A 70931-nucleotide genomic window follows, 5' to 3' on the forward strand; every position below is an offset into this window, starting at 1 on the left:
GCCTGAGGGTGGGGTGATCAGAACACAGCATCCAGCCCAAACCCTCAGGGTGAGGCAAGAAGGCCAAATTTCCCATACAAGGCAGGAGTGTGCATCTCTTGTTCCCCCTTCCAGCAAGAACTGAGGCTGTGCTGCTGCTTTGCTTCCTTTTAAAGTGCTCTCTTCAGCCCAGCAAAGCCCATGAGCAGAGCTGTCACCAGCTCAGGCGGGGTGGAGCAGGGGGAGCAGCTGTGCTCCAAAGAGGGGGCACCCAGGGATTCTCCAGCTCTGCTGCTGGGGTGCACCACTGCCCCTCTCTCTGTGCTCACACCACACAGTGTTGTTTTCTGGGTGTTTTCTTGGTGTTTTCTTGGTGTTTTCTGGGTGTTTCAAACACCCCAGGAGCACTGTGGGGCTCTGGGTTCAGGTCCTGCTGGCTGGGCCAGCTGTTTCCAGCTGTGGTTTCGTCCTTGCTGAGGGCAGTGGGGTGCTCCAAAGGTGTTGCATGAAAACAGCAAGGCATGAGCACCTCCACATTCAACCTCCACATGTGCCATGGCTGTAGAAAGGGCAAATTATCCCTGAAACCTGCTCTGAAGGGTTTTACATCCAGGCCCTCACTGGTGCATCTCTGGCTGTTTTTTCCAGCCTTTTGGAAAACTGACTCAGCCCTCAGTGCTCTTCAAGCATTGCCTGATACCAAATTAAGTCCATTAAAAGGCTGCCCATAATTTCAGAGCTGCTTGGTGGAGCCTTCACAGAGAGACAAGGCATTTTATGGGGGAACAAAGGGAAGCTGGAAGTGAGCAGCTCTCACCCCCATGCAGGGCACACCTTTTCCCCAGGCCACTTGTTGGGGTCATTTTTTCCAGCTGGAATGTCCATCCTGGACTGGGGAAACCTTACCAATGATACACCTTCATCACAGCCAACCCTACTCCACAAAACACACCACTTTCCCCAAAAGCACATTTTTAACAGAACCGAAACATTTTATCCACAGTTAGTAGCCAGCCTTCCCTGCGTGTTTAATGTAGAACCATAAATGCAGATTTAGGGTTTAATTTTCCCTGTATTGTTTTCATTGCCTGAGTTGACTTTTTTTTCTTTTTTTTTTTTTAATGGAGAATAATATTAAAAAAAGCATGAAAGGCCTGGAAGGTATTTATTGTTGTTCCAACCCATAGCCACTCACCACTGTATCCAACCCAGCACAAGGAAGCACGCAGAGCACAAATAAAACGAGACACAAACAAAGGTAATAAAAGAGACAAGTATCTGTTTCCAAAGCACTGGAAGAGCAGCAGGAGTGTAACTACTTCATGTTCCAGATAATATAGCTGTCTGGAGTGATCCTCAGGAAGCTATACCAGGGAGCAGTTTATAGGTTCCCCTTGGAGAACTCTTGTAAATATTTGCCTGCAGTGGCTGAGGGCTGTTGGGAGCATCCTGGGCTGCCAGCCCCAAAACAAACCCACTGCTTGGGGTGTCCAGAGAGCATCCCCCAGGCACGGAGCTGCAGACAGGGCACCACAGGCCATCCCAGGACCTGCTGGGTTATTCCAGGGTGAAAATTTCAGGCTTTCTGTGCTAAAAGGTGCTGACCTTCAAGCAAACACCATGTTTGACCTGAGGGCATGGAACAGGCTAACAAAATTGAGTGACAGCACTGGGGTTGTGAGTGTGTAGTTTGAAAGGTATCGTGGCATCTCACAGGGTGAAAAACTAAGATTTAAGATTTTAGTAAATAGTAATATATGTGAGTCAAGATGGAGGAGTTTGGATATTGTCCAGGTCCTTCTTCTTCAACTTTTTCTTCCTTCTTCACCTTCTTCTTCCTTCTTCTTCATGGGTTTGGGTGGTTTTCTGTAATTGGGTGAAAAAGGTCTTCATTGCAGGCCTTGGGTGGTCATTCTTGGGTCAAAAGTATAAACAATATAGGAGTCATCATGTGATTGGGTTATTAGCACTTAAATAACCAGAGTGAGAGGCTCTCCGTTTTACCTCATTTCTCTAACTTGCTAGTTAGAGCTCACGACTCATGACTCTGTAAATAGATAAGAAACAATAAACATCTGAGCCTGAACACCAAACCTGTGTTTCTCTGTCATCATCTGACTGGGGATGGCTGAAAGCAACAACACAGACCGTCCAGTCTCAGAAGGCAAATGAGAGCAATCTTTATTTTACATTGTCTTTTTTATAGACAGTTCTGAGCTGTCTATAAAATGAAACATGATTGGACACTCAGAACAACACCCCTCGAACACACTTGCAAGTAAGCAGCAAGTGGGCAAACAACACCTGAAAGGACCACAAAAAACCATCTGTGGAGACTGCTTTCAACCTTCAAGGACTGTTATGAGTCCTCCTCATAATTTCTGAGGCCAGTGTGTGACAGTTATGTGACCTGGTCACAGTGGGCTGCAGAGTGTCCCTGGTCACTCAGTGAGCTGCAGAGTGTCCCTCGTCACTCGGTGGACTACAGAGGGTCCCTGGTCACTCAGAGGGCTGCACAGGGTCCCTGGTCACTCAGTGGGCTGCACAGGGTCCCTGGTCACTCGGTGGGCTGCAGAGGGTCCCAGGTCACTCGGTGGGCTGCAGAGGGTCCCTGGTCACTCAGAAGGCTGCAGAGGGTCCCTGGTCACTCAGTGGACTGCAGAGGGTCCCAGGTCACTCGGTGGGCTGCAGAGGGTCCCTGGTCACTCAGTGGGCTGCAGGGGGTTCCTGGTCACTCAGTGGGCTACAGAGGGTCCCTGGTCACTCGGTGGGCTGCAGAGGGTCCCTGGTCACTCAGTGGGCTGCAGAGGGTCCCTGGTCACTCGGTGGACTGCAGAGGGTCCCAGGTCACTTGGTGGGCTGCAGAAGGAGCTGGGCTGAGCAGGCACCAGCTGAGTGTCACAGCCAAGTACCGAGGCTGCCCTGCCTGGCTCTGCCACCTGCCAGCCTGTCCCACCACCACGGCAGCCTGGAGCAGTGATGGGCCACAAAACCACAGCTGGGAGCTGTTTTCAGTCAAGAGGGGAGAAGCACCATCCTGCTGGCCCCGGGGTTCTGCAGCCCACTCCAGCCTTTGGGAAACCCTGCTGCAGCTGCTGGCATGGCAGGCTGAGCCATCGACGAGCTGGCACCAGGCTCTGCCCTCCTGCTGGGCAGAGACATCCCCCTGAGCAGGATGGCCACCTTGGGAAGGGCAGGTCCAGGGGTCAGGACCCCATTTACAGCAGCCAGGCACCTGGAGCATGGAGCTCCTGTCGTGGCTCTGAGTCCCATTCATTCTCCTCCTCTTTCTGGTTCTTATTAATTCATGCTCCTGATCTGAGGCCTCCCAGATGTCCTCCTGGCTTGTGCCAGCTCTCTGATCAAGTTGGCCCAATCCCAGCTGGGCAGGAGGTATCAGAAACAAGGTGCATTCACTCAGTGCCATGGCCAGGCATCAGGTACAGAGATATGTGGCCTCCAGCCCCAGCCAAAGCAGGACTCAGATTTCACCAGCTTTCTGCTCACAGGTCTGCTTGCTTTTGGGCACAGGCATTGGAAATTATACAACAGTCCAAGTAATTTGGTCAGGTTAAGAGAGTGCAGAGTGGAAATAGTCTCTCAAAACTTTTCTTTTTTCTTTTTTTTTCTCCTGGTCTACATGGCATTTCCTGTGGATACATTTGTCCTTCCAAAAGAACAAAAAAAATTTAAAAGACCAAAGCAAAATCCTATCCCTACATTTATAGTTTCTCTGGCTCAATATTTCAAGATACCTTTTCAACAAAACTGCCAGGACTGGAGTTGATGATCAGGTCTCCAACACCTCTCCATCACCTGTCCCACCTGTTTGGACTCTGTGGATGCTCCATGGGGATGCAGCTCCTATTCCCAGTGCCCTCATGGCTCTGCTGCTGCCCTGAACACCCTCAGCACGTGCTGTGCCTAAGGAGGCCCCCTAATAAAAAGACCATAATTCCTTTTTTTTCAATATTTTGGCAGCATTTGGCTCTGCCAGGCTCTGGGCATCCACACAGACTCTGCCCCAAAAAATGTCAGTGGTTTTGGGAGCCCCTTGGGAGCCAGTGAGTGCTGGGACGAGGGCAGCAGCCACGGTGGTGCTGCCACCAGTGCCAGCCCAGGGCTGGGGACACGGCAGGGCACAGCAGCAGCTCATCCCCGGCCTCTCAGCCTGCTCCAGGGCACTTCCCTTCAGCCTGCCCCAGCACACCTCAGTGGCTCTTGAGAACAATGCGTGTTCCTACAATCTAAAGGCAAAAAGTCCTTGAACTTTGTGTCTGATTTCAAGGGGGGGAAAGCCCGGGAGATTATTGAGATCAATAGAGGATTTGGGTAGAACAGGAGCTGTCATTGCCTCCTCCCTCTCCCCTGGCTCTCAGATCCTTGGCCACTGCTGGCCTGTCCCCATTAGCCATTGTTCCTATTCATTTTAGATGAAGGGGCTTTTGTTGTAGGAGCCTATGTGGGGTCACATCACCCCTTGGTTATCAATCTGTTTCACTCTGCTCTGTCCCATACTCCATCTCCCCAGCACAATGGGATGTTTTCTTCAGCAGCAGCTTCCTGACAGGCAGGGGTTCCCTTTCCCTTCAGACCTTATAATCACTTGTTAAGTTGTGCTAGCCTCGGGCTCCCCGTCCCTTTTCCACCATACTCCCAGTTTAACCCCTGATCCCATCTGTGCCACGGGTCACTGGGAAAGAGGAGAAAATACAACCGTGCCAGTGGGGCCAGCACGGGCTGTGCATGCACAAAGCACCCGAGGTGAAGCCTTCCCCTTCCCCAGCTGGATGAAAACACCTGGAAATATCAGATGGTGAAAGCAAAGCCTTCAGCTCTAGATTGCCAAGGGGGCAGAAGATTTTGGTTGCTCAGTTTAAGCCTCTGCCAAAGGTCTCTTCAGGCAAGCAGGTCTGTTTCTTCAGTGCCCCCATGAAGGGCATCCCAAATCTGGAGCAGGAAACCTTGCTGCTGCTGCTGAAAGGAGGATTTTGGCACCAGCCATGCCAGGAGAGGAGCCCCACTCACCCTCAACAGGAGCACCCAAAATGATGGGAGTTCCTGGGGGAGGCAGGAGTGCAGCGAGCAATAAAAGTGTGAATAGATAAAAGGAGAAAGGAAAGGGGCAAAGTTAGGAGCAAGTGCAAGCAGGAGCACAGAGGAGAGCCTGCCAGCACCATCGCAGGGCTGAGCCCACGCCAGCAGCAGGATTGGTGCCAGGAAACTGAGTCACAGCCGTGGTGCACAGCCCCGGGGGTGGCCACACTCCCCTCCACCCTGCCAGCACAAGGGGACAGTGCCCGGAGCCCAGCACAGTGTGCAGAGCTGCCCTGGGTCCTCAGGGATCCAGCACCCCTGCCAGGCTTCGGGAGAGCCACGCTGGGTCTGTGATGGGCGTGATGAAAGGCTCTGGGAGGGGCAGACCGAAATTTAAGGGGAAGAGAAAGAGGCTGCACTGAAAATGTTAAGTCAGTCGTGCAAGAGACTGAGTAAAATGAAAAGCAACTTTTGCTCCAAGCTCTAAGTCATTAAAAACCCCTTAAGTTATCCCTGAGAAGGGTTATTTTTGCAGCAGGGCTAAAATAGATAAGACGAGTAAGTTCTCAGCACTTGATGTCATGATGTCAGCCACATAATTTTTCTGGCTTTATAATACAGCGTTCATCAAATGGCCTCTGTAGCAAGAAAAACTCATCCAAAAATAAGGTCCAAACCAGTCTGCTGCTAATAAAGGCTCTCAGATTTGCAGCTGTACTAACAGAGTCCACGGCAATACAGGCGAAACGATTTCCCTGTATTGCCCTTTCTAAAGCATTAAGACACCTTCCTTCTTGGAGAGCTGTTCCTGGCTGCAGAATTACTGCTGCCTTCAGCCCCAGGAGGCAGAAACCATGAGTCAGGGTCTGTAAAAATATCACAAGTTTGCCTTAAATATCGTAGGGCTCTTTTAAATATAGATATATTTAGCTTATTGCTTTCTAGACACCGAAACTTTTTATACAGGCTCTTGGTCATATTTTCCCTAGTCAGCCAGTGACTCTTTAAAGGAAAGGTGGGATTCACACAAATATTTCCAGGAAAAATGTTGCAAACATAAGTCTTGCAATGCAATCCCAGCAGATACACTCTCTACTCTCCTTCACACCGATTTCACTTCTCCTTTCTGTTTTCCTCCATTTGAAAGGACCATTTTTTTTCAAACAGAAAGTGTAGCACTGTACTAAGTGCCTAAGAAAATGTATCATAATGAGAATAATGGGAAGTCAAACCACTTTTGCCCTTCTGCAGGGCCCAGTCCAAAGCCCATTGATGTCAGCAAAGTCTTTTCATTGACTCCAATGAGCTGGATCAGAGCACAGATTTATAAAGGCATTTAGGTCCCTAATGATGTAAGTAGTTGCCTAGAGGTGTTGGGGGCCTAACCTGCTTATAGCATTTTGTAAATCTACTTATATGTTGGAGCATTGAAATACCTGAAATGCCACAGTATCTTGAAGTCACCAAACACATCGAGGTCTAGCAGAGTAATTCATTGCAAATAGCATTTGTTATTAATTTTGGTCTGTTTAGTATTTGGAAACATATTTTTATTAGCCAGCCAGCTCTGCAGATGGCTGATTACAATTCAATGCAATTTTTCTCCCCTCCTTTCATTGCATAATTTGTGAATACACCAGCTTTATTTCCAAGTAGTTGAAGTCCTCAGCTAGGTCCACACCAAACAGAAAAAAAAAAAAAAGATCTAAGTCAAGTGTTTCATGCGCAAGTTTGTTTGAAAATTCTGTAATCTATGACAAACATTTCAAATTAAGAGGGCATTCCCACAGGCAATGAAATAACGAAGCCCTTAGAATCAAGCAGCCGAGCCACGAAGCTGAGAGCTGTTTCCACATTTTATGTGCTCTCAGAGGAGAAGAGCAAATTCCAAGAGCAATACCGTGTTGTGTTTGTAGATATTTCTCACCAACCATGGGACAGATCCTGCAGCCAGCCTAGGGCTGGCAAGTGAGAGGAGAAAATTCTGATTTCGGGTGTTTCTGTGCTGTGCTCAGCACAGAGCTCAGTGGAGCTGTTGCTTGTGATACCGAGTGTGTTTTACACTCCTGTCAGTGGCTCCGCTGGGCTTAAGGGGAGCTGTTCTTCCATGCAAAAGGGATTTGTGTCTGGATTATTGGGCATATCAGGAATTTGTTCCCGGGTCCGCAGGGATGCGGGGGGTTAGTTCAAAAAACCTGAGTGGACGGACAGGCAGACGGACAGCGGACAGGCAGATGGACAGCGGGCAGGCAGACGCCAGGGTCTCATCGTACCGAACACGCTGGACAGAAAAGTCCCGCGGAGTTTGGCTTCCAAAAGAGGCTGCCCAAAGAGGCTGCCCGCGGGGAGCAGGATGTCCCAGTGGGGCTGGGAGCAGCCAGCACTGAGAGAAAAGCTCGAAAAGCGTTCCCAGATCTCCTCCCTGCCCTACGGGATGAACTCAGGGCATCCCCGCGACAGCTTCTGGGACACCCCCTCACCTCCCGGCACAGCCTCCGGGGCATTCCTGCATCCGCCTGCATCCGCCTGCCTCCGGAACAACCTCCCGCCACCCCCGCACCCCCGGCACGGCCTCCCGGGGGTTTCCCGCATCCCCCCGGGCATCCCCCCGGGCATCCCGCAGCGTATCCCCGCATCCTCCGGCGCGGCTTCCCGGACACCCCCGCTCCCCCCGGAGCTTTCCCAGGGGGTCCGCCCGCCCGGGGGCGGCTCTGCCCCCCGCCCCCGCCGCGCCATTGGCCCCGCCGCCGGCAGCGCTCCGCCCCGCGCCCGGCGATGCCTCGGCCGAAGTTTTCCGCGGCGGGCTCCGCACGTGGGAGCCCCGCGTCGAGCCCCGCCACCGCATCCCCTCCGACCCCGGGGCGGCCCCCCGCTCCCCCGAACCCGCCCCCGCCGGCCCCCGCGGGGGATGCCCCGCTGAAGCGCGGGGCCGGGGATGCGGCAGCGCGCAGCCCGCCGGCCCCGCGGAGCGCAGCGCGGAGGGGCCGCGCCGGGGGGCGGCCGCGGAGCATGGCCAGGGCGCCCGGCCGCCCTCTCGGGGTAGCATGGCCGTGAGCGCGGCGGCCGCCCCCGCCGCCGAGCCGCTGCCCCGCAGCATCTTCAAGAAGTTCCTGGTGATGCTCTGCTCCCTCCTCATGTCCCTCTACGTCTTCTACTGCCTGGCTGACCGCTGCCAGACGCTGCCCGGACCCATCATCGCCGCCGGCGCCGCATCCGAGGAGGACGAGGGCGGCGGCGGGGAGTTCCTGGGCGGCTCGGCCGAGCTGCCCCCCTGGCAGGCGGCGGCGGCGCGGCGCAAGCGGCTCCTGCAGCGGCTCAAGCAGCGGCGGCGGCGGCAGGAGGCGGCGCCGGGCGCGGAGGAGCCGGCCGGGGGCGGCGGGAGCCGGGCCGGCGGCTCGGGCGGCGGGGGCGGCGCGGCGGGCACGGCCGGCACCCTGGCCCTGCTGCTGGGCGAGGGCAGCAAGCGCCTGCCGCAGGCCATCATCATCGGCGTCAAGAAGGGGGGGACGCGGGCGCTGCTGGAGTTCCTGCGGGTGCACCCCGACGTGCGCGCCGTCGGCGCCGAGCCCCACTTCTTCGACCGCAACTACGAGCGGGGACTCGCCTGGTACAGGTACGGGCCGGGCGGCGGGATGGGGATGGGGATGGGGATGGGGATGGGGATGGGGATGGGGATGGGGATGGGGATGGGGATGGGGATGGGGATGGGGATGGGGATGGGGATGGGGATGGGGATGGGGACGGAGCGGTGGCCGAGCCGCCAGTGCCCCCCGCTGGCCGCTGCTCCCTGGGATCGCTCCCCAAACCACCCGGTTTGGATCCTTTTCTCGCCCGCCCCGCCAGCTCCTATCTTGGTTCCTCCGTTCATCGAGCACTCTTCCTTCCCCCCATCCCATCGCTCCACGCGTTCTTCCGTCCCCGCTCGCACATCCTCCAGCCCTGCTCTCTCCGCATCCCCTCCGGCTGTCCCCATCCCGAGTCCCCGGTCCCCGCTGTCCCCAGCGCTCCCGCCCGGTGCGGTCCCCCCGGCCGCCCCGGCTGTTCCCTGCGGGGCGGTGAGCGCACAAAGGGAGAAGCGGCTGCCCTGAGCACTGCGCGGGGATGCTGAGGCACAGCTAAGCCCTGCCATGAGAAGCACGGGCTCCCGATACCTTTACACCGCCCCAGCTCTTTGCAAAACCTGCGGCTGAGCGCTGACTCTCCGCCGAGCCACCCCGCAGCCCCGGCTGCCTCCCCATCGCATCATCGCCTCCCGCAGCTCCCAGCCCAGCGCTGCAGCCACTTTTCCTGTGGTCAGCGTGGACAAACCCCCCCCTATTTCCCACGTAAATATTTCAGCATCCCGGTAACGACTAACCAAAAATGTCACTTGCAGGAGCACGCCCCAGCTCACCTTGCCCACGATATACTAGCGAAAGGTCCATCGGGTGGTTCTTTCAATGAATTAGTGTTTGTTAAACAAGCCAGTTAAAGCCGAGAGGGTTCTGACTGAAGTCATTCAGGTCTTTTTTTGTTGTTGTGTGTTCTAAAGTTAGTAGAGGAGCGTTTTTCGGGCAGATTCCTATGGGAGGGCTCGGTTAAGGTGAGAGTGGAACTGCTGTCTTGTGTTTGTGGCTTTCGTGAATGAACAAGCAAACAGGAGAGGATTTGGGGTACCCCTGAAGCTTGTTTTACTTTCGCCTAAAGCCCGGCTATTAGCAGAGAGAAGAGGATTCCGGCTCAGCTTGTGGTGACAGTGTTGAAATGTGGAGTAGGGTAGTACTGACAGTCCGAGTGTTTATGTAAAAGTCTTAACACGTGGAGGGATGAGCTTCCCTGTGTATCTGCCAATGTCAGGAACACGCTGGGTTTCTGCAGGCTGCAAAGTGTGGGTTCTCTCGAGAAGAAAGATTTCCTTTTGTGTGGGCTGAAGCTGTCTACAAAATTATATTTTTAGTCTGTGCTTATCCAATTTCCACATGCTGACCCTGTAGCAGAAAGGAAACGTTAAAAACGAGTCTGAAAAACCTCAAGAACTCTAATCAAGTCTTGACTTTGAAAAATAAACACATGGCTGTGGGGTGGCATCTACTGAAATTTATGGTGGATATGCAGAAAAGCTCATTTATCAAAGATGCTCTCGAAGCTTTGAGGAGCAGATGGCAGTGGGATAGACCTGCTCCTGGAAGCAGTCCCTGAGCGAGGAGTGCAGACCTAGACAGAGGAGGAGCCACAGGCATTTAGGGCATAGTGCAGCCCTCGGTGTCGGGGATATAATTTCCAGAGGTTTGGTCTTGATCTTGCAGCTCTTATTCATTGGACGTGCTGTCCCATGCCATGTTTGTGTAACCATTCTGTTTTAGCAGTTGGCACATGAGCCCTCCTATTAATTGCTGCAGTTTGTTTATTCTGCTGTTTGATGTACTGAGTTGAGTTTCATCATTTTTTTTCCTCTCCTTTTTTTTTAATGTTTTTTTTTTATTACCCCTGTGGAGGCTGAGGTACAGTGAATTCTTTGTACAGGATTATTCCTTTGAGACCTAATCTTGCTGGCTTTGCCTGTGTGAGTAATCTTTGCTAACACACGGAGTCCCGGCGCGATGGCAGAGCCGCGGTGCCGGCGCGCTGCTCGCCAGCTACCAGCCTGCTACAAAAACCCATTTTAAACCCCTACCTGTCTCTCTGCACGCTTTGTTGTAGCCTTTGATGAGGGTTCAGCGCTGGGGAAGTGGCCAGATGTTTGCCAGAGGTCTCAATTCCTTATCTTTGGCATCAGAGGCTTGGGTTTCATGCGTGCTGCTGTTTCCCAGCAGTCAGACTAAACAGCGTCATTACCAGGTATAAACACCCGGGGTTGTTTGCAGCGCCCGCAGGAAGCAGGCACAGGCAGCCAGTGCCCTGGCCCAGGGAACAAAAAGCTGGTGGCTGCTGCAGAAATTGAAGAGCCAGCCAGCCTTTGTAGGTGATGCTGCTGTCACTGGAGCAGGAGGTGGGCTGTCACGGGGATGGGGTGGCTGTGGGCTTTGGGCATGAGGAGAAAAACCCTGGGTTTGTTTCCTGGTTCCCCCTGGAAACTGAAGAGCTGCACCCCTTTGAGCCTGGGGGAACGGGTTGAGCTGTATCTGTATTAGTGGGGTGATGCTCCTGGAGCAGCCACTCAGGTGTACCTGTGAGGGCTTGGGGACATGCAGGTCACCTGCTGGGCTGGCACACAGTGCACAGAGACATCACCCAGGAAATCAAATGGGGTAAGAGTGTAGCTCTTGCAGCCCCTGGGGAGAGTACAGCTGTCCCCCCGAGAAGCTGGCTTTGTAAAAACCTCGGTGGGATCAAATGTGGTGAGTGTGACACCTCCGTGGGCCCGTGTGTGGGTTGAATATCAAGGGGAGCTGTGTGCCCAAAGGGGCTTTTTCTGTTTTGGGTTTGAGTCCCCTCATGCAGTCGGGACAAAAGGAGGGAGGGGGCAGCCCACAATGCTCGCATTGACTTCGGTGCTGAGGTTGCTGCTCCAGCCCTGAACAAGGCTATTGAGCTAACAGAGTTCAGTAGCAGGTGAGCAAGGGCTTTGATAGAGTTCAACTGCCAACCCCCACCCGAAAAGGGCTGTACAGCCTGGGGAAAACTCCCAAGAACAGGGGCTGAGCCAGTCATGTAAAAAAAAATGCCTGGATTAAAAGAAAATATCTGTTTGCGGGTGATACGGCGAATCTGGCTCCTTCCCTCTGATCTTTTGTTAGTCTCGCACTGATTGAGCTGCCTGTTGGAATGCCATTATACTGTCAGTCACCCCAGGAACATTTATTTCATATGTTTTAATCTCCTTGTCTCTGCAGCACCAATGCCACTTTCACTAGAGTGAAGCCAAGTTAATGTCATTGGATTACATCTGATCCAGGGGGAGATGAAAGATAATTCAAAGTTACTCCGTCAGGTTGGGAGTTTAAGTGTTGATCCTCCTCAATGCTTCCAGAGCTGGGGAGTTCTGACTCCTAATTAATTTCCTCTTGGGATTCCTTTCCAAGGTTTTTTTGGTGGTAGGATTTTTTTGTTTGTTTTTGTGGAGGGTTGTTTGTTTGTTTGTTCTTTGTAATTTAGGCAACCACTGATATTTCTGACTCAAAGGGAACAGAGAACATCTCAGAAGCTGAGGATGTCTGGGATGGAGGAAAAGGAGGATTGTTGGGAGGGTGCAGCTGTGGGCAGCTGCATCCCACCTCGAGCTGTGTGCCATCCTCTGTGCCTCCAAGCAGGGTGAAATCAGAGCCCTGGGGATGCAGGAGTCAGGCTGCTCCTGCAGCAGGGGTTTGAGGGCTTTGTAATCCAGCAGAGCACTCTGTGAGTGAGCAGGTGTGGGAGGGAGGGTGGGAGTGCTGGTGTGGGGGGCAGGAGCGTGTGGGTGATGTCGGGGGGACATCAGGGCAGTGAATACAATTTCTAGAAGGTGGAGCAGGACCAGGTGGCCTTCAGAAGGAAAGACTTTGTTGCAAACCCCCCTGTGTGAGAGAAATGCTTCTGCAAGCAACACCAGCTCTTTGACTGTGCTCAGGGTGTGCCCAGCACAGGACATGGTTTGTGTTACTGGATGTTGAGTTTAAACCAGGCTGGGTTTTTTTCCACTCCCTGCTGCGTGTAGGAAGGTCTGGTTTAGCAGAACCTTCTCCTTGTCCTGGGAACATCTCATCTCCCAAACACATTTGAATCACTAATAGCACCCAGCACAGCCTGCAGCAGTTTCTCTGGGAATTGCAGCCTTGGACAGCCACAGGCTGAAGAGGATCAAGGTCCTTGTTTATTTATTAGCTGTGTAATCAGACACCTCCTGCACTGAGCTCGCAGGGCCAGGTACTGCATGAAAAGGGAACAAAAGGTGGTCTTGGCCCCAAGGTGCAGGTAATTCAGTGTAAACAGCAGGTGGAGATGGGCTGAGCCTGGCACAGACAGTGCCTGTGTTGGTTGGGCAGCCTGGGTCTCCTGGGCAAAGGGGTCCCTGCAGATGGAGGGTGAGGAGGGTCTGTGGGTGGCTGAAGGGACCTTTCTTTGAAGGGGAAAAGAGGGGGGAAAAGGAGCTGGAAATTCTGGGGAAATCAGGGCTGGTGTCACTGAGTCTGTGTGAGACAGCAACTGGTTCTGGTGCTCTTGTGTTTTTCCACTGCCTGGACTTGGATATTCCAAGGAATTTCAGGAATATCTGAAATTCTGATGTGAAACAGTTTGGAAGTTGGCATCTGAGAGTTGGGGAGATGTTGTGGTGTGCCTCAGTTTGCCCACGTGTAAAGGGGAAGTCACTGCCTGTTTCAGGCAGGTAAAAATGTTATAAAAGAAAGGTCTTCTAAAATATGAAATTAAACCTTGCTTTGCTAAATTAATAGCTAGGCTGTCATTTCTCCTAAGTAGTTTGCAAGTTCCCATTCAGAATCCATCTTGGGTATGAAGAGTTTGTTAACATAACAACCTATTCTTGGGGAGAAAAACAAGTGCACCTGCATAAATATTAGATTAGATTAGTTCCACGAGAACCCACAAAGGAAAAATGTAAACAACCTGAATCTTAGCACGTACACACAAATCACCTCCTGACCAATAAATGAATCAGTAAGAAAACCACCAGCCAACGGGTGTTGCACATGAGCTCTGTGAAAACTGTATAAAATAAGTGATGTGAATAAAGAATTGGCTTTTCCTGCATGAAGAAGATGGAAGCTCTGCTGGTTTGTTACAACAACTGCCCTGTGCTGCAGGGATGGGACCAGCAGGGCTGTGGTGTGGCACCTCTCTCCAGCACAGACACGAGGAGTTCCATGCAGTCTGATGGGTTAAATACCACCCAAAGCAGGTGAAGCCCACCAGGGCTGCTGGCAGAGCAGCTGCAGCCTTGACACAGCTTTGACTGGCTCTTCTCTTGCACCTGGATGGACTTTGCAGAGCTGGCACTGTGCAGACACTCCTGATGAGATATCCCTGCAGGGAACTGGGGCTGGACTCTTTGCCCTCTTACTCCTTAAATGGATCCCAAAGGGGTTTTTTTTTCTTTTTTTTTTTTGGTGTGTTTTTTTCAAGCATTTTGTATCTCTGCATATCCCTTCTGTTTTCTGTTAATGGAGAAGTTCATACCTGGGGTTTGTGCCTGTTCCTGCTGGTAGAGTGAGCTCCTGAGTTGGGAGAAGTCGACCACATTCCTATCAGAAAGCATCAAAATAATTACTTAAGACTTTACTGGACTCTTCTTTCCAGAGGCTGTGGTCTGCACAGGGGTAAACTGGGGAGGTTCAGGAGTCCATAGATCCCATCCTCCTCTTCATTATTGCTCCACACCCCAATCCTGGAGAGAACAGCACCTTTCTCACCCACCTTGTGGCTCTGCCTCAGCCTGAGATGTGTGGAAATAGAGCTCCCCTGGCCCTGTCTGCTGGTGCTGAGCAATAGTGAAAATATGGCCTTGGCTGTCCAAGATGTTGTCAGTAAAATTCTCAGAGCCAGCTCTCGTGGAGAGCAGCACAAAGCTGCAGCTGCCTGGGGTGAGAGCTCATTTATGGCAAAAACTGGGATAAACTTTAGGGAAGCAGCAGATTCACCTGCTTTAAGCACTCTGGTTGGATTTTGTGAGTCTCCATCTGTGCAGGGAGCCTGTCCTGCTGCCTTGGCTCTGCTGCCTTCGGGGGGGCTCCTGGGAGGGATCCCATCGACTCTGGGCTCCAGGGCCCTGCTCTGGCCACACCATCACCACCAGGATGCCTTTACCACAGCCCAGCTTGGATTTCACCATGACCTTTTGAAGTTTATAATAGGAGCAGTGAGGTCTGGGGAGGGGGAAGGGAGCTGGTGCATTCCCAAAGAGTTCAGAGGAAACAACCAGCGATCAGAAAACCTGGGAATAACCCCCCCGTGTGACGCAGGCATTGAAACTCCTGAGCTGCTAATTATGCTTTTTTCCCCTGGAGAATTCTGAGGTAACCCAAACTGCTTTCACAGGGAAACAGCAGATGCTGGAGAGGGGCAGCAGGGGCGGGTGTTGTGGCCATAAATCTTTGCAAATTCTCATTACATGCAGGTATTATGGGAGGGAAGTGAATTAGGTTGCAGTTAAGTTTGTGTTATTTGGGTTGGATACCAGGGTCTTACCCTGTTACAAAGCCCCAAGAGGGGCAATGAGGGTGTTCATTCAAGGTCTGGGGCCATCCCTGGGGTTGTGACAGTGGCTGGTGTTTCTGCATAACCCCCCTCCCGGGAAATTCACTTTTTTTTCATGGTTTGGGGTGAAAGACATTCAGCTCCAAACCTGAGCCCTGTGCCAGGAGCTACATGAGCAGGATGGTGCCCACAGTGAGAGTATAAATTGAGTTGCTCAAGGAAGTGAATTATTCCTGGCATTTCTTCCATTGAATAATGTGATTCTGCAGGGGGAAATCTTCCAGAGAAAGAAATCGCCGGTTCCCTTCGTGCGTGGCAAGACCATCCTTCTTGCTTCCTGGAAGTGAGGAGACTCGCTGTGTGCTCTTTCTCTTGCAGCACCATCTGTTGCAGGATATGAAGATCCCTGCTCAAACTCCCCCAGGCTGCTGGGTCTGTCTCTGGTGGCAGAGAGAGGAGAACTCCTCACTGCTGCCCCAGGGGAGCTCTGGAAGGCTGCTGTGGTTGTTTTCCCCATGGCCCAGCAGCTGTGCCCAAGTGTCGAGTCAGAAAATCCCACTGGGGCAATTCCAGGCATCTGGAGCCCTTCCTTGCACCAAACTCCTGCAGCTTCAGTGGGACCCTGCCCAGCTCTACCCCTTGACTCCAGTTCCTGAGCACAGCTGGTGGCTGCAAGCTGGGGTATTCACAGTTGGGTCATTTCTTTGCACAGCCACCCTTCTCACCTCATCCCCTGGAGAGAGATGTTCAGGTTTAAGTGCAACATCGTGATGGGAAGCTGGCTATTTATTGATTTAAAAATTTATTTCTCTCTCCAGTGGGGTCTTTTTTGTTTGTTAAACATTGCAAAAATCCAGGCTGATTTGTTCTCCTGTTGCCCATTGGAAGAGGGCTCCTTCCCATAAACCAAACTGTCTGGGGAAGCCTTTTATGGAAAATCCCCAGATCAATAGTGTTGCCTTCTGTGTTTTTCCATGTGTGGCCCTGTGTGTTGATAGCTGCAGCTTTCTGCTCTCTGTGTTGCATTTTGTCATTCCCATTTCACTTCATGGTGTTGTGTTGTATCACAGAGCATCTTTTGGCATTATTTAAACACTTCTGCACAGTCTGAACTGGGCTGTTTGGGAAGCCCAGTTAGGGGGAGAAATTCCAAGCTTTGGCTCAGTAGAACAAGTGAGGGAACATCTGGATTTCCCACCTGGAAAAGTCTGTGCCTTGACTCCTCCAGCACAGAGGAAAGGCTGGAGATGGGATGCCCAGGAGAGATTTGTGCCAAGGAGGTTCCTCCTCAGCTGAGACACCCAAAATACCCTGCAGATCAGTGACCCCACAATGCTGGGGTGCTTCAAGCCCCTGTATCCAGCAGGACACGTTGCTTTTCCCATTTTGCAGCTGCACTTTGGCTCCAGAGTTGTTACCTCAGTTGGAAACTTGCTCCTTAAATCCCTTTGGTTTCCAGCAGTGCTGGACTCCAGGTTGTACCTTGCCATGTTTTGTGTTGGGCCTCAGCAAGAAGCTATTGGGAGGTCCCTGGGTCTCCAGGTGCAGCAAGGCACAGCTCTCCCCTGCTCCTGGGGGACCTGCACCCACGGCAGGGTCCCCAGGCCTGGATGGGGGAAGCAATTAGTGGGTGCAATTAGGATTGTGCCATTAACTTGCTGTGATTCACACAGGTAAAACTGGTGATGGCAGGAGGAGTGTGGGTGGTGTGACAGAGCCACAGGTGAGGGACATCTCCCTCCTGTGGGACACAGGCATTGGGTCAGTGCCTTGCCTGGGGTGTTTCTCACTTCCCCAGACCTTGCTGGCAGAAAATGTTGGCAAAGCCACGGCACAGCTCATCCCATCCCCTGTGGCTGGTGCCGTGCCATGGCCATCAGCAGCACTGCTGGAACAGAGGGTGCTCCACTCTGCCGATGGGGAAAGAGGCAGAAAAGCACCCAGAGCCCCTGGCAGGGTAGGACTGAGCATGTAGGACCTCTTGGCACATTTTCAGCCAGTGTTGATCTCCCCTGAGTGAGGTGAGAGGGGAGCTTGGCTGGTACAAGCATCGACCATGGGTGTTCAGTGTGTGCTGACCTTCCCCTGACACCAGCCACATCCTCTGAGCTGCTCCTCAACCAGCTGCTAGTGCTGAACGTCAGGAAGAGTTCCCCTGAAGCCTCTCACAGGGTTGAGCGTGCTAATCCCCACGTCTGGGCTAACTTCCATCCCGGGTAGTTCTGCTCCCTGCCCCTAGAAATGAACTCTTCAGTTGGCTCCAGCTGCCTTTGTTCCCTGGCCATGGAGCTGCTGGCAGAGCCCCACCACAGGCTCGGGGTGCTCTGCTTTGAGCAGGTTGTCCTGAAAGACACTTTGTGTTTTTCTGCATGCAAAGGCTGCGTGTCTCAGCAAGGCACGAAGCGAATTTTGCGCAACAATCCCGTCCCCCTGCACTGCTGAACTCTGTGTGTGAATGTGAATATTTGCCCGTAAATGTTTGCCTGGTATTCAGCGTCCTTGTACCTGTGTGGCAAAGGTTGTTGCAGCCTTCATCACCTCTAAAGGGGGATAAAAAACACAAAAGGAAAACCTCATTGCCTGCAGCAAGCAGAGCACAGGCAGTGACACGCAGAGCTGGGCCAGAGAAGCGTGGGCTGTTTGGGAAGCCCAATCAGGGGGAGAAATCTGAGGGTTTTGGGGTTGACAGCTGGCACAGCTGGGCAGGGCTGGGGGAGCCCTGGCTTGTGCATGTTCATTCCACAGCTCCAGAAGCCTCTGGGAGGAGATTTCATGGGGTGGTTACTGAGGCAGTGGCTGTCCCTCCTCCCCTCCTCGTGTCTCCATCTGTACCATCAGCAACAGGTTGGGAAGAAGCAGAATTAGAGACTTTTCTCAAACAGTGTGAGATTAAGCTGTGAAATTGGCTGCCACAGGAGGTTTTTTAGCTAAAAGAGTCTGAAAAGCACCCTGGAAGTGCTTGGCAAAGAACAGTGCATCAGGTACTGCTAAACCTGATGGGCCAGGAACAAAGTGCAGCCGAGGGAGTTGCCAAGACTCATCTGGGAGGGACCCAGGGGTCTGCTCCTGCTGCTGGCACAGGAATTCTCTTGTGGACACGGGGTGACCCAGGGAGGCTCATCTGCCCATAACTGTTACTGGAGGGGAGTTATGGTCGGTGTTGTTTGGTTAAAAATCCAGCTGGTGTGCAGGGATGAATTTTCCAGTTTGGCATCACGTGGTTGTAGCAGAGAAGGGACCATTTCCATGGCACCATGGCCTGGGTAATTTGGGTAATTTGGGTAGAAATGACCCAAATTTGGGTAGAAATGACCATGAAACCCCTGCTCCCTGTCAGCTCTTGTGCTGCCTGGAGGTCATTAGCCCAACTCCTCTGCCCCGTGCAAACCTGCCTGGGTTTAAGGGCTGCCAGAGGATTCTGAGCAAGCACAAAAAGCCCCAAAACAGTCTGTGGGTGGGTGTGAATGGCTGAGTCAATGTGTGTCCCACAGAACACCAAATGTTTCTTGTCCAGCTGCTCAGCTGAACCCTCCTAAGGACCAGGGATGGGATTTTGTTGGGCACCTCTGGCAAGAGAGCTCCAGGGGCCAGCATGGGCACTGGACAGCATGTTCAGTGTCATGTCCAGAGGAGCCTTTGGGACACACTCAGCTGGCTGGTGGTGAGCAAGGCCTGATGAACTCACAAAACACTGAGCTCATTGCTGAAGGTGCAGCTGGGAGAGCTGGGACTGGGTTTCCTGAGCACCCTGATCTGTCCCTCCTGACAGATCTGCATTTGCTCTGACCACAGGCAGACACAGAAGGTGCCACAGCCTTGGACACAGGAGTCACACTGAGCTGAAATCTCGTTTTTACATGCCCAGGGTGTGATCCCTGCTCAGCCCAGCACAGGCTCCTGGAGCTGCCTTTGTCACAAGTCACTTTGTCACAAGTGATGCTGCTCTGCCTGCTCCCGGCCCCTGTGCCCTTCCTCCCAGCACCGGCTCATCCTCTGGGACAGAGAACGATTTAGCAGGACATGCAAGCAGTTAGAGAGGCCGAGACAGGGGCAGGAGCCCCCAGCCTGACCCAGATGCAGCTCAGAGCAGTTAATTGAGTTTGACCATGGGCAGGGCCCCCGCTGGGGTCAGCCCTGGGCGGCACAGCCTGCCCCAGGGCTGGAGCTGCTTTGTTTGCTGTGGACAGGTTGAGCTCTGCCCTGCCTGCACGGGGGGTGCTGGCCCCTGTCACACCCTGGGGACCTCCATCCCCACAGGGTCAGCGAGCTGGGGGCTGTGCCCTTGGAGGGGGCTGTGCCTTTGGAGGGGTCTGTGCCTTTGGAGGGGCTGCACACTGGAGTTTACAGCTTCGTCTGCTGCAGGCTGCCTAATTACCCTGGAGTTGTCTGGCCGAGTGACAGCAAACCCAGGGCGTGTCTGTTCTTGGTGTTCCCATCCCTGCAGTCAGGGAAGCACTGGGGGGATGCATTTAGGAGTTGTTTGACCCCTCAGCTTCCAAAAGATGCACCAGCCAGGATGTCCAGAGAGAGCTGTGTGCTGGCTGATCTCCAGAGCCAGGCGCTGGGACACGGCACAGGCTGGGAAGGAAAGTGCCCTGTGCACTGAGAGCCATCCCATCCCCTGTGCAGAGATCCACCCCATCCCCTGTGCCCTGAGAGCCATCCCCTGTGCAGAGATCCACCCCATCCCCTGTGCCCTGAGAGCCACCCCATCCCCTGTGCCCTGAGAGCCACCCCATCCCCCTGCTGTCCTCAGGGACAGGGCACTCCCCACACCTCCAGATGCAGGAGTGGCACCTTGAGATGATCTCACTCCTGCCCTGACCAACCTTTTCCAGCCCACTGCCAGCACGGAGCTGTAAAATCGATTCCAACAGGATCCTGGAGGTGAGGAGCAGGGAGAGACCCGGGCACTGTCCTGCTCTCCTCCCCTGGCAGCTCCAGTGGTGGGCAGTGCCAGGGGCTCTGGGCACATCCCGTGCTGGGAGCCACAAGCTGTGGTGCTCCGGGGGAAAAGAGTCAGGAGGGAGCTCTGGGGAGTGATTAACTGTGATGGTTTTGGTGTATTCCTCACAATTAACAGCCTCAGCTGAGGCAGGGCCATGGCTCAGAGAGGCCCAATTATTTCCTGGTGGTATTCCTGCTGGAGGGGATGATAAGCCAGCATGGCAGAGTCACAGAATCACAGAATCACTGGGTTGGAAGAGACCTCCAAGATCATCGAGTCCAACCCAGCCCCAACACCTCAATTAAACCATGGCACCAGTGCCACATCCAGGCTTTCTTTAAACACATCCAGGGATGGTGACTCCACCACCTCCCTGGGCAGGCCATTCCAATACTTTATTATTCTTTATGTGAAAAACTTTTTCCTAACATCCAACCTACATTGCAGCTTGAGGCTGTGTCCTCTCGTTCTGTCACTTGCTGGACAAAGAGACCAACCCCACCTGGCACAGCCACCTACAGGAGGTTGTAGAGAGTGATAAGGTCACCTCTGAGTCTCCTTTTCTCCAGGCTGGACAAGCCCAGCTCCCTCAGCCATTCCAGATTCAGATCTATCTTTGGACTGTGGAGCGAAGTAAGGGCTGGGACAATGGGGACATCCCCTGAGCCCTGCTCTGCAGAAGATTTTTGAGCACAAGCCCATGGGTCACCCTGACATTGCTGGCTCAGCCACGGGCCCTTCCCTCAGCAGAGATTTCCAGGAATGCCATCTCCCACTAGGCAAATCACTGCCAGCGTATGGATAGAGAGAAATTGGATTTACCCTGTAATCTAATCAATGTTAAATAACAGTAATTCTAACTCCAAGCTCTGTGTTTAAAGTGCTGTTGGTCTCTGGGGTTCATTGGAGTTATTTAATCTAATGAAATCCCATTATTGTCTCATGAGGGAGCACCACGGGGATGTCCTTCCTAGGAAGAAAAGCAATGGTTCAAGAATTGGCAGCCAGGGACAAATATCCAGTAGGGGGAAGGGGCTGAGTGCAGAATGTTGAGGGTTTCACCTGGCAGGAACTCAGGGCTCTTTGGCTGCATCCTTGCAGTGGTGACTGTCATTGCTCAGGGCAGGGTTGTGGGGAGCATATGCTCAATTCCTCCTGTCACCTCCCTGGGCAGGCTGTGCCACCTTCTCCCTGTTTCTGGCCCAAACAGGAGCTACGTTCCTTAACCCATCTCAATTCCCAGCATCACACTTGCTGTTCTTCCTGCAGTGGGGTGTTCTCAGCACTGCTTCTGGCTGTGCTGGCTGCTGGACTTTCACAGGATCAGAGAATCACCAGTGGTCTGGCTTGGTGATTACAGCCCAGCTCATCCCCAGCCCCCTGCTGTAGGCACAGACACCTTCCTCCAGCCCAGGTTGCTCCAAGCCCCATCCAGCCTCACCTTGAACACTCCCAGGGATTTAAGACGGTTTCCCCCAAACCTGCTGTAGTTTCTCCATTTGCATGGAAGCAATTTTTCCTAACCTGCTTTATAGAGGGAGATAGGACCTCTTCCAGGTCACATTTCCCACACTGGCTCTGTGACAATTTCTGAGCCTTCAATCAATTCCATCACAACAGAGTCAAGCCGAGCCTATTGCACCAGTTGCTTTCCTACATGCTGAGCTCATTGTATTCAAATATCTTGCAATTCTGTCAGCAGAAGGCAGGGCCTCTGCTGCTGTCAAATACCAGCAGGGCTGCATCCTGTGTACTGGGGGAGGAGTGTTCCTCCCCCTGTAGCTTGTGCTCCAGTTTCCCATTATTACTTCTTTAATAAGACTGATACTTACTCTGCACTGCTCATTTGCTGCTAAAATTGGAAGCATTAGAGCAGTAAGTGACAATTACCTTTCGAGCAGTGTGGGGTAGGAGCCCAGTGTGGTGCTGCCCCCAAGGAGAGGGATCAAACCTGCCTTTCAGGTGTAAATTCCTGTCTCACACTGGACTAGCTTTGTAGGGAGGGTTGAGATGACTGTCAGGGGTGCCCAGCATCCTCTAGAGGAGGGATTGCACCCATAGGTGCTGTGAGAGGACACGTCTGGCTCAATATCTGTGGATGTGATGGGAATGAGGGGTTGTGGCTCGGTGCTGCAGAGTTATCTCAGGACATCCTCTGAGCTGCCCATCCCCAAGGAGCAGCTGCTTTCCTCAAAAACCATCTCCGTGCTGGAAGAAAACAAAACAACCCAACCAAAAACCATTAAAAAGCAGCATGTCTGGTAATTTAATCACATTAAGTGCTCCTAAAATCACGTCTGCACTGCACAGCAGCATGCCAGAGCTCTCTGGAGGAGCGGATGTGGCAGCGCTGGATGCAGAGAGATGGGGCAGGGATTTCTGGAGGAGAGAGGGCCACACGTGCCCTGAGCTTTGTGACCACGGCCCTGTGAGCACTGCAGGAGCAGCCCTTGTCCCCTGAGGGGTGGCACTGTGTCCTGAGCAGTGCCATGGGTGATGCTGGGGCTGCAGGGTGGGTGGTGGGAGCTGGGTGTGCTAACAAGGAGCCGCAGTGTCCCTGCTCATTATGCACGTCCCTTTCACACCGCCTTCATTATTCCCCTGCTATCTAGTGTCATTAAGATATCAAGTTCATTTAGGTACATCCACATTGGCAGTTTAATTATGTCTGGGTACTACTCTGTATTTTATTCATGGACTATCTGGGGGCCGTTGTCAAACACAAGACCAGGAGATAAAGGCTGGGTGGCTGCAGAATGCTAATGTCCTGCTGGCTCCCTTTTGACAAATACACATGCCAGTTGTTACCAAACTGATTATTTCATTCATTAACACCACATACATCAGCTCCCTTCACCCGGTATTATTGTATACATTCATCTTTTCATAAACAATTACCTGACAAAGTTGAGAAAGGCGAGTGTTGGGGAATTAATGCTCTGCTGGGAAGTTCCTGGTGTGGGTGGGTAACAAGGTGCTGGGGGTGTGTAGGAGGCTCCGTTAGTGTGATGGCTTCATTAATCAAATTAGGGACAATAGCAGGTCACATGTGTGCCATGGCTCCCAACAACCCCTTTGTGTGGGCGGGTGGGGCTTCCTGACCAGTTTGTGGTGATGAGGTGGGTGAAATGAAATCCAGGGGACCCTGTGGGAAGGCTTGGACAGCAGCCAGACCATGGTCTGCACTTCTCATTATTATTATTTTTAGGAGAATAATTGTCATTATTATTATGAGGAATATTTGTTTGAAAATAGGCTTTTTGTTTGTTGCTTCTGTGTTTATTTCCAGCTCCCTCATGCTGCTTTTCCCAACTTGGATTAGAAGTGGTGGTAGGAATGATTAGGACATCACGAGTATGTAACCAGCTGGGGAACAAAGCCCCCGCTGTGTCTTCTTTGTACAGGTTTGGACTGTAAAAGCTGCTGATGGAGAAAAAAAATAGCAGGGAGATGTGAGCAGTGAAGAGTACCCAAAGTCATGAAATAAGTGATTCCTGCAGCTTTCTCAGAGATGGTGGTGAGACCCACCAGGAAGGGCTGGGGATGCTGCTTGCCCAGATGGAGATCATTCTCCAGCTCCTCATGTCCAGCACGAACCCCTGTGGAAGGGATTGATGCCTTAAGTTTTATCTTCCATGTGTTTCAGACTCTGTGCTGCCCAGGGTGCAGCTCTGAGCTCACACTCAGGGTCACTCAGCTCTGCTCACAGCAGGGACACAAAACAAATCCTTCTCCTACTGCACACCAAGGACAACTTTCAGCCCAAAAGCACAAACAAGGGTGGGCTGGAGGGAGGAACAAGAAGGATGGGACCTCCCAGCCTGGAGCTGGAATTGGACAATTAAACCCCAAGATGCAAATGGACCAAAACTTATCAAAGTGTGAGACCTCATGTGGACCGTTTGTCCATTTTGTGCCCATGTTGGGTCCACCTTGGGTGTAGCCCTGGCCAGGCTCTTGTCCTGCCCAAGGTGTATCCTGGAGACCTTTCAATAAATCTCTGCTTTATTCTCTAGCTCTGTCCAGTCTCTGTTCCAGGTCAGCCTTCCCAAGGCATCAGGAACAGACCTGGACCTGCTCCCAGCAGTCTCCTTGAACACACAGCCCACAGGGTTTCAGTGTGGTGTCTTATTTTAATTCTTCAGCTACTTTGTACCCTGCAGTGCTTCCCCAGGCAGACTGGCTCCCTGGGATGTGGAGGAGCAGCTGCAGGAGGCCACCAGTACAGCCAGAATCAATTCAGCTTTTCACTCAAGCAGACACGCTGGAAAAGTAATGCTTCAGGGGTCACACTGCTGCACTGCTCCAGCGCAGGATTTGCAAACTAAATAAAGGATCTGAGTGAGTTTTAAGTGCCTAACTCCCTTAGGCCCCTTTGGTAAAAAACCCCACTGGAATAACTAAGAAGCTTTCACTGTGCGTTTGCAGGAACATTAATCCTCCTTGCTGTGTCAAGTCTCTTTGATCACACTTCAAAATCTTCATCTCCAGGGGTCCTGTCTGGGCTTTCCAAAGTGGCTTAAGAGCAGAAGAGCTGGGCTCAGAACCCTTTTCCAGACCTCTCCGTGTTGGAATGGAGAGCTCACACCATGCCGGGGGTCCCTGAGGTCCCACCTCCCTCCCTGGGCTGCTGGGTGACTGTTGTGGTGGGCTGGGGGATTTAAAATCCCTGCTGCTCTAAAGAGTGTCAGCCTGGGCTTAGCCACCTCTTCCTGTGATTCCTTAAGTGTTCCCAGGGAAGGGTGACAGAAGAGGAAGCACACCCAGGCTGGGTTTTCTCTTTGGGTGTGCTGAGAAATGAATGGTGAAGGAGGGTTGGTCTTGCTAAGCAGGGCAGCCCTGCAGGAGGAGAGGCTGGGAGTCATCTTCAGGAGCTGATCTGAAGCCTCCAGCCCACTCTAATTCAGTGCTGAGCGAGGAAGAGCAGTTTATTGACCTGGATCCAAATGACTCAAGTTGACTTATGAGCCTGAGGTCACTAACTGGGGTTTTTTTCCATCCATCCATCCATCCATCCATCCATCCATCCATCCATCCATCCATCCATCCATCCATCCATCCATCCCTCCCTCCCTCCCTCCCTCCCTCCATCCATCCATCCATATTCTGGAGAACACTTCATCTTTCTTTCTTTTTTCTTTTTTTTTTTCCCCCTTTCCCATTATTGAGCTGTATTCACTCTGAACAACCTCAGTGTCACACCAATGTCCAAACCTCAGCCTCCACCTCCCCTCCCTGTGACAGGAGGGTGAGGGTGGTGCAAACCCACAGAGCAGCCAGAGCTGAGCTGGCTGCTGTGTCATTCACCCATGAAATTCAGATCTGCTGCAAACTAAAACCTCCTGAAATGTGTCAGATGACTCTGATACTGGATTAGACAGTGATGCATTCCCTGGGAGAAGGTGGAATTGCTGAGCACAGGGAAGAGCTTTTGCTGCATGATCTTGTGAGGAGTGGCTCAACTCCCTGCCTTGACTGTGGGGCTGGAGAGACCAGCACCCACCTCTGTGCAGCTTCCCCAGCACTGGCCTTGCCTTGCCCAGAACTTGCAAATTAGGCCATGAAGAATCTTTTTTCAGCTTTCTGGACACTTTTGCCTGCTTTGCACTTGACTGCTTTGCTCTGGGAATGAAAGCACAGAGCCTTTTCCCAGCCATTAAAGTTTCATTTAGCAAAAGGACAAAGAATTGGCACAGGAAGGATGAAGGACCACTGCAAGAGTAAACTTGTGTGGCTCTACATATTTTAGATCATAGCCTGAGGTCAGGCTCCCTTTATTGTAATACAGATGGAGGATTTTCTGCCATGCAGCAGCAGGAGATGTATAGCGATACACCAAAAAGCCTTCTCAGCATAATTTAAGGAATAGCCTTTATTCTCAACAGTGAGATCCTCTGAGGTGTCAGGGTCTTTCATAAAGCTCTGCACTCACAGATCCAGATGTACACACACCAGGAGTACAGGGCATGCCACAGGAACTTCCAAAACTTTGTAATAATCTCTATTGAACTGTTTAGGACTCCACACCAACATCTTGGTGGACAGATCCTTTTACCTCTGCAGATAAGGGAGAAAATCCATCTCCTTTCTCCCAAAACCCTGGCAGCCAGTTCATAATCTCCAGAGATACAAGGGTGTCCAGAACTCCCCAGGTGTGGCTGTACAGCCCAGTGGGTCCCAGCCTGCTGCATCCATTCCCAATTTCCAATATTATTTCCCTACCTCCACCTTCAGCTGCCTTAATTTAGCTAGTTTAGTCTCTGCACTCACTGATTTTCAGTCTCAGATTTGGTGGCATTTTTTCAGAGGGAAGAAGAATGGAAGGACTTTTTTTTTTTTCACAGATCACCTCCCTTTAGTGGTTTTGCTGTGTCCTTCCAATTTCCAGACATTTTATTTCCCTTTATGTTGTCTGCAGCTTCTGAACCACCATCCCTCTCCAGCTCCAGTTCCCCCCCTAACTCCTCTCCCACCCTTTTCTTCCACAAGAGGAGCACAGACACTGCAGTGTGCATGGCCTGTGCTTGCACCAAGGGAAAAGGAGGCAGACAAGGAAAATGAGCAAATTGCATTATGTATTGCAGGCAATAATGTGTCTCCCAGGGGACAGAGATAATGTCGTGAGAGACAAAGGAACAATGGTTTTTGCTGGCCTGAGCACTCACTTGATTGTGGATTCCTTTCTGGAATTGTTCCTGACTTCTTCTGTGTGTTTGTGTCACTCTTTTGACTTTGCACTTTTGTCTGGCTTCTTCTGAACCAAGCCCCAGGGCTGATAAGTGATCAGGATGCAGGCAGAGGCATCCCCCAGCACCAGGCATGGGGATTATTTTCAAGCTGGCTGTGATTTGGGGTTTGTCTTTCTAGAGGACTTTTTGATGGTTTGGGTTCCCATTTTCTGGTGGGGGCAGATGTGCCATTGGCAGTGGGAGGGAAGCAGTGGAGAGTCCCTGGGTTTCCCTGTGTGCAGAAAGAGGCATCAGGATGAAACCTCTGGCATCAGCCACGCAGTGTGTGTGTCCCCAGGCCACATCTGGGTTTGGGGTTCTTTGGGGATGGTGATCCATGGGTTTGCAGGACACTGAACTGTCCCTGTGATGGGGATGGATTTCCTCAGCAGCCTAGGTGGTCAGAAGTTGTTCAAATCAAAGCTCAGCTTTTGGAAAAATCCCTTCTGGGATGTTTGTCTGGGGGCTCCCCCAGGTCCCTCTACAGAGACAGCCAAGGCTCTAAGATGTGCTTTGGTCTCTTCTCTTCTCTTCTCTTCTCTTCTCTTCTCTTCTCTTCTCTTCTCTTCTCTTCTCTTCTCTTCTCTTCTCTTCTCTTCTCTTCTCTTCTCTTCTCTTCTCTTCTCTTCTCTTCTCTTCTCTTCTCTTCTCTTCTCTTCTCTTCTCTTCTCTTCTCTTCTCTTCTCTTCTCTTCTCTTCTCTTCTCTCCTCTCCTCTCCTCTCCTCTCCTCTCCTCTCCTCTCCTCTCCTCTCCTCTCCTCTCCTCTCCTCTCCTCTCCTCTCCTCTCCTCTCCTCTCCTCTCCTCTCCTCTCCTCTCCTCTCCTCTCCTCTCCTCTCCTCTCCTCTCCTCTCCTCTCCTCTCCTCTCCTCTCCTCTCCTCTCCTCTCCTCTCCTCTCCTCTCCTCTCCTCTCCTCTCCTCTCCTCTCCTCTCCTCTCCTCTCCTCTCCTCTCCTCTCCTCTCCTCTCCTCTCCTCTCCTCTCCTCTCCTCTCCTCTCCTCTCCTCTCCTCTCCTCTCCTCTCCTCTCCTCTCCTCTCCTCTCCTCTCCTCTCCTCTCCCTGTCTCATTTTTCTTTCTCTCTTCTGCTTTTCCTCTCTGTCTTGTCTTTCCACCTTTCTGAGACGTAAGCAAATTCCAGGAAGGCATCAGTTGTCTTTAACACCCAAAGGAAAAATCGAAGGGAAGGGTTCAATTACCAGCATGAAAAATGACTCTCCTAACGGAGGTCTATCCATTTGCTAGTTGTGCTTGTTTTAAAACTGAATTATAGAGACTGCACATTTTTCCAGAGACGAATGCATTAATTTTTCTCCAAACAGACAGGAGAGAAGCAGAGGGAAAATAAGATAATAAGAGTTTCCACAGTGATTTATATGCCTTTGTGAAAAATAATGGGGGCAGACAGCAGTGTGCTCCAGCAGCTGGGAGGAAGGGGCAGGGGGGTGGCAGGGACGACTGCAAGGAAAACTGCCAGAAGTCCAAGTCTGATTGTTGGTTTTAGATGATATAAGATCACTTTATGTCTCTGACTGGCTTGAAAAATCTCTTTCTCTCTCTCTCTATATATACACATATAAAATATAGACCATATGATGCACTTAAAACCAGCACAGCCCATGGTGTTTATACAGGAAAGGATTGTGTTTCTGGCTGACCTCTCCCCAGCCCTCCTTCTTCTGACGAAGGATAAACTGGGACCTTTAGAAAACAAAGTGGTGGCTGCAATTTTTAACAGATTTGCTCTTGTATATATTTGTACAGGGCAGGCGAGCCCTTCCCCAGGGCTGTCTGCTTGTGCCTGTGGGCAGAAGCCAGGGGGGTTGAGTTTATTTTTTTTTCATCTGTTCACTTCGGTTTGATTTATATGGTAAAAGAGATATTTTTATTATAGTGCATAGTAAATTGGGTTTCTTTATTGCTCATGAGAGCTGTTTCCCAAAATTGGACTATTTATATAGTGCACTGATTGCAATGTATTTCTGATCTTAGATGCCTAACTGTCGGGAATAAAAAAAAATTACAGAAAATTAGATGTTTTTTAAGAAAACTTCTCTTGAAATAAGATGAAATGTATAACTTTTCCTCAAGACCATGATGTGGCACTCAGCAGCTCCCAGGAAATCATCTTGGTTTGGTGACTAAAGACTTCTGGTGAGAACTGGAGGCTCTGGGAGGTTTGAAGCCCTTTTGTGGTTTGTCCATTGGTGTAATCCACAGGAAGCACATCCGTGAGGCCAAGGGCCACCAGGGCTGTGGTACCTGCACTGATGTTTCTCTCCAACTGTAGGAATGATTCAATGAATTAATTCCCAGCTGGTTTCCCAGCAGAAAATCCTGCAGCGTTCAGATGGATGTGAGAGTGGAGGGAGGCTGGAAGTGATGCTTTAAAGCAAAACTTAAATCTGTTCCAGGGCAGATGGTAAATTGTGTAGCTCGATTTATTTGCCTAATGCAAATCATGTCCCGTTTGCCCGTGGCACCAGGAGAACCAGATTTCCTGTTTGTTTTGCTAAAAGCTGATGTTTCAGGGATTATTCTGCAGCTCCCACACGAACCTCCCCTTGGTGGCCCCAGAGGAGGATGATTTGCACACAGGACAAATGGTTCCCATGGAAAGGAGCTGGCATGGGGATAAGCTGCCAACACCTCTCACGATCATGGCTCCAGACCTGAGAAGGTGCTTTAGCATCCTCTTTTCCCATGCCTGAGAAGGTGCTTTAGCATCCTCTTTTCCCATGCCTGAGAAGGTGCTTTAGCATCTCTTTTCCCATTCCCAACCCGGGCACCAGGAAGTGTCTGTGGGGCTGGATTCCTGCCTCGGGCCAGGAGGGTTTCTCAGGGAACTTCCCAACATCCCAAAAGGGCCCAACTGAAGCCTGTAGAGATTTTTCACAGATTCGTGGCTTTTCCTAGGAGAAATTTGCATATTAATAAGAAGCTGTTCAGACTGATTGGCTTAATGTGTTTGGGGTAAGTATAATTAAATGTCAAGGGAAATATATCATGAAGTAATGAAGCTGGAGCTAATTTATCAAAAAACGAATCCTAAAGAGGGAGACAATTCCAACAACAAACAGTTCTTTAACCTTCCTCCTTAAGATGATTTGCTTAGTCAGGGCTGAAATGTGAGATCCTTGAGTGAGAGAGGTGTGAGGTGGTTGTTGGCTTGGGGATGGAGGTTTTCCCATATTCTCCCTGTCACAGAGCCTCCAGTCCTGGCTGAGCCCATCAGGAGGGTTCCCCAGGAGTAGGGGGGGAAGGAGCAGCCCTGGTCCCTCCAAGAGCAGCAGCAGCTCCTGTGAGGGTGTCTGGGAGGATGTACCCGTGTAAGACTTCAGGGATGCCCTTAGGCAGGAGATTTTTTTATATGAGATTGAGATTTTTTTATATGAGGTGCTGGGCCATTTGTACCCATTTTTTTCTCATCCCTCAGTCTTGACTCTTTTCAGAACATGTGCCATCTCCTGCTCTGTTCACATCCTAGCAGGGCATAAACCCCAGTCCACACAGGCACATCTTTAAAATGAGCAAAAATTGCAATGCAGGTGCCAAAACTGGATGGTTTAAGATTGTAATTGAGGAAGGTGAGGTGCAGGCTGAAGGCTGTGCGGATCCCTGTCAAGGCAGAGGCTCCTGGCATCCTTCTGTGTCATGGAAAGAGGTTGGGAGTTCGCTCTGCCTGGTGCAGACATGCAGTGGACAAACAGGCAAAGACTTCCCAGCAAAACTGCTTTAGGTGAGTGCTGGGTTCGTGGGATTTGTGTCCAGCCATGTCCCCTGCTGTCCTCTCCCAGCAGTGAATGACCCTTGTGCGTGGTGGGATGGCAAAAGGAGCTCTTGATTTGCACAGGGAGAAGGGCAGGGTGCAAGGATGTAAAATGAACATGTCCATTGCCTCAGCTGGAAAATCCTCCTTTGGCATAACATGACACAGGAGGGGAGTCAGCAGGTTATAATAAAGAATCGCTTTTCATTTGAGAACTACATTGGAAATATGATGAAATCACTGTGAGCCTGATTCTCTCCCTTGTAAGGGTCAGCTGGTGCTGCAAGGATTGGGCAAACAGCTCAAGCCTTGTGTGTGGAGCTGTGCCCACAGCTGGGGCTCAGCTGAACTGGGAGAGGTACATGGTGCTGGAGAGAGCAGAGGTGATCAGGGTCCAGGTCTGATGGGGACAGGAGGAGTTTGTCCTTCCCAGTGTGTGGCTTACCCCACTCACTGGAACTGCTGGGAGTGCTGGGAGAGGCTCAGCTCTAGGGCTGGGTTAAAGAGCTCATGGCCAGCCCAAGGAGAAGCACTGCTGATGAACCCTGGACAGAAAGGTCCTTCAGAAGATGCCTGGTGGTGTCTCCATGCCCATACAAAGGATGGACACATGTTGAGGCCCTGGGGCTCTTCATGGTGGGCAGAGGGCTGGGATTCAGCAGCAATTAGCCATTGGAAAGAAAACCATTCCAAAACTCCCCTTCCCCAAACCCCAGCTGGACAGCCCAGAGGAGGTGGTAGTGCCACCTGTGATTGCCTCAGCTCCGATGAGTTTCTTGTTCCAGCAGAGAAAATCAATGGCTTGCAGGGCTAATGACATCAGGGAGTTTCTGCCTGTCAATAGCACTTAGGCACTGGTGGTCTCCAGATGTGCTTTCAGGCACTGTGGATTTTTGGGAGCCTCTTTGCAGTCTCCTCAGTGGATTTTTGGGAACCTCTTTGTACAGTCTCCTCTCCTGGCCTGGTCACAGGATGCTGGGACGTGGGGGTCACTTCTCAGCACAAGGAGCCCCTGGGCACCTGCCTGAGCATTGTGCTCCCCGCTGCCCGCAAAGCAGCAGCTCAGCCCGTCAATAATTAATCAGAGCAATTAGACAGAGGGTTTGCGTGCTGTAATCAGCTCTGATCCACACAACCTTCATCCCCTGGAGGGCAGTGGGGCAGGAGCTGAGCACGGGAAGCACAGCAGGGGCACGGGGCTGCTGAGCAGAGCCCCCTCTTTGCGTGCAGATGCTCCCCCTCCCTGCACAGCCCCGTGGCTCTGCAGCCAGGGGGGCTGGCACAAAGGGAAGGGGGCTGACATGAGGGCCCCCTCTGCTGCTGTGATGGGGTTTCCTGGGGGTGTGTGACCCCCTTATCTTGGGGACACTGCTGCTTCCTGCCCCGTCACCTTGGCTGGGCTCTGTGTGCCTTGGCTGCCCTGCCCTCAGCCAGGATTGGTGCTGCTCCTCCTGAGCAAGGACACACCCTGAGATCCAGGAAGGGTCTTCACCTCTGGACTTACCAGCAAACAGGCTGCATTCTCTATGGTATTCCTCAGATGGATTTCCCAGCTCCTCAGGAAGGAAAGTCAGGGGCAAGGCTTCCTGACTGTGACCTTGGGAACGGGTGATACCAGCTGATACCTCCTTCAGTGCTTGGTGTCCCAGCCCATTTTGGAGGCAGTGAGATTCCTGGAATGTCACAGCAGCCCTCTTGTTAGAGGGTAGAAATGAGTTAAGACATTGACTTCTTGCTTATTACAGCATGAAAATGATCTTGGTTTATTTTTCTTTACCGTTTAGTTACCTTGACTGTAACTATTCACTGACTCTGCCTGCAGCAAACTCTTACTACGAGTTTCCCTTGCAGCCTCTGACTGCTGGTTATTTCCTGCTAAACTCCGACTGCAGGTACCAGTGTGCAGACCCTGACTGCAACTTTTACCCAGCTAGACTCTGACTCTGAGTCTGCAGGTTCTAACTGCAGACTCAGACTGACCTCAGTGTAGTGATTTTTTTTTCCTCTTCAGAATTTTTCTTCTTCGTTATCTTCTTATTCTCTCTTCCTCAAGGTTCTTCTTTTATGATCCTCTTCTCACCAGCTAACCCCTTCCCTTTTATCACACTTATCTTTATTGGATATATTTGTGACTTATCAAGGGCAAGGGTGAATTGGGTAATTAACACAGCTGTTATTTATCAGGGGCAAGGTCACCTGTGTTCCCTTCTCCTACATTGAGGTGTTTTTTTCTTAACTGCTGAGATGGTCAAACCCAATGGGGAAGGGAGTGGAGGTGCCTGTGGCACCTGGGGTGCAGCTGGGAGGGTCAGCTGAGGACACAGCCCCAGGGTGGACACACGGACACCTCTGCCAGGGTGTGATGATGGGCACAGCCCTGGGTGGACACACAGACACCTCTGCCAGGGTGTGATGATGGACACAGCCCTGGGGTGGACACACGGACACCTCTGGCAGGGTGTGATGATGGACACAGCCCCAGGGTGGACACACGGACACCTCTGCCAGGGTGTGATGATGGACACAGCCCCGGGGTGGACACACGGACACCTCTGCCAGGGTGTGATGATGGACACAGCCCCAGGGTGGACACACGGACACCTCTGCCAGGGTGTGATGATGGGCACAGCATGGGTGGATGGATAGGTAGGGCTGCCTGCCCTGCTGCACGGGCTGGGTTTGGGGCTGGCACCGCTGCCTGTGGTCAGTGCTGGGGCTTTGGGTGGGCCAGAGAGGACACCTCGTGTCCAGAAAGGGACACCTCGTGGGGGCTGCCTTTTAGGTAGAGCTTTGCACATATCTCAGTCAGACTTAAACTTCAGAGGGAGCTTAACTGGAAGAGGAGGAGGGAGGGGCAGGAAAGCAGTTTTGCTGAGATGCTGCCTGACAGACACAGTGTGGAAACAGCTGCTGCTGGCTGCAGATGTAATGAGACACATAAATACTGAGACTTGCTCAAATAAATGCCAGCGTGTGCTGTAAGGATGAGCCTGGAGCTCCCAGGGCTGTTTGCTGTGTGCCACAGAGAGCAGATTTGGGGGCTGGGGGCAGGAGAGGCTCTGTCTCTTGGAGAGAGCTGTTTTTGGGAGGGTGGCATATAAATGATGTGCTGTGCTTGTCCCCAGCAGCGGTGGCTGTGACCAGGGCAGTCACCAAGCAGTGACTGTTCCTGTAGCCTGGGCTCTGGCACAGGCATAGGTGGCTGCCTGCCACCAGGTCTGGGTTTAGGGTACTTTGGTGAGTTCCTGAAGGTGTCAGCATGTCCCATGTGCTCTGAGAACTGTCCCTTTGGTCCTGGCACAGCTCAGTGCACCGCATTCCCAGAACCCCAGAGTGGTTTGGGGTGGAAGGGGCACTAAAGCTCACCCCAAGCCCCCCTGCCATGGGCAGGGACACCTTTCACTAGCCCAGGTTGCTCCAAGCCCTGCCCAGCCTGGCTTTGAACCCTTCCCTGGGCGACCCGTGACAGGATCTCATAGTAAAGAATTTCTTCTCAATATCCAATCTGCTTTCTTCATACTTCAACTCCTCTGGAATACTGGAGATGGTAAAAACCTGGGTGCTGGGAGGGACCTCACTGCTCTGGGCACAGGGACAGTGGCAGGAAAGCCACCTCAGCACATCCTGTGGAAGCAAACTACCCAGGCATCATTCCCTGCCAATGGAAATGAAGGAGTCCTGCTGGACACTGACCACAGCCAAGAGAGAACCACGAGTATTTCAGCAGGTGATACACTCATCCTGCATGGTTTGCAGTGCTCCCGTGGGGATGGAAGAGCAGAGACAAAGGAAATTCCCAGGCCCCTGGGTTGTTTTGTGAGGGTGCAGCATCCTCTGGGAGGTGACAGTTGTGTCATAGATCCCTCCAATAACACCAAAATTTCCCTGAGCATTATCTTCATGCGGAGGGAATGCCTCTGCTGCAGGATGGGTAAGGATAGGACAGACCCAGGGCTCCTTGTCCTCTCCTAGGACTATTCCTGCCTCTTATTTTGCTCCAAGCTCAGCTTAATCCATCCTCATTAAAATCAGTGGCAAGGGTGTCTTTTTGCTATTAATGCCAGTTGGATTTGATTTTACATCCAACAACACAATGAGTGATTTTCCTTTTGCTTTGCAGACCTCTCTGATCTTTTGCCCCTCTCCTCTCAGCTTCCTCAGTCTCACAGCTTTTCTTGGAGGCTTTTTAAATTTTTTTTTCCAGTTTCCTGAAATGCATCTTTCCATGTATCGATTTCAGCTGAGATCTAAAGGAAGGCAGAGCAGGAGGCTCAGCTGACTCCCATGTACACTCACAGCTCATCAAAGCAAACACAGAGCCTTGTGAGAGCTGCTGGGGCAGCACAGCCCCTGGGCTTAGCAGCTGGCCTCATGGGAGGGAGGAATTAATCTCTTTAGGCAGCATTTTTGAATTTATATATCCACGCACGCTCCTGGTTACATCAAGTTATCACTCCTGCTAGAGCATCTTTCTTTTCAATCATCCCTGAACATGCTGTAATGGTACTTCTGGGAGTGTGGGCTGGAGCTGGGGGAAGGGGAGTGCTTGTCAGAGCAAGTTTTGGGCTTTTTTATAAATTCCTCTTGCAGAGTCACTGCTTAAAATGATTTGGAAGAAAAAGAGAGATGATGGGGGAAGAAAAAGACAAATTGCTGGTGGCAGCAGTGGCCTGGGGAGCAGCACACACCCCTCTGGGGGTGTGAGGTTGTTTCAAGGCACGGTGCTGGCTGTGCCTCAGTTTCCCTGTCCTCCCTGTTTGGTAGTTCCATGATAGAGAAGGTTCTGTGTTTCCCCCAGGCTGGCAGCTCTGTCACATGCCTGTCCCCACGGTGTCTGGCTCCTTCCTGAAATCAAGCTGCAGCAAAGCTGCTGAGCAGGGAAAAGCTAACAGAGGGCAGATTTCCCCTTTGCAGTTTGCTTTAAGGTGTTTGTTACCACATCCATGCCATGACAGCAGGGAGGGTCCTTGGATGTTCTAACACGGTCAGGCTGTGAGGTCCCATCCTTCTTGTTCCTCCCTCCAGCCCACCCTTGTTTGTGCTTTTGGGCTGAAAGTTGTCCTTGGTGTGCAGCAGGAGAAGGATTTGTTTTGTGTCCCTGCTGTGTGCAGAGCTGAGTGACCCTGACTGTGAGCTCAGAGCTGCACCCCTGGGCAGCACAGAGTCTGAAATACATGAAAGATAAAACTGAAGGCATCAGATGGAGCCGGCAGGCAGTGGGGAAGGGGGTACCACTTGGTTTCTTCACCTTTCCAAGGGCTCAGGTGCTGCCAGGTGACTCAGAAGTTGCAGGACAACACCACGACAGAGAAATGTGGGCTTGGTGCACGTGGGGGAAAAGGGTGATTCATAAAATCACCATAGACTGCTTTGGGTTAGAAGGGTCCTTAAAGATCATCCCATTTCAACCCCCTGCCATGGCAGGGACACCTTCCACTGTCCCAGGCTGCTCCAAGCCCTGTCCAACCTGGCCTTGGACACTTCCAGGGATCCAGGGGCAGCCACAGCTGCTCTGGGCACCCTGTGCCAGGGCCTCCCCACCCTCACAGGGAGGAATTTCTTCCTAATATCCAATCTAAATCTGCCTTCTTTCAGCTTAAAGCCATCACCCCTTGTCCTATCTGTCACTCCATGCCATTGTCAAAAGTGAGACTGCCCTGAGCAGAACCCCACAGAACCACGTGCACAGCTCCAGAGCAGAGAGGTCCATTCCAATACCTCCTTCCAGGTGATATCAGGCACCCACAGACAAATGTGTAAAAGCTGGGGATTGTAATCTCCTGTTACCTCCCAAAGCTGAGGGCACTCGGGTTTTGGGGCTTCCCACAGCTGGAGGGGCACTGGGACTCTGACACTTCATTGCCACACATTTATTTCAGCCACCATGAATTTGGCCAGTCTATTTCTAGACCATTTACACGTTTGCCTTTTGCAGTATCAGGTAAATTGGCAAAAAAATCATGGCAAATTCCACTGTAGAATTATGTGCCTGCTCAGCAAATGCCACTTTTAATGTCAGCAGTGATTCTCTTCATGTCCTTCAGGATGCAGAAGAACTCTTTCATACTCCTCAGCTTGCTTATTCCCCAGCATGAATGTCCCAAATTCTTGGAGTTCCCCCCAGACAGAAACCCTCAGCAAAGGTCTGACTTCTCTGGGACCCTGTTTTTGTTTAGGCTCTGTGTAACATGTTTGCAAAGGGAATTGCTTTAGGAAGGGCCCTTCCTTGCTCTCTCCTTTGTAACATAACAGCCTGGGGTTTGGTTATTATTGCTGTTTTTAGCTGCTGTTGGCTTCCCATTGTTGCTTTTTTGATAGATGAGTTCAATTTTGCTGGCATATTGCACAGGTTTGCAAACCAGATGTTGCTGCTGCTGCGGGATGGTCGCAGTGGGGCGGGCAGGGAGCAGTTCATCTCACACACTCCTTCCAGTCCAAACCACTCCATGATTCCAGGATCTTTGAGGAGAAAACACAGCCACAAATGGCATCACACACCAGGAGTCGGGGCTCAGGCGTGCTGAGCACAAAAATTGCCCCAAAGTCTTCAAAAGTATTTATTTTTCCCCACTACTGTTGGGGAAAATGCTTTGGCACAGGCTCGTAGAGCCCATTTCAGAAAGGTCATTGAAGGTGTCACCTGCCTTTCACCCACTGCAGCAACAGCTTTCAGCCAAACCTGCAGTGTGGGGAAGCTCTTTGCTCTCTGTTTCAACTGAAAAATTCAGAGAAATGGGGTTTTCCATACCAGTGCAGTTTGGCCAGGCAGTACCAGGTCTGTCTGCTGCTATGAAATCCATCACAGGGTCAGAGCCAAGGGTCGGGGTGTGGGGGGGCTGCAGCTGCCATCAGAACTGCTGGACCATGGTGGTGAACCCCACCATTTGTGGTGGTTTTGGCTTCTTTTTTCTCTCTGCTAAGGCTGGGATTGATACACGGGAAGTGTAGGTCGTGTTCAGACTTAGATGTTTAATAATTCTTATTTAAAGTACAGTCCCACGAGTTGTCAGTTTTAGCTAACAAGGTAGGAAATGGCAATGGTAGGCTGCTTCTAACTCTTTCTAAAGTTATTCAGGTGCTAATCACCCAGTAATGAGGTGACACCTGTATTATTTATATTTCTGACCCAATAATGACCAAGGCCCACAATGCAGGGCCATTTACAGAAAACCACCCAAACCCGTGAAGAAGAAGGAGGAAGAAGGTGAAGAAGAAGGACCCAGACAACACCCAAACTCCTCCATCTTAACTCACATGTATTGCTACACACTAAAATCCCCAAATCCAAGTTTCCAGAATTCCAACACCATCCATCCCCCATTCCCCCTGGGAAGGACGGGACCGTGGGAAGATCAGCTGTGGGCAGGGAAACTGCTGAGGGCCTGGGGGGCAGGATGGATTTGTGTGTAAGCAAATGATGGGGGTGGGGATCTGACATCCTGCACCTTCCTGGTGTGCCTTAACGTGAAGGAGCTCGGGGTATCCAGCCACCAAATCCTGTGGCTGTTTAACAAATCCTGGCCCAGGAGGGCTCTGAACTCTCAAGGGGACCATGGAGCAGGATGGACCCTGGCTCAAGCCCCAAACCCCTTCCCACTTCAGTCTAGGAGAGCTTCCCAAAGCAGTGTGTGGGATGTCTTTGGGTGAAAGAAAGAAGTTGCTGAGGTCAGGGGGCTGATGTTGCACATTTTTATGTGGCATCAGCTTGTCACATAAAATACCAAAAAATTAAGTCTTGCATCCTGGCCCTTGAAAATTCCTCTGTCCTACAGGAAGGGAGGGTTGTTAGTCCAGGAATTCACTGTTTTTCCAGGGAATTTAAGCCTCTGTGCAGGAAATCCCAGTGTGGGCAGGGAGGAATTTAAAGGGACAGGGCATTAGGATGGGTGAGATGTGCTGTGTTCCTACCATTGCAAGAAGGGAGGTGGGATCCCATCCAGAGGGCAGGGCTTGAACACTGGCAAAATGAATTCAGGTGTAATTCCAGGTAAATGGGCAGTGAAAGGAAGGGGAAGATGAAGGACGAGTTCAGGTGTTTGCAGAATCAGAGCGTTGGGGGCCTCCTGACCATAAATGCAAGGAGGGAAGGGCTGGGCCAGAGGCAGAGGCTCAGACCATCCTTGGTCCCCAGGACATCCCCAGAGCACTGCCCACATCCAGCTCCCCCACCCTGCCCGGGGGTTTTGGCACTAACACGTCCCTCTCTCCCCCTCTGGCAGGGACCTGATGCCCAGGACTCTGGAGGGGCAGATCACCATGGAGAAGACCCCCAGCTACTTTGTCACCAAGGAGGCCCCAGCCCGCATCTCCTCCATGTCCAAGGGCACCAAGCTGATCGTGGTGGTGCGGGACCCCGTGACCAGAGCCATCTCAGACTACACCCAGACGCTCTCCAAGAAGCCTGACATCCCCACCTTTGAGAGCCTGACCTTCAAAAACAGGACTACAGGCCTGATAGACACCTCGTGGAGCGCCATCCAGATTGGCATCTACGCCAAGCACCTGGAGAACTGGCTCCTCTACTTCCCCATCGGGCAGATCCTCTTCGTCAGCGGGGAGAGGATGATCAGCGACCCCGCGGGGGAGCTGGGCAGGGTCCAGGACTTCCTGGGCCTCAAGAGGATCATCACTGACAAACATTTCTACTTCAACAAGACCAAGGGCTTCCCGTGCCTGAAGAAGGCGGAGGGCAGCAGCAAACCCCACTGCCTGGGGAAGACAAAAGGCAGGACCCACCCTGACATTGACCAGGAGGTGGTGCAGAGGCTGCGGGACTTCTACCGGCCCTTCAACATGAAGTTCTACCAGATGACAGGGCAGGACTTCGGCTGGGACTGAGGCTGAGAGAAATAATTTAAGAAAAGGAAAATATAATATAATATATATATTTTTTTTACGTATCGGTAGAGAGGGGGGAAATATGGGGGGAAAAAAAATAATAGCTGTGCTGAAACATGATTTGTTCTGATTTGTTTGGGTTTTTTTTCTTTTTTCACACTGCTTTGTTTCCTTCCTTCTCTCGGGGAAGAGGTGCTGTGTACATCCAGAAAAGGAGGCTGTGAACAGCAGTCTGGTCCTATTGATAAGAGCAGCTTCCCTCAATGGTTTAGCACTGCCTCTGTAAAAAAATACAGGTGCAAAGTTTTTAGAAGTGACAGGGATGTTTGGGGTAGCTCAGAGTCTTCCTGAATGTTCAGCCAGGTTTTGGCTTGCAAGTGCCATTTTGGCCAGACCTCACCACTTTTGACAATAAAACAAAGGTGGCTTAATACCTAATTTGGCTTTCCAAACGTTACCTTAGGGGATTTTTTATTGCATGAAACATTTGGTGAATTTTGCTTCCACTTATCCAATTTTTTGTTTTACTTTTACCCCTCTTAAATCAAGCCCTTTTCATCAGCCAAAATTATTTTTCCTCTTAAGGAAGCCAAAACCAATAATCCTTTGTTTTGTTTTGAGGCAAAATAATTTTGGTAGCCAAAAGTGGAAGAACACAAATGATTCTTTTGACTCTGTAATGAAAATTGCCAAAGTAGTCAAAAGGCCTCATTCACGGGAGCTGGCTCTAAACCAGTGTTTCCTATTGCATCCCTTTTACTCTGACAGCAAAATGGTTTTCTAAGGTTGTTTTTTTTCTAAGGGGGGGCCCATCTGAAGGGATTTTGGGGATGGGAAGGAAGGTGTACACTGAGATGATGCTCATGGCACACCCTGAAGGTGTTGGAGGGACCCACCAGGCATAGGCAGGAGAATTCTTGGTGGCCAGTGGGCATGGTTTGAGCCATAAGGATGAATGTTTTAAATTTGGCCAGTCTTAAATAGACTGGAGGAAGGGTTGGTTGGGAAAAAGTGAACAGTAATCATATCCAGAAAGAGGAATGAGAAAACAATAGTTCTTTCCTAAAGGAGAACTGAGGGGGAAGATTTTAAGAGCTTTAAAAACTGTCAGGCAAAATTAATCTCCTTTACCACGTTGTTTTAGCTGGTGGAAAGGTTTCAGTGACAGAAATCTGTTAGTGAAGCAGTCTTTTATTATCATGGGCTCATTTATCTGCTGGCTCTTGATCTTCAAGCATTTCTAAGCTGTGGGAGCACCCAGTTATACCTTGGTGCTGCATAAGCAACATGGCAATGCTCCCTCTCCTGAGCCCAGCTTTGAAAAGTACCTGAGGAGATAAAACAAACCAAGTGGGGATCCCCCAGGAGTGTGGCTAGGAAGAAGCCTGGGGATGAAGTTCACTGGCTCCCTGCATACCAGCCAAGATCTTAATACAATCCCAGCAGAGCAGAGATTGCAAAGAGTCCAAAGGGAATTGTATCAGAGGTTACAATTTCACCTGAGAGGGAGGCATTTCCACCTTGGCAAGTTAGGAGAGGAGTTTGGTGACCCACTCAGCCTCATGGCAGTGGATTCCTCTGCATGTGTGGAACCAAATCTTCTCCTGGCTGCCCTAAACCACCTTTCTACTCAGCCCTGCATGCCTCCTGTTCCCAAAGATGCTGAGCCCTGGAACCTTCCTATCCCCTGAGGACACAAACCCACAGGGTTTTGCATGCCAGGCCCATTTCCCAAGGGAATGAAAAGAGCTTCATTCAGCTCCTGAGGCCCCAGGAGCTTTTCCCACAGTTGCCATTGCAAAGCTCTACCTGAGCCCAGGTTTCCGTGCCCCAGCTGGCAGAGAAGGGGTGGTGGGTTGGTGGCAGCAGAGGCAGACTGTGCTCAGCACTCTGTCGTGGTGTGGCACAGCTCAGTGCCACTTTCACTGCCTCCACTGATGCTTTCCCCATTTATGTCCCATTATAAGGCCTTTATTGGCAATGTCCCATGCCACAAATGCATAAACACTTTACCTAACAGCAGAAAGGAGGATAAGGCATCACACAGACCTCCAAACATCCCTTTTCTTGCCTGCCTCCCTCCAGACCCTCAATATTCACACAAGACATGAGATGAGAAGACCAGAGATGGTCACAGAGCTTTGGCTCCATGAGACCATGGTCCCTGCCAGCATCTGCAGATCAAATCAGAAGCTGGGAGAGCACTGGGCTCTTGGTGATGGTCTCTTCAGTGTGTCACAGGAGGTGAGGGGAGCAATCTGCCTGTGCTGGTCAGAATGGGCAGAAGGCATAGCCAAAAGAATGGTGGGTAATTATTGGGAAAAATATTCTTATAGCAAGGCTTTTTGTGGCAAGAATGGGGGATGGAGGCCTCCCATGCTGTGCTCTTTCATCCAAATGGAAAAAACAAGGTGGTAGTGAGGATGAGGCATGAGTCACTCACAGGCACAGCCAAACAATGCCAACACCAGCAAGGCCCAAAATCTGAGGTCTTCCCAGCTGAAAAGAAGATTTAAGTGTGTCATTTCTTTGGTGTTTCAAGGAGAGTTAAGGTTGGGGTAGTATGGACTTGCCTTTGACAAATGGTTGTGGTTTAAGCCCAGCTGGGATCTCTGCCCCCTCACTCACTCTGCAGGTGAGATGGGGAAGAGAATTGGAAGAGTAAATCTAAGGGAACCTCTGGGCTGAGATAAAGACAGTTTAATAGGTAAAGCAAAAGCTGCACACACAAGCAAAGCAAACCAAGAAATTATTTCCAGACTTCCCATGGGTGCTCAGATGCTCATTGCCAGGGCAGCAGGGCTCCCTCAAGCTTGGAATGGTGACTTGAGAAGACAAACAGCATCACTCCAAAGATTTCCTGCTTCCTTCTTTCTGCACTTTTGTAGGCTGAGCATGATTCCATGTGGTCTGGAATATCCCTTGCATCAGCTGTGGTCAGCTGTCCTGGCTGTGTCCCCTCCCAGCTCCTTGTGCACCCCCAGCGAGCAGGAAAAACCTTGATGCTGTGTAAGAACTGCTCAGCCACAATGAAAACATCCCTGGGTTATCAATATTTGTGCTTTCCCAGCACAAATCCAAACCACAGTCCTGTGAACAAAATGAGCTCTACTGCAGCCAAAACCAGCAGACAAATATAAACATCACTTACGAGTATGATGTTGTAAAAAATCAATATAGTTATATTGCTGTTTTCTCCCGTACAGTGGCATTTGCACTACTATAAAACAGCTTTATAGGGCCACAGACTGGTCTCCCCATATTGGACAAGCCACAGCAATACCAAGCATTTCTTACAGCTGAGTATCTGCACCTGCCACCAAATCCCTGTCATTAAACGAGCAGGGCCTTGATGTGTACACAAGCCCATCAAATGTGCCTTTAAAAACTCTTCCCAGCACATCAAGCTAAGCCACTTAGGAATACTTTCCCCTAAATACTTCAGTGTTTTACTCCCCCTCGTTTCCAAGGGTTTGAATACCTTGTTGCACACCTTGTAAAGCTATTTAGGGATCTGAGACTGTGATTGATTGGTTTTGATCTGGGCCATAAGTAGTTTTGAAAATCCCTCCACATATGAACAATGGCTTTTAAAAAGAGGTCATGCAACCAAATTGCTTTGAACTCTAATAGCATTTAAGCCTCTAAACTCTTTAGGCTTATTTGAAAATCCAGCCATGAAGTTTAGATTATTTTAACCTAAGAAGAATTGGAGGTAAACTATTGAAAACTCCATTCCTCCAGGACCTGCAGTGCTGAGCACATGTATTGGAGGGGAAATCAAAAATAACTATGAATAAAAAAGTGACCTATATAGTGTTTTTCTTAAAAAAAAAAAAAAGGCAGAAAAATCAAAATACTAACTGTGAGGAAATAATTAGGTTATTAAAACTGTATGCAACAGTTTCTGAGTTTCTCTCCTCCCTCCCTTCACTTGGTGATACTGTGATTCTTCTCCCTTTGGTGCTATTTCAGTATGAAAAAAACCCTGATTTTAATTTAATTTAAGAATGAAAAAGCACACATTTAATAAAGTTTACGGGTACTGAGAGGCTGTGCTCTCTTTTTGCTGGTGGCAGCAAGCTGGAAAGAGGGGGCAGGTTTATGAAAAAAGGGGGGGAAACCACAAAATTACCCATTTGTGTCTGAATTTAGTCTCATAAACCTAACTCACTCCATGGCTCTGCCTTCTGTGAACTCCCCAGTGGCATCATTGGCATTGTTCCCATGACTTCTTGTCTTCCACCACATCAAGGTCAATGCCACACTCCTTTCTTTAAATTGCAAAAATCCTCAAACAGTCATGTCTCCCTGTCTCCCTCAGCGCTCACCCCTTTGCTCTCCCTGGCCCTGCCACCTCCACAGCATTTCTCCACTGAGAGGGATGAATTCCTGCTTCCCCTGACCTGGGGAGTTCAGGAATGGTCCCAGTTCACACTGTGAAACCCGAGGGGAAAGGAATTCCTCAAGAAATATATACAGTGGAGAAGCCCCCCTGTATCAGGTTTGCTGTGTGGTCAAGTAGAGTGATATTCTATTTACTTTTTTAGATGTATAAACAGATTAAGTCCCAGGGAAAATATGCTCCCAAACTTCATAATATTTTATTAAACCACTGAAGTTTAATATAATCTTTTGGCTACCACAGAAAAATTTTCCATTTCTTTTCTGAGCACCTTTGATTTTATTTTCTTTTAATTACCGTTATCCGGAGTTAACAATCTTGGGTTTGCACTCCACCCAGAAAGGACTATCCAGATTACAAGTGGGGAATTCTGCTGAAATAGAGAAATATCGATGTGGTGGTAAGAAGTCAACCACACCTGGGAAGAAAACTCTGGAGAAGCCAATGTGCAGAATTAATTTTGCCCAGCCAAGCAGTAACCAGGCTGCATTCCTCAGTTCACAGCATTTATTACCTAAGACGTTGGCCAGCCACAGCTTCTTTAAAAAGATTTATACCTCCTTCATCTTCTGCCTGTCCACGCGGCCGTGCTGGAGGCAGCTCCGTGGGTGTCTTGGTTTGGAGAGGCAGGTGTCTGCCAGGGAAAGCCAGAGCCTTGGAATGGGGAATGTAAACCCCCTCCCTCTGAATTATTATCATTTTGAAATGAAGGGGCTTTCAGGAAAACATATGGGAATGGGAATAGTTCTTTACTAGGAATATTAAAAATAAAAATGTAGTAGTACAAAAAAGCAAACAAACAAAACAAAGAAAACACTGACAGAGTCAGAACACAGCCTGACACTCTGTTGGTCAAGGTGTTGGGAGCAGTGCAATTAAATCCTCCTGGAGGGACAGATGTGGCTCTGTTGGAGCAGAGATGATCCTGTAGGAGGCTCCAGTGGTGGTGAGATGGGTCTGGTGTTCCTCTGGGAATGCAGTGCACACAGGCTGTGCTGGGCTCTGAATGCCAGGGTTTATCCAGGTGGGAATGCAGTGCACACAGGCTGTGCTGGGCTCTGAATGCCAGGGTTTATCCAGGTGGGAATGCAGTGCACACAGGCTGTGCTGGGCTCTGAATGCCAGGGTTTATCCAGGTGGGAATGCAGAGCACACAGGCTGTGCTGGGCTCTGAATGCCAGGGTTTATCCAGGTGGGAATGCTGGGCTCCTCCCCTGGGTGCAGCATCTCCCATGGATGATGGAATTGGATCAGCCCTGCAGGGAGCCTCGATGGCCCCTGGACAGCAGAGATCCCCTGGAGGGAGGATGGGTGTGGAAGAGATAAAGAACCCTGCCCCAGCTAGTTTTAACAGTTGGTGATAGAATACATATTTTTCTATATATTTTCACTTTACATCTTGCATTGCAACCCAAGACAGTGGGGAAAGCTCTCGTTAGATCAGGTCCAGCACTGCCCTCAGGCTCAGCACAGAACCTCAGACAGAGCTCTGGATCATCATCCTTGGGCTGTGAAGCTGCAGGAGAAGGCCAACGCCACTCCGACCCTCCAGCACACAGCTTGGCCCCAGCCCTTCCAGTTCTGCTGGCCAAGGAATGCCCCACGGGGAAAGCTGCTGGGAGCCAGTTTGGTTCCTGGGAAAAGCTGCTGGGAGCCAGTTTGGCTCCTGGGGAAAGCTGCTGGGAGCCAAGCAAAGCCCCTCAAAGAAGACCAGCGCCTGCACTTCAGCATCATTAATTGGGAGTAATAATTGCCCTCATCGTGTCATGGCTCCTAAGGAAGCTGTGTGACTTCTGGAGGCCAAACTCACTGCTGTGAACCTTACCCAAGATCCTCAGTGCAGCAGAGGAACTTCAAATGTTGCTTATCACTGCTACCTGCAGCTCAGATCAGTCCTGGAAATGGAAGGTCCTTCTTCACAGACACACCAGCCTCTCTGAGTTTCTCCACTAGTGCTGAGGCAATGCTGAGGTTATGTAGGTTAGGCTTGCTTGGCTAGAGTTTCTCCAGCTCATTTCTTTTGTTCTTCCACCAACCTCTGTGATTTAGGGCGTGTGAGCAACAATCTAAAGGAAATGACTGAGAGGTATTGGCTGGGGAGCACTTATCTTCCCTTGTACAGGGCTTGTGGAAGAGAATCAATACATTTTCTATCCAGCTCACTGCTGGGGACCCCCATGGCTGGGCACAGGGGAGATGGCAATGGAGTGAAAACATTCTCTTGAGAAGGACAGGTTTAGGAGAGGAAAGAGGCCAAGTGCATCCTATCGACAGGGGAATCTCAGTCACCAATCTAATTACTCACTTTTCTGCACACCCACAGCTCTCCAGGGCTCTGCCAGTGCAAAATGACCACCAGTGGTTTCCTGGGATCCATGGCTTTGGGATGTGCAGCACTCTCTGTGCCCTGAGCACAGCTCCCCTGCAATTTGGGCAGGCTGCAGAGAGGAGCAGGGCTGGTGGGGGCAGAGGGATCATCCCAGCAGGGCCCCCAGCACGTCACCAGCCCAGCAGCATCTCCAGGTCTGATGGAATGCCAGGGGACATTTCCCTACTGGGTTTTAATCAGCCCTGTTAAGTTCAGGCAGGGTCTGTTGGCCAAAGTGAAGCTGCAGGCCAAGGACTGCAATTTATGGGCACATCCTATCCCACAGGCACACCTCTACCCACCTGCCATGGGAATTATAAATACAAAAGCAATGGCAATGACACACCATGACTTGAAAACCCCCTCACTGTTACCCTTTCCTTTGACTCAAAGCGTTGTCCTGAGACCAAACTCCTTCATTTTCTACAACGGGAAGATTCAAGGTTAAATGAAGAAATTATTTGTATGACTTCTCCTGGGAGCTGCTGGGGCTCAGGGCACAGCCAGCTCTGCCTGTGTAAATTGGATATTAACCCTGTACATCTGAGTGAGCAAGACGTGAGCTCTCCCTGACCTGCAGTGACCCTGGTGTCTGGAAGATGCTGCTGATGTAGAAAAGGACTGCACATACACATCTGGGATCATATCTGGGCTTTCACCAGCTTAGAAAAGCTTGTAAATGGCAGAACTGACCTTTTTCTAGCTGAGCCTGGTCCTGGATGCAGCATTCCACACCAGATCCCAGAAATGGTTTGGACTGGAAGGGACCTCAAAGCTCATCCCATTCCAGCCTCCCGCCAAGGGCAGGGACACCTTCCACTGTCCCAGGCTGCTCCAAGTCCTGTCCAACCTGGCCTTGGACATTTCCAGGGATGGGGCAGCCACAGCTTCTCTGGGATCCCATGGAATGGGTACCCAAAGTCAGAGTTTTATGTCTGAACCACCTAAACCCTCTCAGACACGATGTGCCCTGGATGGGGAGGGCATGGGGACAGGGAGGGGTTTGTGGTGCAGGCTGGACCCTGGGCATTGTCACTCCAGAGGACAATGCCACCGAGGAGCCTGCACTGCCTGGACAGCCAAACTATCCCACTAGCCTGGGAAACTCATCCTGGCTTGACACCCCATATTTTACCAGCTTTACTGAAGAGAAAATTGTCATATGCTTCCACTTTTCGAGGAGCTGAGCTGTCCTTTTGATAGCAGCTGCCAGCATAAATATACATGAGAAACAGGTTTTCAGTTCCTGAAAAATGTCTAAAAATTGTAAACAATCCTCAAGTCATATGGGGATAAACAGTCAGAATTTCAATATTGTTTATAGTTTAAAAAAGCAACAGTTGTCTGAGTCGAGTCAAGCCAAGTCCTTTTGAATAGATAATTTTCAAACATTTGGTTTCAATTCTCCCAAACCTTCAGTAGAGGAGTCCCATTCATGGAATATTTAGCTTACAATTCAAAATGAAAAGTATTACGGAGTAGAAAACTGGATCTTTCTATTTCAAAAAATAAATATTTCAAGAACCATCTTGAAAACCCTTTTTGAAAAAAAAAAAAAAGGAAAAACAAAACCACTCAGCCAAGAAGTTTATCCAGCCTGCTCTTCTCCTGCTGAAAATTCCAGTTTTGCTGAGTTAGTAGTTTGTTTCACTTAGCAAACAACAATATTCCATTAAAAATACAGTCCTGCTTGTCAGGCTGAGCAGACATGTCCCTCCCTGTCCCCCCCTCCAGCCCCTCAGCCTTCCCCCCACCTCAGCCCCCACTCCAGCACTGAGCTTCTGCAACTGGGGAGAGTGGAAAAGAGAGTTCTTTAATTTCCTCTTTGCATTAGAATTCATTAGCAAAAATCCAGAGGCCCCTCACTGTGCCTGCATTTGCATGTCTTCTGTGGATGTTTATATTATATTTTCCTGTGGTTTGGGGTTTTTTTTCCCCTTTTCATGTGTCTTTCCTGTATCACTGACACTGGATTGCTGCCCTGCTCACAATTAATTCCTGAAATAATTTATTTCACTTCTGTCACTGTTCCTCAGCTGGATGGCTCACACAAACAGAATTTGCTAGTTCTGTTGGTAGGAAATTATTTATTTAAGCTATTTATTTGTATTAGGGAATAATCAGTCAAGTTGCATGGCAGGACTCCTTTTCCCAGGCTGGATCAGACATCTCTCAGGAAGAAAGGAAAAGTTACTAAAAAGCTTTACTGGATGCATTTTGGATGCTTCACTTCCCCTTCTAAATTCATAGAATAATAAAGTTTGGAATAGCCCTCCAAGATCATCAAATTTAACCTTTAACCAAGAACTGCCAGGTCCACACTGAACCATGTCCCCAAGGGCCACATTTGCAATTTTTTTAACACTTTCAAGGATGGCGATTCCACCTCTTCCCTGGGCAAAAATGCACCAGATCTGATGGGGTTTTGAACCAGAATTTAGTTCTTTACACAGAGGGTGGGCAGGCCCTGGCACAGGGTGTCCAGAGCAGCTGTGGCTGCCCCTGGATCCCTGGAAGTGCCCAAGGCCAGGCTGGACAGGGCTTGGAGCAGCCTGGGACAGGGGAAGGTGTCCCTGCCATGGCAGGGGTGGGATGGGAGGGTCTTTAAGCTCCCTTTCAACAAAAGCCATTCTGTGATTCCAGTAAATCACTTGACATTTTGGGTTGGATTATTGTTGCTGTCCTGTGATCCAGGTTTCTTAGAGGGACACGAGTGTGAGTCTATGCACACAAAGGGGTGTTGGTGTGGGAGCCTGGAGCGTTTGGAGCTCTGGCAAATCCTCTGTGCAGAGGATCTGAGAGCTCCTGCCCTGAAACCCAGTGGAGGCAGCAGGAAAAAAAATTTAAAAAGGGCTCCCAGATGTTTCACTTGACTTTCTATCAGGCTCTTTGCTACCTGTGTGGCCTTGGCAGAGCACTGGGGTTCCTTGGATGTGAGCTCCCGTGCTCCTGTTGGATCCACCCCAAGGCAGGGAGCTGGCTGGTGGTCAGGGAGGAGACGCCAAGCTGCAGCTATTTCCTCCTTCCTCTCCCAACCCGTAGGCTGGGCTCCAGTATCTCTGCTGAGAGAAGGTTTTTTTTGTTCATCAAATGAAATAAAGGTTGGAGGGATCAAAGGGAAGGTCGGAGGGAGCTGCAGGTGGGGAGAGCCCACGTCACTGGAGTGCAGCAGCTGTCTCTGCAGGGCTCAGTCTTGCATAAGTGTCATTTGTGCTTCACCCCCTCCTCTATCCCATCTCCAGCCTGGCCTTGGAGGAGTGGGGCTTTTCCATCTCTCCCTTTCTCCCAGCCCTTCTCCCCTTCACACTCACAGACACTCACTGTGGGTTTGGGCACTGGCAAACAGCAGCACCAGGCTGGGCACACTGCTCACCCAGAGCTGCCCACACATTGCTTGGAGAGAACCGTGGCTAATTCTGTCAGATACAGGGTCTGGGGATTTCCATGCCCAGCCCTTGGCCCTCATCCTTTCACGTGCCAACCACTCGAACCCAGAATGATGCAGATGAATGAGCCCCAGGGTGTAAAAATTACTCTCTGCCTTAGTAATCTCAGTTCCAATATATTGGCATATAAACTACTTTCCTTTGGTTAATCCCTGTTGGAAACTCCTTTTCCAAGCTCCCCTTCCTTTCCAGCAACACCACACCCATGTCCAACCAGACATGACACCAGGAGCTCCTGCAGCTCTCCACACACACACACAGGGTGTAGCTCCATCCTCAGGCTTGGATTCAGGCACTGTGCCCCGTGGTCAATTGAAAGCAGAGACAATCATCCTCCTGTTCTTTTTATGCAAGAAAAAGAAGCACTGATGTCCAGCCAGCCTTGGGAGGTATTGGTAGATGGGTGGACAGCTGATCTCTGCAAAGGGATCTGAGCCAGCTCAGGAGGATTTTGTATTCCAAGACAACTGGTGAAAATTTCTGCTTTCACATCAAATTCCTGCCTACCTTTTGGCAGGAGGCTCCCACACATAAGGAGCCTGTGCATAAGGTCTTGTTTGAAGATTCCTGCACTTGGCATCCTTGCACTCGGGTTAGTACTGCAGAACTCCTTGTACCATCCACATCAACTCACTCCCAGCCCAGCCAGGTCCTGGTCCTTCTGACTCCCTCTCCCTGCTGCTCAATTGAGCTGGTGTCCTGCAGCTGGTGGGTCCAGCAGTCACTGCAGCCACTTCAAGCTGCAAGTTTCAGTCTCCAAAGAGCCAGAGGAGACTGTGGATGGAGCTGGCTGGGGCTTGGAGGCAGGGAACCTCTCCTGCCAGGGCCCTGTGCTATATTTCCACATCGAGTCAGCTCTAATGGGAAATGACAGCTCATGAAAGCTGCTATTCATGGCCCTCTGAAGACTTCATTACCCCCTGCTCATCCCAGCCCCTCTATGAGATTCACTCTGGCTTGACTCCAAGCGCAGAGACAGAAGTGTCTGGAGGATCTGTGGCTGCTGCTGCACCAGGGTTTTCCACTGATGCCTCCCAGCTGCCCAGGGAGCACAGCCACGAGCTGGGTCCTGCCCCACTGCAGGGCCCAGGCCCATCCCAGCTCTCCTGTCCAGCTCATGATGTGTTTTTGGTGAGACTCTGATGGTCTCCAAGGCCTGTCTGTGAAGGTTTCTTCAGTATTTGAGAATGTCTACAAATCACTCCAGATGTGTTCATGTCTTGGGACACACACAGAGCAGGCACATCTCTGATTCTGCTGCTTATCTGTATCTGGCTGCTTTTGTCCCTCAAACCCTAAATGCCTTCTCCAAGCTCAGGGGCTCCTAGACATCCCTCTTTTCTCAACTTTGCCAGCTCCAAAAAACTCTTACTTAAAAACACTTTTCATTTAAAGGAATTTCAGTTTTCACCACTAAGCACTGGGGTTGCTGCCTGCACAAAAGGGATCTGGAATTTAGGTAGGATCCTGTCTGTAAGGCCCTGGGCAGCTGCACACCTTGGGATGTAGGCTGAGAAGCTGGAGAAGGATTCAGAGAAGACCCATGAGAATGGGTGAAGCTCTGGAAAACCCTGAAATCCTACCCTGACTGAAGGAACCAAGCAAAATCTTTCTTGCTTAAGAGGAACCTTTTCTCAGTCTGTAAGAGAAGAGATCCAAGACCTACAACAACCTGAGCTTGGACCAGGGGCTTTGGCCACTCGTTGTGGTGCTAGGTTTGATCATCTAGGTCTGGATTTAATCGTCCTCTGTTGCTGGCCAGCTGTGCTATGGAGTGGGAATTAATTCTTCTATTTATACCTCACAGTTCTGAGACTTAATGTCCAGAGGAGCTCAGTGCTCCGCTTTTCCATGAGAGTGGGACACTGTGTGCCTGGGATTTTGAGAGGGGCTGAGGGAACCTTGAGCTGCTGCTACTGACTCTGAAGAGGAAGGACCAAGGGATCTGTGTCTCCCTGGAGGATTCACATTTCCACAGCAGACTTTCAACAGCATTAACAGCCAAAGCCTAAGAAGCAAAATGTCTACTTGTGTGTAATAAAGGCAGACAGATGCCCCCTGCATGCAAACTGCCAGTGCCTCTGAGACAAGAGGCTCTAAATAAATAATAACAAATCCTAGAGCTGAACGCACAGTTCCTATTTGCATCATAAATAAATGAGAGGCTTTTATTTACTCACAAACCAGAGGAAATCCTCAGAGCTCCCACACCAGAGACTGTCATCAGCTCAGCACAACTGCCCAGTCCCCTTCAGCTGCTTGCCCCAGGAGAGACACCCACTGCCCATCATGGAGAGGGAGAACCCACACAAGGTCTCCATCACGATGGAGAGCTCAGCTCCCTGCTGGAAAGCTGGGCTGTGCAAAGTGACCTGGCTATCCTGGTCCATGGCAAGCTGGGCATGAGCCAGCAGTGCCCTGGCAGCCAGGAGGGCCAACCTTGCCCTGGGGGCATCAGGCTCAGCACTGCTGGCCAGGCAAGGGAGGGATTGTCCCACTCTGCTCTGCACTGGGGTGGCCTCACCTCCAGTTCTGTGTGCAGTTTTGGGCACCACAATAAAATAAAGACAATTAACTGTTAGAAAGCATCCAAAGAAGGTCACGAAGATGCTGAAGGGCCTCAAGAAGAGGAGCAGCTGAGGGCATTTTGTCTGTTCAGCTGGAGAAGGCTGAGAGGGGAAACCTCAGGCAGTTGCAACTTCCTGAAGAATGGCTGCTGTAGTATGGGTGACAGCTCAGCCAAAGCAAACTGGTTTGGTTCTCCAGTCAAACATTCCTTTTTAACTCAAAAAAAGGTTGGTTTACCTTCTGGGATGTGCACATTAGTGTATGGCCTCTTGCTGTAGAAGGAGGGTAGGCTTCCTATGGGACCTGGTGGGTCATTTATTCATAGCACTGCAGATTGATTTGGTTTGGAAAGGACCTCAAAGAAGAATTCCACTCCCCTGCCATGGGCAGGGACACCTGCCACTATCCCAGGGTGCTCCAAGCCCCATCCAGCCTGGCCTTGGACACTTCCAGGGGTGGGGCAGCCAAGCTTCTCTGGACAACTTGTGCCAGGGCCTCACCTCTCTCAGAGTCAGGAATTTCTTAATAAAATTCTAAATCTGTCCTCCTTCTGTGTAACTTCAGTCCCCCTTTTTCCCATCACTTCATGGCATTGTCCAAAGTCCCTTCCCAGTTCTCTTGGGGCCCCTTTAGGCACTGGAAGGGGCTCTAAGATCTCCCTGGAATCTCCTCTTCTCCAGGCTAGCACGAGGGTTGCTCATGCAGGAGGAATTGAACTTCTCCAGGGCACAAGACTTCGTAGCTTTATCATTTGCTATTTTTAAACAGCTGGGGTTTGGGCAGCTTTCTAGATCATAATAAAACTAAGACAGAAAAAAAATATTCTCCTGTTGGCACTGCCTGTGTCGTGGACAGCACATGGGTGATGCATTTCAACTGAAAAGATTAAAGTTTTGCCATCCTATAAACAACTGCAAAGAAGCTCTGATAATAGGAAATGTCAGAATTCTTACTGAGAGCAGAATTAGTGCCTGCCTGTAGCACATCGTGTTGCCTTCAGCCAGCTTTTTATATGTCATGTCAGCAGCTACAGACGAGCTGCAAATAGTTTCCTATCTCCTCTAGCCTCCAGTCTCCAGGAACTTGACTGACTTCCCCAGAACTGTTTTGGATTTACACTGGCTGTGCTGCAACCAGGACTGAGCAGCAGGGTAGACTGAGGCAAGGCACTCTTGCTGCTCCAAAACCCGAGGAGCCAGGTTCTTTACACAATGGGAGGATGGGGGAAAGGCACTGCAGAGCTCTCCCTTCCCTTGGCAGAGGTCTGCATCCCTCTTCCAGCTGGAGTGGAGATTTTGGGCAGTGGGGCATCGAATCTTCTGACCTTGGTGGAGATGGTGAGAGCAGAGCCCTGTCCTGGTCCTGCCCCCAGCAAGAATTCACTGCCAGTTCTAGAAAGCAGCACGCAGGTGTCTGGGGTTGCAATGCAAGATGTAAAGATGTAAAGAATACATACAAAAGTGTGTATTCTATCACTGCTGTTAAACCAGCTGGGGCAGGGTTCTTTATCTCTTGCACACCCATCCTCCCTCCAGGGGATCTCTGCTGTCCATGGGCCATCGAGGCTCCCTGCAGGGCTGATCCAATTCCATCATCCATGGGAGATGCTGCACCCAGGGGAGGAGCAATGTGAGATGCAGTGTGGTCCCTCTGCCCTTCCTCTGTGCCAGCTGCCCCCTGCCCCTGCCACAGCAGCTCTCAGAGCGTGGCAGGGCTGAGATCATCCCCAGCAGGACATTCCTCCCTTCCTTCCCCACCCTCAGCCTTTGCATGGCAAAGCAGGGAGATGCTGTGAATGCAAAATCTCCATCAACTGCTCCTCCTGTAACCCAGCCACCCCCTGACCCCAGGTCTGACCCAGCCAGGCTCTGGGGCAGGTTCATGCACACCCATTCCCAATGCCCACGTTCCATCCCTGGGGATGATGGATAGGAGGAGATCCTCCAGTGGCCAAGGCCAACATGCCTCTGGCAGCGTGGGCTGTGTTGTGTGAGTGAGTGTCAGGCTTTTCAGCTTCAAAGGAAGAAAGCCAACACTGTGAGGAGAGTGGGAGAGCTCTTGGAGAAATCCCTCCAGCCTGGTGTTTCTTTTGTCCTGCCAGGGACCGAAACAGCCCTGGGATTTTCCTTGTGAGCATTAATTTTGGAGGTTTCCCTTAGCTGAATCATTACTTGTTATGGCACTGAGGGACTGCTCTGCCTGGCTCTGTGCCACCACCATGGCAGTGGCCACATTCTGTAATGCTTTGGGTTTCCCCATTAGAGGAGAGCAAGCCTGCCCATGTTTCCTTGGCAGAAAAGCAGGAACGACACGAGATCTCTGGCCAAAAATCACCATAAACCCAATGCTATTTCATTTTAAACGACAGCTCCATTTACACTGCGGTGGAAATGAAGAAAGGCCTTCCCCTACAATCCTATTTGTTTATTTTTCCTTGCTCCTTAGCAATGAGCACAACAGCAAGATTTAACACTAGGCATGTCAACCCATCCCATTACAATAAACTTCTTCTGTATTGCATGAGCAGCTAGACACATTAATAATTTAACCGTGGTTTAATCAACATTAAACTAAAAGTTTAATCAAGACCAACTATGACATCTTTCCCTAAAAGAATTACAGACCAAGGCTCTGGCTTTGGTTTCACTGCACTTGAAGGACACACATACCCTCAGTGAGGTTTCAAACTAACCAGGGAACATCACCTGGCTGCAGCAAGAAGAGCCAGCAGGAGTTTGCTACAAAGATGGAAATACCATGGAAAATGCAAGAACAAGGGGCAGAGTAACTCAGCTAGGGGATATGAAAACAGCATGAACACTTGGGCCAAGCAGAGACCACTGGGAGGAGAAACCACAGGCAGGAGGCAGGAAAATCACAGCCCTGGTGTGATGTCCCAGGTAGGGGGAGAGACCTGGTGAATCAAACAGTGCAGAAAGGATCATCCATGAGCACAGAGAGGGTCATCCATGAACAAACAGAAAGATCATCCATGAGCACAGAGAGGGTCATCCATGAACGAACAGAAAGGGTCATCCATGAACAAACACAGAGAGGATCATCCATGAACTAACATAAAAAGGGCTATCTGTGAATGCAGAGATAGGCATCCATGAAAAAACACAGAGAACATCCATGAACATCCATGAACACCTGCTGGTCCCACAAAAGCACCAGAGAGCCACATTCACTCTGTGTGGCTGGCAGAGCTCTGGCTCAGCCCATGAGAGCTGGACCTGGTGGTTTCAGGGGCAGGTCTGCCCTCTGAGGTGCTGCTGGGCCGTGGGAAGGGAGGTTTTGATGCTCAGTCTCCACTCCCCAGGCACACAGCTGGGGATTCCTGAGGGTCCTTTCACTGACAGGGAACATTTCTGGCCTCAGCCAGAACATCTGGGACAGCACCCATGAAGCTGCAATATTTTGTGTTTCCATTTTCAGAGAGGAACTAAACCTCACCACAGAAAACACTGATGAAAATAGCATCTTCTACCACTGCACTTCCAACACCTGAGGGGCAAAATATGTGGCACACACTGGCACATTTCTGATGCCATCGACAACAGCAAAAGCTCCCCTCAAGCAGCATCAGCCTCTTCAGCATCCAGATTTCACCAGAGAGTTTTGAAAGAGGAAAAGTTACAAGCTGAAACTCAATGGCAGCCAGGCAAATCCTCCCTCTCTGGACCTTTCAAAACACTTTCTGAAGCCCTTGTGTAGCCCAGGCCTCACTCTGCCCACGACCTCTGATTTATGAACTGTTTTAAAGGACTTTATGGCTGTTCCTACAGTGGGAGATCACCACAAAGGCTCAGGCCACACTGCTGGCTCAGGGCTGCACGTTTGTTCCTCTCCAAAATTCACAGCCACGCTGATTTTATTCCAAGCAGCCAGGGCATCCTACGGTCCAAATGGTTCATTATCTCTGGCTTTCTTTAAAAGGTCAAGAAATACTCTTTGCTTGGCAGATGGACTAGGGTAGGAGCCGTGCAGTCCCAGGATTTGTAATATAACAAGGTTATTAAATCACAAACCCTGAGCAGAGACAACACCAGAAATTTGCCTGAAGTTTTTAAAGAAGAAAAAAAAAGTGACATTTTGAGAAAATTATTTTTTCCCATTTTTTTACCAAAAAAAAGAGAAAAAAAAGAAAAAAAGGGAAAAAAGGAAAAAAAGGAAAAAAGGAAAAAAAGGAAAAAAAGGAAAAAAAGGAAAAAAAGGAAAAAAAGGAAAAAAAGGAAAAAAAGGCAAAAAAGGAAAAAAGGTTGGCTCTCAAAGCAAATAACTGTGCTTTCCAAATAACTTCATTTCTCATTCTTTATTTATTTTATGACCTGTTGCCTCCAGGCCCTTCTTCCTTTTTCCTATATTTTTTTTCTTGGTGCAGCTACTGGAGGAAAGAAGGAAAAGACAAGAGAAGAGTAGGAATTCCCTCCCCCAGAAGTTACCTATTCAGCAGCTGTTCAGCTCCCACTGCTGTTGTGTCAGATTGGGAAATTCAAAGCTCATGGGGACCAAGTACAATCACCAGCTGCAAGTGCAGAAGAGCTCCTGGTGCTGCAAGTGAGCATCTTTGGGTCTGTGGCTATTATGGGCTGGATTGGCACCCACACCCTGTATTAACGTCCCAACTGGGCACTGGGAATGGGATCACAAAAATAGAAATAACAGCCTAGAATTAAAAATCCACATCCCCTCTTCACCTCTTTGCTACTGAGTCTTGCTGGCTGCTTGAGCTAGAAGAGACCAAATGAAGACAAATGCACTTAATAATGATGAGTCCCCAAAACAGAACCCCTCTGGGAGTTTGTGGTGCTTTTGCAAAGCACGGATCTGAGTGCTGTGAAATCCAGCAGCAAAACTCCTTGGCTGGCAAACAAGCAGTTTGGGATGCTCAGGAGCTGTTCCTGTACAACCCTGAGTCCTCATTACCCTTTGTGCCCCCACAGCTCTCCATGGAGCATTGGATTGGAATCACGAATGCCAGCCCTGAGTTCCCAGCCTGCCAACACTCAGCAGAGCTCAGACTTTAACCTCTACAGAGCTTTATGGAGCCCAAACTGAGTTTTATTGACTCCAGTAGCTGCCTGGACAAAGCATTCTTTGTAAACCCCATTAATTTCCTGCTTTCAGCAAACACTTTTCCCTTCCATTGTAATTATCTGCCAACAAAGCAGAAACCACTAGACTGACAGGATCCACTCCCAGGGCTTCTAACACCCATTTCTCTGCCACAGGTACCTTGTCTCAGGGGTTCTGCAGTCAGAGGAGGAGGAGCAGAGGGAAGGTGGGTGCAGGGGGAGGTTGCAGGCTGGAGGAAGAGGGGCAGGGGAAGAGATGACCTCTGGGGTGATTTTCTTGCCCAGATTCCCTGCTTCACGTGCTGCTGAAGTAACACAAAGGGTGAAGACAGGGGCTGCAGACCCGGAGGTGCTGCTGCAGGCAGGGAAGGACAGCTGAGCTTTCCAGCCTGGCTGTGCAACCTTAGCAGCCCTGGGCCTGTTTGCAAAGAGCTCTCATGCCACGGGCCCAGCTGCAATCTCAGCTGGGCAGTTCAACCTCAGGCTTCCAACAGCTCCCAAAATGATGAGAGCTGGTCAGGGACAGCAACCACAGCCGGTGAATCTGCACAGCAGGAATGCACATCTCACCAGGCTAGGGGGCACCCTGGGCTTCAAGTGCTCCAGGAATGAAAGCTTCTTCTTGAATGAAAAAGTGGTACTCCAGGAATGGAAGCTTCTTTTTGAAAGAAAAAGTGATGCTCCAGGAATGGAAGCTTCTTCTTGGATGAAAAAGTGAAGCTCCAGAGGATCCCCAGGGGTCCACCCCACATCCTTGCACACACAGCTGCCACTCTGCCACAGGCAGACCTGTACTGTCCCAGGAACAGAAGCACACACAGACTCATACTATGGAACAAACCCCTGGGATGGATCCTGATGGATCCCAGCTGCCAGGGGGTCTGGGGCATGCAGAGGTGGCAGCAGAACTCTCCAGGCTTTCCCTGTCCTGGGGACTGAAGTCTGGCCATGGGTACAAATTTCAGCAGCTGACTTCTCTTCTTCTCAACCAAGTCAGGACCTCTGAGAGGAGAGGTGTTAATTTATCTTCCACAACTCAAACCCTCATCTGTCCCCAAGCTCAGTGATATCCTCAATGCTCCCACTTTGCTGTCAGGATTTGGGCAGGGCCACACGAGGCTGTCAGCCCTGCACGCACCTCTTTGTTGTTGTAGGATTTTCCAAGGCATGGTGTTGTTCTCTAGCCACATCAAGGGAGCACATCTCCTCTTCCAGCTCAGGTGTCCCTCCTTCCTCTGCCTGGATCCCAGGGGAGATCTGACCTCAGCACTCCATCACCTCCAAAACTCCCCGCAGCTCCATCGCCCGGAGCAATATTGCCTGAACTCCCCCAAAAATTTATTTATGGGTGGCACAAATACCTTTACACACTTCAGAGCAGCTCCCAGGGACCTGACATCCTTGTTCCCGTGGAATTTTCCCTCTTGTCTCTGCCCCTCAGGTTCCCTGACAGCCACACACTGCCCAGCAGACCCAGTGCTGGCTGCTCCTGCCCCAGACGCCTGCTGGCTCTCGAGGGGACACAGCCACTCACCCCACCCTGAACAGATGTACTTGTGTCCTTTCCATTGCACTCATTCACCTCCAAGGTGGGTGTCTGTGCTCTCCACCAGCTCAGAGAAGACTTTTCCCTGGGAGCAAGGGCTGGTGGAATCCAGGGAAGCAGCCCTGGGAATGTCCAGCCTTGCTCGGGGTGTCCTGGCTCCTTTAACTTCTGGCCCAGCCTAAACAGCACTTTCACACCATCTTCTTGCTCCCTGCTCACTTTCCTTTTGTCACCTGCAAATTTAGATTAACAAGGAGGCTTGACAAAGTGCTACTGTATATGTTAATAAACCCATTAGTGTCTGCCTGCCTGACATATAACCTGCAGAGCCTCCAGTGTTTACTAATATGATTGTCAAAGCAGAGGAACATTACTTTTTAATGACATTTCATATCACTTCAGTTGAAGTAATATCCTGGGACACGATAATCAGAAAGCCATTTAGCCACAAAACTATGTGCTGAATCGAGGCTGGTGCATGAAAAAACGCTCATTTTGTCAGAATTAAAACATTTGTGTTTGCTTCATAAGTTGTAAGTGCACTTGTGGAGGAGAAACATGTTGTGAAATATTTATTGGAAGCAGCCAGGCTCAGGTAAATGGGGCTTCAAAATGAAATGCTGGGAAAGGTTATTATTCTAGTCGCTGTCTCTTTTGCATGTGATACATCAACTGACAATTCAAATGTATGAAATGCTTAATAAAGCAACGAGATTTTAGAACTTCCCTTTAAAGAACAGTTCTGAAGTGGTATGGGTGGCCATAACCAGCCCAGCTGAATTTATTGCTGCTTTCAAGAGTCTGGGAATGGCTGCAAGACAGACTGAGAGGGAGTTTGATTTTATAGTGCACCTCACATGCTCCAGGTGATTCCAAAATGCTTTATAAAGCAATGAGTGTGGTACAGAGACAGCAGTGGCACAGGGGCTGCAGCCCTGCTGCTCTTGAAAATGGTTCCCAGCTTGGCTGTCCAGGGCCATCTCTGAGCTTTGCACTGAGCTTTAGAGGGAGCAAAACAAGGAGCAAAGGAGGCTCATCCAGAGGAAAGCAAACTGGGGAACTCCCTGAAACATCCTCAGAGCTGCACTTGAGTCATTGAAGAAAACAAAGAAATTATCCTGCTTGGATAAAGATACATAAATTAACAATAAATTAATAATTTCTCCCTTTTTTTTTAAATAAAGAGCCAAGGTGATCCCTCTTTCAATCTGGTCAGAACAATTCTTCTAATAGAAATCAGTAACTGATTTAGTTCAGGTCTCCTGTTGGATGGTGGATAGAGCTGATTAAAGTTATGCATGTACTCCTAATAGGAGCTGGATGCCTTCATGTCATTATTATTAATTATGCTACTGTAATTTCTATCTGTTCATCCATCCACTCATCCCCCTTTGTAGCACCCCAGCACTGGCCTCATATGTATAAATACAAATTCTTACTATCTTCTTTTACCAGGGAGAAAAAACCAAAACAAACAAACAAACAAAAAACCCCAAAACACACACACACAAAAAAAAAAAAAACCCAAACAAAACCAAACCAATTAAAAAAAAACCCCAAACCAGACCAAACCCCTGGATTTACAGGATTTCTTAATAGAATATGTGAGAGTGTGAGTGTGTCTGTGTGTGAGAAAGTGGTGGGAGGTGCATGGGTGTGATGTACGTGGGAGCATCTGGCTGTGACAAATGCACAAAGGGAAAGTTAAGCCAAATTAAAAAGAGACTTTGTGTTTCATGTTGGACCCACTGGGCTCTTACAACCCCCCCTGCCACAGAAGAACCCCTCTCCCACTCTCACAAGCACATCCCTACCTGGGAGTCAGGTTTTCTTGAACTCTCAGCCACTGGCCCCAAGATAGTCAGAAATTCTCCTTCGCCAAATAATTAGACTGTGATAAGTGGAAACAAAGGGCCCTCGGAGCAGTGGGGGCTGCAATAAGAGATGAATTATTAGGCCAAGATGGAAATCTCTGTTGATAAATGACTGGCCCCAAGCAAGGAGGGACTCAGCAAAACACGATGACATCCTTGTTGTGGCACAAGGAAGGGGAAGGAACAACGTTATAAGGCACAACAAAGGCTCTGTGCTGAGATCAGCCCTGACCAGCTGATTAATCAAGTGATATCAATATTTTTCCTTCTTTCTTTGCACCAGCTACAGCATCTAAATGTGGTGTGCAGGGTGTTGTGTCCAGTTCTAGACCTGGTTTGAAGCCATGGAGAGGTCCCTGACAAATAACACCATGGGGAGGGAGGGTAGAGTGAAGCTGCCAACACATCCCAAGGATTGGTGCCAAAATCCAGTGGATCCTCACAGCACTTCAAAGTTAACTCTCCAGCACTGAGCCACAGCAGTGTGGGAAGAAAAAAAGGAGGGAGAACCAGGTTTTCCCCTTTCTCCCCTTCTGTGAGTCTGGCTCTGTGGGGTGGGCAATGCCTCATCCTCCAAGTGGAAGAGCTGCCATTAATTAATGCCCAGTTCCTGGGATTTTTAAATTGTAGTTCAGAGGGGGGGAAGCATCCACTGTTGTCACTGAAAATAAACCTGACAATGAGGCATTGGGTAAAGCAGTGAAATCAGCAGGTTTTAACATTGCAGCTATTCCTGGCCTTTGGGAGGGGAGGGTCAGAATGTTTTTATGCCACCAAGGTGCAAGAAGAACCCTGAGTCCACTGTGGATTGGTACCCAGCCACCATCAATGACACTGTTGGAGTTCCCTGTAGCCTGGGATGCAGGTTTCCCTGGGGTCTCTGGTACCACTATTTTGAGTGGAAGAATTAAGCAGAAACAACTAGCAGGATGTACATATATGTATATGTATGTTGTGTATACATTTATACACACATCTTTAAGAAACTGAAATGGCTTGATCTGGAATTGCTAAACCTCTTTCTCTCTTTATTCTCCTCCAGCAACCACTACCCAAACAAAACTCTCCATCTAATGGGATTAGCAAGGTAAAGTGCTAGATCTTTATTAGTTAAATCTGACCATACTGCAAAACTTAACCTGCATTGTAATGAGCTGACACCCAGAGTGAGGAGTGCAGCCAGCAAGCAGATTTATTCCAAATGGGTCTCTGCCTTAGGGAATATGCTTCCTTCTCTTTAACTCCCTGAAAACTGGTAGCCAAAGTTCAGCTCTCCTTGCCTGTGGTGCCACTGCTTCCTGCTCACACTGGCCTTACCCAAGCTTAATTCCACTGCTGTGGTGATTTGCATGAACATGAGGTAACAGAGAAATTAATTTATTTGCTCTGGTGGCTCACAGCAGGATTTAGCATTGAGGACAACTATATATTGCAAGTCCTGTCTTCCCTGCTTTACTTGACTGGCAGATTGGAGAGACCAAAATATCAAATATTAATACTGCTGGGTGTTGATATCAGCAGTACTTATTTTTACAGCCATCTTCTGCCCTCAGACAAGTTAGTGTGGATCCCAATGCTTCATTCTGTAAAATGGGGGCAGGGAGGAACAAGTGAGAGGGAGAGAGAAGTTCCACTATCAAACAAACGATGCTGGCCTGCCCTTACAGGCTGATGTGGCCCAGCAGAAATCTTCCAGATCTCATGGCTTTCCCAGGTCATGCCCAGAACTTCCTTTTAAAGGTCTCAGGGGGACCAGCACGTGCCTTGGGGAAGGAGCAGAGGCCAGAGCATGGCCATGGATGAGTTCTCACTGCAAACGAGCTCCTTGCTTTGGAGCAGAGATGGCAAGCACGTGCAGAGGAGATCTGGTTTCCATCAGCCCCTTATTTATAGCACAGCTTTCACACCATGGATTATATCCATTCGTGCTTGTTCTTTGGGGCTCTCTCAGTGCTCTGCTGCACTTCCTCCTCACCTGAGCAATGAATCTGGGTCTTTCACCCTGCCATGGTCATGTGTGCTCACTAAATGCACTCTGCAGAGCTTGGCTGCTCCTGAGAAGGAGGGGTCTGTGAGCAGAGTACCCCCAAAACATCCTCCTGAGCCTTGGGCTGAGGGGGTGAAGACAGACTGCTTTATCAGCTGTGCACAAGGGAGAGATTTTGTGGGGCCCAGAGGACAAACTCCTTCCCTACAGCTGGATCAATTGAAATCTGGCATGGAGGAGAATGCAGCCTGGTGGAACAGCCGGGCACTCTGCTCTGCTGCTGCACTCTGACTCCAGCAAGCCCCACCTTGGCCAACTCAACTGGACACTGCAAAACCTCCTGTGCTCAGAACATTCCAGATAGCAGAACTCTCTAGCTGGGCCTGAAACAAGCTCCTACCCAGCACAACTGGTGAGGGAATGTGCAGCCCATCCATGTGCTGATTACTCACACAGAGCAGAGTGAGGGTGGTAGGTCCCATCTGGCATGCCTGGAGTCATCCAACCCTGTTCCAAGCACTGAGGTTCAACAATGCCTGTTTGGTCTCTGCTGTTGATTGAGTGGGGGTTGTTGTCCATAATAAAACTCCTGGCACATGATCAGTGATTGTATATAAACCCAAATTACACTGCAAACAGCCACAGTACTGTAAAACAGCTCCAAAACACCATTAAAACAGGGGCCATCCCAAGTCCAGGCATTCTGAAAAATGAGAAATCAGAAATCTGGCAGTGTTCTTCAGGTCCCCCCCAGATAGACTTGCAGGTGGAGAACACAGCTAATAGTTGTCCTTGAAAGTTCCTGGCCAATGTCTGAATCCCAGCATGAATTCCTGGGACAATTCCTTAGATACCTGGAACCAAACAACAGAAGGTGACACAACACTTCATCCTTGAGGCCACAACCAACAGCATCAAACAGTTTAACTCTGCAGGATTTCACTGGCAAAGCAGAGCATGGGACTACATCACCAGGTTATCTTCCCCCCAGACCCACAGAGATGAAGCTGACAGAAGCCCAGACCCCTCAGTCACACCATAACCACAACAGATGTGTCACCACAGTCACCTTCTGGACACTGGCACCTTAAATAAATGTTGATTTAATTACCAAAAAAAAACCACTTAAGAGCTTTGACGTCCTCAGGAGAGGAGGTGACAGGTTTGGTCTACTGCTACACCTGCCAGTGGTTCAATTCAGGGGAGATGGATCTTCTGTCCTTCTGGAATCTGAGGGTTTGGTTCAGGTGCCCAAGTGCAGGTAGCTGCATCCAGTGCCTCTGCAGATGTGGCAGATCTGCCAGCTCCACACAGAGGTCTCATGAGGGCATGATGGGTTTATTGGGCAACCAGGTTGTATCCGAGCAGGAATTCAGAAGGAAAATGAAGGTACAGATTGAGGGCTGTGGGGTGGAGCAGAGCTGCTCACACTGACATGCTGAGATACTGAAGGTGCTTAATAACTCAGCTTATCAAAAGGAGAAGTATCTTATTAACGACGAAGAGCACTTACTAAAGATGAGATCTCTTATAACAGAACTCTCTTTAATCTAACAGACAAAGCCATATCCATATCCAATGGCTGGAACCAAAATTAGACAAATTCAGACTGCAAAGAAAGTGCCAGTTTGTAATTGGAAGAGTAATGAGCCATTGGAATTACTCACCCTGGGCCGTGATGGATTCCCCACCATCTGAGTGGATGCTGTTCTAAAAAGCACCACACTGCAGACACATATTTCTGTGTTTGGGAAATAATGGCAAAGCCTTTCCAGATTCCATGAGGTTTTTGTGCTGTAAAACACAAACAAAAGAAGTGTCAGACTGCTCAGTTACAGATGGAGAAGGAAAGCACAGTGAGTGTGAGTGGACAGCCTGTGACAGTGATGGCTTTAGAGGCTACCTGGAACAGAGGGTAGACAGTGTTAAAGGAGTAAAGTAGATGTTTATTTAAAAGCTATCAAAGGAAACACCTTGGGCAGTACAGGAGCCTGGTCAAGGCTCCACACAAGATGGACAGTGGTCACCCAAGAGTTTTCACACTTTTATAAGTTTTGGTCCATTTCCATATTGGAGTTAATTGTCCAGTTACAGCTTCAGGTGATGCAGTCCCATCCTCCCAGTTTGCTCTCCTCAATTCCTGTTGTTTGCACTTTCTGGGCCTGAAGCTGCAATGGTGTCCTTGGTTCTGGGGCTGGAGAGGGATTGTTTTGTCTGACTGAACTGGGAGGAGAACTTGCTCACACTTTATATGAAGTTCAGCCTTTGGTTCAAGAGCTTTGTTGCCTGAGGTCCATATGGGCCTCCTGAACATCTTCAGGGCTCCTAGAAGCTCTCCAAACCCTCAGTATTTTCAGGAACAGTTATGGCTCTAAGTAAAGAGCTTCCTAATGACTGAGAAGCTGCAGGAAATATCCAGAACTTTGTTGAGAAGTTACATAGCTACAATTTACCCAGGTTGCTGTGAACATGAGAGGGATTATTATAATAGAAATCTCATTTTTAAGGTGGTAACCTGACAAGAGAGATTGAAACTGCCATCTAAAGGCACACAGGATGACAACACATCCTGAAATACAGAAAGAGGAAAATTCACACAAGTTGGTTTCTTGAGTATTTCCAAAAAAACCAGAGGCCCTGGATGTTTCCTGGCAGAACTTATTTTGAGTTCTCTGCTAAGAAGAGCAGCAAATCTACTAAGGATTGCCTCCTCAACAGGACAATCTGGGAATCAGGCAGAAACAACCAAACAAACAAAATCAGGAAGTTATAATCACTGGTCTGTGCATCCTTCCTGCTCCCAAACTTCAGAGCTGACTGTTTCCTGAAGTGATTGCCCAAGTTTGGATGAGCTGTGAGGTTTGAGGAACTCTGCTTTCCTTGGAGCAGTGGGTACGACACTGCCTGCACCACAGGAAACACAGGATGGATGAGAAATCCCTCCCTCACTTTGGGAAGTGCAGCAGCCAGGATACCAAGAGGGTGGTCTGCCCGTTGATTCGGGAGACAGGATTCAAACTGAAAGCTCCATGTGGAGCAAATTAGTAAAAACTAATTCTAATCCATCCCATGCTGGCACAGAGGCATGTCAGCCCTGCTTAGAATTGCACCTCCCCTCAGATCTGGGCTGCTCCTCGTCCTGCATGGGGAGAAGAAGGGATGGGAGAGGCTGCACTGCAGTCAGCGTGCAGATGGTCTGTGTTATTCAGCCCCTGGAGGATCAGCCCCTTGCCCCCGTGCCCCAGGATAAATCACAGCCTCCTCCAGTGTTCTCAGGGAAGAACAGTGCTCCCCCAGACCCTGGGAGGGTTCAGAGCCTGACTCTCTGAGTTAGGAGAGGTAAATACTGAGCCCTTATCAGCCTGTAATCATCATTATCGTCCTGTTTAGGGAGCTACTCACATCTTTGAGCAGTTACTCCACGGCTCCTCCACCTGAGGAGAAATCTGGAGCCCATTTCCAGCCACCAGCAGAGCACTGATTTTCTGTGGCTGACACAAACAGAGTTTCTCACCTTGTGCATTCTCAATTTCTGTTTAAAGTTGCTGCAGATCCTTGGGAGCAGCTCAGCAGCTGGAAACAGAGAACTTGCAATCCTCACCACAGCAGTGCTCATTCAGCTGCCCCAGGTCCTGCCCAAGAGCATCCTCTGTGCAGTGGCCCTCAGGACACGTCCTTGGTCCCTGCCTGGGAGGGGGGAAGTGACACTTGTGGTGACTCTTGTGGAAGGCAGAGCCAAAATGTGTGAGTTCACTTTCTTCTGCAGACAGGAAACTGAAGAAACGCCCAGCTGGGCCAAAATAAATATGTTTGGCATCTTTCCTGCTTCTGCACTGGCACGTTCGTGGTGCTGGAACTGAAAACAGCCCTGAGCCTTATTTACACTAAAGTCTCTTTCCATCACTTTGGCAGTAGGAAAGGGCTTAGTGGTAGTACATACTGTATTTTCTTTTCAGCATGTGCAAATGAGGATCAGGCTTTTACGTGGCTTAAAATAGATGTAACTGACCCTTTATGCTGTCAAAACAGTGCTGAGGGGCCTTTCTGCAATTAAGAAATCACCCCCATTATGCTTTCATATCATGCTCCATTCATTTAGTTTTAGTATCCCAGCCCTGGGCAATTCCCCTTGACCTTGGCAATCTGTTCTGAGATTTTACACAATTTGGAACTAAAACCAAAAGGTGTGTGAGCTCAGACAGAAACACATCAAAACCTTCAATCTAAACTGAGCTTGAAGACCCACCTGGAAGACTCCCCATCCCCAAAGACCATCTGAGATCGGTTCATTCCGTCTATTAGTTTCCTTTTAAAATTTTGTATATTTTACACATCTTCACAGAACCATGGAAGGAGAAAAAGAGGCAGAGAGAGAATAACAAGCCATGCTGGGCTGCCATCAGGGTGATGATGGCTCACAGATGGACTTGCCATGCCTCCTGCCCAGAGCCAGGAGGATCCCCCACCACACAGGTCTGCCCAAGGCTCTGCTTTTGCTCAGTTCCCAGCTTGCTCTGTGCACATCAAAGGACACACTGATGGGAAAGGAACTGGCCTTCCTTGGGTCTCTGCTTTTGGATGCATTAATTCTCCTTGCAGGGCTGTTCTGTGATCACTGAGCACCCAGGCCAATAAACACACAGCACTCTGAGGGTTTGGTGGTCAAGGTTAGTGATACAACACCCACCTCTCCTGTCTGGTTAATGCAGAGGAAATCCAAAGGGCTGACCAAGGAGCAGGCCCCAGATAAGCTGGCAGGCCAGGGGAGCATCACTCTGGCTCAGACAGCCCCTGTGCTTAGGCTCAGTCCTGAAGGGAGGGTCTCCAGGTACCCCAGGGATGCAGAACTCCACTTTTCCTCCTTTTTGTCACACTGTGTAGCAAGTAAATTACTAGGGACCTTAAAACAAGGTGATGTGTTTCCACATTGGTGTCTTTTGCCAGTGAGAAACCCTGGAGCCAAGAAGGGGGTGGCTCTTACCCTGTATGATTACTGTGGGTGCCCAGGCTGCCTCCTGCCCTTCCAGCTCTTGCTGCTGGTGAGGATTACTGAAAGAGAAGGGCTTTCACCCTTCCTTCTGCACTGTTAACTCCAGATGCCATCCACCTTACTGCTCCACCAAATAATGTCTGGGGACAGACTGCACTGTCCCTTCGGAGTGGCCATCACAGGTGGGGACACCCTGAGAGGTCACCAGTGCCACCACCCCTGAGGGCTGGAGCGAGGGGCCCTCAACCCAGCTGCAAAGTGAGTTACTGGGGTTTGCTGAGGCTGTGCCAGCCTGTTCCACCCCCAAACCAGAGCCCCTCTGTGGGCACTGCCCAGCCCGGCACCCTCTGCATAACCCAGCTGAAGAACAGAACATTTACAGGAATTATCATCTTCTTTTCCTTTCAGAAGAATGCACGAGGGATTGTCAACACTTTCCTTACCTTCCCCTCCTCTTTTCCCCCATAAAATAACCCTCTCTCCAGCTTGGGCTGCTGAATGCTGCTTTGCAGCTTTGCTCCAGGAGCAGTTGCAGTTGGAAACACCCAGACAAATCTTATCCAAGAGTTTATGAGGCATAGCTCAGAGGCACCCTGAAAACTGCAGCATGCTACCTAGAGTGCTGCAGATTATTATTACTTTTTTAATCTTGGTATAGTTCTGGGTAAGGTTTTAATTGGGCATAGTATTTCAAAGCCAAGGAGCAGGATCTATGCAAAGTGCTGGATGGTTTTGGTATTAATTGACCATCAAATCCTTCCCCTTTGCATCTGCATTTTATTATTAGAGAATGTAAAGCAGTTTATAGGGCTTTTAACCTCTTCAAGCAAACACTCTGTGGAAGTTATGCTGCTGCAGGGACCATATTAGCTTTATAGACTTCATTTCTAATCCAAGGAGGAGGGGGGAAATGGAGAAGAGACAGAGCAAATGAATGATTTTTGACAGTATAAATTCAGCTGGTGTAAATCAGCACAACTCCATTAACTCTGGTAGAGTTATACTGATTTATGCCAGTTTAAAGATCAGACATTTGATATGCAGTGAGGTCCTCATTCCCAGAAGACCAAAATGGTATCAGACCACTCTTCACAGACCATTTACCAGCCTCCACAACTGCATGGAAAAGCCCTGATCAGATGCCAGGGAGCCATCTGGCAAACTGGGTCCCATGGCAAGCACACACTCGGAGGAAAAACAACTCCAGCAAGACCCTTCCATGACCTGTGTGACCACCAGCCTGTCACCAGAGCTCCCAGGGTGAGGGATGTCAGGGAGAGGCAGAGCCTTGCTGTGGAGCCTCAGCTGAGCCCTGCAACCTCTCTCTGCTGAGCTTTTCTTTCCTCAGGGTCTCATGATTGAATTCCTCAGGGAATAAGAACCACTCCCAGGTCAAGAGAATCAGGATTTGGAGCCCAAATTGTCATGGTTTCCTGTGTTCAAGGGTGCAGGCAAGACAAGCCATGTTTGATCTCCTTTTTGAGTTCTCTGCAGCAGGATAAGAAGGAAAATTCACTCACCCCACTTCCCTTCTTTCCCTGTTTTCTCCACACAGTTGTTCCACCACCCCTCAGCAGGTGGGATTCATATTCTGCAAATCCCTGCCCTATTTCTTTGTTCCATAGCAATCCCAAATGCCACCAGACAGAGCCCAGGACAGTGATAATGAGCAGCCAAGCAATGGGATAAGGGCCAGTATAATTAACTTGTTCCTAAGCACTTCACAAGGCTCCCAAGTATCTTGTATTTAGTTACTCGGTAAGGTCCTGAACGTCTGACTCTCAGGCACTATGGTTTTATTGCTACAGAATAAGCCAGAAACCATTCAAAAGCTCTAAAAGGTCTTTTTTAAATAGTCAGAATGAATTTACAGTGTTGGCTGCCTGGCAAATGCAACAGGCATTTCAAGTGGAAAGGAGCAGTCCTTTATTGCCTCTCTCCTGGCATTTAGGGCGCCCCGACTGCTCACAATTGCTCAGCTCCAGTGCTCAGCATCCTGCAGGCTGCTGGCTGGGCACAGCCAAGGGGAGACAGGCTGAGAGAAAAGGGCCTGCATGGAAGGAAACCTGGGTTCAGAGTCAGCTGGAAATGATCATTATGGTTCAGATCAGAAAATGGTCCTTTTTCACCCGAAGCGTCACAGAAATTCCTTGGTTTCAACGCCTGCAAGTGAAACAACAGCTGGGCACTGCCAGCAAACCTTCCCCAGATCTTCCTGCCCAGACTGTGCCCAACCTGACCCTCTGAGTGCCACCTCACCTCAAAGTTTTGGGAAAAATTTATAAATATCAGAGCCAGGTCCCTCATCCTTCCTTTCAGAACTTCTGGAAAATGCAGGTTTTCTCGGGGCACTGGAGAAAGGCAATTAGCAAAGAAGAAAGTAGTCAGGAAAATGCTTTAAAAAGACTAACTAGAATCATTTAAAGGTATTATTATTAATGATGGCTATTACAGTACTAGAAAGCTCAGTGATTTTTCAGACAGGACTGAAAAGGGAATAGGAACAAAACAAAGTAAACTCTACAACACTGCAAGAGACACATAATGAGCTCTGGAAACCAAACCAGATAAGTCTCAGGACAATCAAGCCACATCCTCTGCTTCAGGACACCGGTGTGAGTTCCCAGGGGTTCAGGAGCTGGGGAAGAACTGTGATTGCCTCCCTTCTGACCAGGGCAGAGAATATTAAAGCTGAGCTTTCCAAAGACCTTTCGGGAAGTCAGCTCACAATCACTGCAGTTAAATGAGCCAAGGAATTCCCTTGAGGCTGTGCAAAAGTCCCTGGTTTGTCCTGCTAACCCACCCTCCCAGGAGCTACCAGAGCCAGTGTCACCCACCCATCACACCCTGGAGCACTTGCACCTCTCCACACCCCACCAGACTGTCAGCCTGGGGCATTTTTGGGGACTGGGCAGAGGCCACTGAGCCCAGAATTCCCCAGTTCTCAGGATTCCACTGCCTCAGTGGTAATTACTTAAATTAAACTTCCCTTTCATAGTGTCTGAGCCACAGCCTCTCTTTCTGACATGTCCCACTAAAGTTTTATTTAAGGTGAGTTAACAGGAGGGTTCCACATACAAGCTGGCCAGCACCTGACTAAATACTGGACCCTGGGGATGGCTTCAGCTGGGTTCCACCACGTCCCTCTCCTCTCCCCTGCAGGATTCCCTGCCTGTATATCCTTCATGCAAATCTGCCTCATTCATCACTGCATCCCAGGTGCACCACGGGGTTATTTGCTAGGAAAATCCTGTTCCAGCCCAAG

The 70931-nt window shown here is 50.0% G+C and overlaps 1 protein-coding gene across 1 annotated transcript; it reads left to right on the forward strand.

The window, feature by feature from the left end:
• The first annotated feature begins 7891 nt into the window (after positions 1 to 7891).
• Positions 7892 to 44019, forward strand: HS3ST3A1 (heparan sulfate-glucosamine 3-sulfotransferase 3A1). The gene is made up of 2 exons (XM_063409631.1): positions 7892 to 8629; positions 38786 to 44019. Exons 1-2 carry the CDS (start codon positions 8061 to 8063, stop codon positions 39402 to 39404), a joined length of 1188 nt encoding a protein of 395 aa, XP_063265701.1. The 5' UTR covers positions 7892 to 8060; the 3' UTR covers positions 39405 to 44019.
• The last annotated feature ends 26912 nt before the right edge of the window (positions 44020 to 70931 follow it).

This window comes from Prinia subflava, chromosome 12, assembly GCF_021018805.1.
Source record: "Prinia subflava isolate CZ2003 ecotype Zambia chromosome 12, Cam_Psub_1.2, whole genome shotgun sequence".
NCBI lineage: Eukaryota > Metazoa > Chordata > Aves > Passeriformes > Cisticolidae > Prinia > Prinia subflava.

Excerpts from the sequence above, each read along its gene's own strand:
- HS3ST3A1 (XM_063409631.1), top strand. The coding sequence starts at position 8,061 with ATGGCCGTGAGCGCGGCGGCCGCCCCCGCCGCCGAGCCGCTGCCCCGC. Across the intron at positions 8,630-38,785 it reads CGGGGACTCGCCTGGTACAG|GGACCTGATGCCCAGGACTC; the intron begins GTACGGGCCGGG and ends CCCCTCTGGCAG.